This window comes from Ranitomeya variabilis, chromosome 4 (assembly GCF_051348905.1).
Source record: "Ranitomeya variabilis isolate aRanVar5 chromosome 4, aRanVar5.hap1, whole genome shotgun sequence".
Lineage (NCBI taxonomy): Eukaryota > Metazoa > Chordata > Amphibia > Anura > Dendrobatidae > Ranitomeya > Ranitomeya variabilis.
Genome location: NC_135235.1, coordinates 562,607,094 through 562,679,182, shown reverse-complemented (window position 1 = coordinate 562,679,182; position 72,089 = coordinate 562,607,094). Strand labels below are relative to the sequence as shown.

General features: G+C 42.6%; 2 protein-coding genes and 1 long non-coding RNA gene across 3 annotated transcripts in view; 1 reads left to right on the top strand and 2 right to left on the bottom strand.

Moving 5' to 3' along the window:
- The window catches only part of LOC143765769 (uncharacterized), a 96,915-nt gene extending 96,309 nt beyond the window's left edge, over window positions 1-606 (top strand). The window contains exon 3 of the long non-coding RNA XR_013213456.1: window positions 142-606. This is a non-coding gene — a long non-coding RNA (uncharacterized LOC143765769). The remainder of the gene's footprint in view (window positions 1-141) is intronic.
- Window positions 1-8,091, bottom strand: part of HNF4A (hepatocyte nuclear factor 4 alpha) — a 192,314-nt gene extending 184,223 nt beyond the window's left edge. Inside the window, exon 1 of the mRNA XM_077252784.1 lies at window positions 7,838-8,091. Coding sequence (XP_077108899.1) covers window positions 7,838-7,886 — 49 coding nt within the window. The 5' untranslated portion in view covers window positions 7,887-8,091. The remainder of the gene's footprint in view (window positions 1-7,837) is intronic.
- Window positions 8,092-16,307: 8,216 nt separating this feature from the next.
- On the bottom strand, window positions 16,308-59,559 carry R3HDML (R3H domain containing like). The gene is made up of 6 exons (XM_077252785.1): window positions 59,458-59,559; window positions 57,117-57,443; window positions 52,550-52,668; window positions 49,329-49,461; window positions 18,804-18,919; window positions 16,308-16,969 (listed from the first exon to the last, which is right to left on the bottom strand). Exons 2-6 carry the CDS (start codon window positions 57,375-57,377, stop codon window positions 16,837-16,839), a joined length of 762 nt encoding a protein of 253 aa, XP_077108900.1. The 5' UTR covers window positions 57,378-57,443; window positions 59,458-59,559; the 3' UTR covers window positions 16,308-16,836.
- Window positions 59,560-72,089: the final 12,530 nt, after the last annotated feature.

Sequence of the window (72,089 nt, the reverse complement as noted above, 5' to 3'; positions counted from 1 at the left end):
TTCAGATTGTATCTCCATATGGGGTGATCATTTTTTATGGAATATTAGTAATAATTTGATCATTTTTTCATCAATACTGACAAAGATAAAAATGTTACTATTTCTTTTGGCACCTGTTAAAAATGCTTTTTCTTCCCACAGGTTTCCTTTCACTTTGAACTTGACATCTGCACTGGACCGTGATGAACAATTAGCAACCATATAAAATAAAATAGATACACTAGTACAACGCAATACTGTACTGCTAATGTCTGAAATTGTGGAAAAACAGCGGATTTGAACAAAGACAAAGAGTTTGAAGAGTAATTTAACGATTTTTGTGTTAATTTAATTCTTCTTATTATTGTTATTGAACCTGGTTATATTTCTAAATGTTTAGAATTTTTAATTTACCCTTTAGTTGTACTGCAGCAGAATAAAAAATGTAAACTCAGAAATGTATGTGAAATATACGATATTCTATCATATGAAAATATTAAAGTACCGTACATATTTTTTAAAGTAATGAATCAAACTATATATACAGTACATAGTTTCATTCATTTTTTTACTATAAAAATATATATTATTGTTATTTTTATCTTATTGTGTGTGTATATATACAGTTGTGTGAAAAAGTGTTTACCCCTTCTGATTCCCTATTCTTTGCATTTTTGTCACACTTAAAAGTTTCAGATCACCAAACAAATTTAAATATTAGACAAAGATAACACAAGTAAACACAAAATGCAGTTTTTAAATGAAGGTTTTTATTATTAAGGGAAAAAAATTAAAACCTACAGAGCTCTGTGTGAAAAAATGATTGCCCCCTAAACCTAATAACTGGTTGGACCACCAAGCAACATCTGCAATGAAGCATTTGTGATAACTGGCAATGAGTATTTTACAATGTTCTGGAGCAATTTGGGCCCAATCATCTTTGCAGAATTATTCTAATTCATCCACATTGGAGGGTTTCCGAGTATGAACTGCCTTTTTAAGGTCATGCTACAGCATCTTGATCGGAATAAAGTCAGGACTTTGACTAGGTCACTCTAAAGTCTTAATTTTGCTTTTCTTAAGTCATTCAGAGGTGGACTTGCTGGTGTGTTTTGGATCATTGTCCTGCTGCATAACCCAAGTGTGCCTCAGCTTGAGGTCACAAACAGATGGTCAGACATTCTCTTTCAGGATTTTTTGGAAGATATTAGAATTCATGGTTCCATTAACCACAGCAAGTCTTCCAGGTCCTGAAGCAGCAAAACAGCCCCAGACCATCGCACGACCACCATATTTTACTCTTGGTCTCATGTCCCTTTTCTGAAATGCTGTATTACTTATATACCAGATGTAATGAGACATACAGTTATGTCTATATATATTTGGACAGAGACAGCATTTTTCTAATTTTGGTTATAGACATTACCACAATGAATTTTAAACAAAACAATTCAGATGCAGTTGAAGTTCAGACTTTCAGCTTTCATTTGAGGGTATCCACATTAAAATTGGATGAAGGGTTTAAGAGTTTCAGCTCCTTAACATGTGCCATCCTGTTTTTAAAGGGACCAAAAGTAATTGGACAATTGACTCCAAGGCTATTTCATGGACAGGTGTGGGCAATCCCTTCGTTATGTCATTCTCAATTAAGCAGATAAAAGGCCTGGAGGTGATTTGAGGTGTGGTGCTTGCATTTGGAAGGTTTTGCTGTGAAGTAAACATGCGTTCAAAGGAGCTCTCCATGCAGGTGATACAAGCCATCCTTAAGCTGCGAAAACAGAAAAAGCCCATCCGAGAAATTGCTACAATATTAGGAGTGGCAAAATCTACAGTTTGGTATATCCTAAGAAAGAAAGCACTGGTGAACTCATCAATGCAAAAAGACCTGGGCGCCCACAGAAGACAACAGTGGTGGATGATCGCAGAATAATCTCCACGGTGAAGAGAAACCCCTTCACAACAGCCAACCAAGTGACCAACACTCTCCAGGAGGTAGGCGTATCAATATCCAAATCTACCATAAAGAGAAGACTGCATGAAAGTAAATACAGAGGGTTCACTGCACGGTGCAAGCCACTCATAAGCATCAAGAATAAAAAGGCTAGACTGGACTTTGCTAAAAAACATCTAAAAAAGCCAGCACAGTTCAGGAAGAACATTCTATGGACAGATGAAACCAAGATCAACCTCTACCAGAATGATGGAAAGAGAAAAGTATGGCGAAGGCGTGGTACAGCTCATGATCCAAAGCATACCACATCATCTGTAAAACACGGCGGAGGCAGTGTGATGGCTTGGGCATGCATGGCTGCCAGTGGCACTGGGTCACTAGTTTTTATTGATGATGTGACACAGGACAGAAGCAGCTGAATGAATTCTGAGGTATTCAGAGACATACTGTATGCTCAGATCCAGCCAAATGCAGCAAAACTGATTGGTCGTCGTTTCATACTACAGATAGACAATGACCCAAAACATAAAGCCAAAGCAACCCAGGAGTTTATTAAAGCAAAGAAGTGGAATATTCTTGAATGGCCAAGTCAGTCACCTGATCTCAACCCAATTGAGCATGCATTTCACTTGTTAAAGACTAAACTTCAGTGAAGGCCTGGCAGAGCATCAAAAAGGAGGAAACACAGCGTCTGGTGATGTCCATGAGTTCAAGACTTCAGGCAGTCATTGCCAACAAAGGGTTTTCAACCAAGTACTAAAAATGAACATTTTGTTTAAAATTATTTAATCTGTCCAATTACTTTTGGTCCCTTTAAAAACAGGGTGCCACATGTTAAGGAGCTGAAACTCCTAAACCCTTCATCCAATTTTAATGTGGATACCCTCAAATGAAAGCTGAAAGTCTGAACTTCAACTGCATCTGAATTGTTTTGCTTAAAATTCATTGTGGTAATGTCTATGACCAAAATTAGAAAAATGTTAAACTTTTGTCTCGTCAATCCACAGAGTATTCTCCCAAAAGTCTTGGGGATCATCAAGACATTTTCTAGAAAAACTGAAAAGAGAGAAGCCTTTATATTAGTATTGCTCAGCAGTGGTTTTCGTCTTGGTATTCTGCCATGCAGGCCATTGTTGCCCAGTCAATTTCTTATGGTGGAGACATGAACACTGACCTTAACTGAAGCAAGTGAGGCCTGCAGTTCTTTTGGTGTTGTTTTGTGGTGTTTTGTGACCTCTTGGATGAGGTGTCGCTGCACTCTTGGAGTACTTTTGGTTGGCCGGCCACTTCTGGGAAGGTTCACCACTGTTCCTTGTTTTTGCAGTTTGTGGATAATGGCTCTCACTGTGGTTTGCTGGAATCCCAAAGCGTAATAAATGACTCTACAACCTTTTCCAGACTGATAGATCTCAATTACTTTGTTTCTCATTTGTTACAGAATTTCTTTGGAACGCAGAATGATATCTAGCTTTGAAGATCTTTTGGTCTACTTCACTTTGTCAGGCATGTCCTATTTAAGTGATTCCTTGATTGAGAACAGATGTGGCAGTAATTAGGCCTGCATGTGGCTAGGGAATTTGAACTCAGCTTCCCAAGCAATGTGATAAACCATAGGTAAATTATGTTTTAAGGGGGGGTCAATCACTTTTTCTCACAGGGCCCTGAAGATTTGGATTTCTTTTTCTCTTAATAATAATAAAGACCTCCATTTAAAAACTGCATTTTTGTTTAATAGTGTGATATTTGTCTAATATTTAAATTTGTTTGGTGATCTGAAACATTTAAGTGTGATAAAAATGCAAAAGAATAGGGAATCAGAAGGGGTAAACACTTTTTCACACAACTGTATATATACACACGTGGTCTAAATTGTTCGTACCCCTCGATTAACCCCTTTCTGACCTCGGACGGGATAGTACGTCCGAGGTCAGAAGCCCCGCTTTGATGCGGGCTCCGGCGGTGAGCCCGCATCAAAGCCGGGACATGTCAGCTGTTTTGAACAGCTGACATGTGCCCGTAATAGGCGCGGGCAGAATCGCGATCTGCCCACGCCTATTAACTAGTTAAATGCCCTGTCAAACGCAGACAGCGTCATTTAACCACCGCATTCGGCCGGGAGGCCGGAAATGATGGCATCGCCGACCCCCGTCACATGATCGGAGGTCGGCGATGCTGCAGAATAGTAACCATAGAGGTCCTTGAGACCTCTATGGTTACTGATCCCCGGCAGCTGTGAGCGCCACCCTGTGGTCGGCGCTCACAGCACACCTGATTTTCTGCTACATAGCAGCGAACAGCAGATCGCTGCTATGTAGCAGAGGCGATCGCGCTGTGCCTGCTTCTAGCCTCCCATGGAGGCTATTGAAGCATGGCAAAAGTAAAAAAAAAAAGTAAAAAAATATGAAAAAAATAAAAAAAATATAAAAGTTTAAATCACCCCCCTTTCACCCCATTCAAAATAAATCAATTAAAAAAAAATCAAACCTACACATATTTGGTTTCGCCACGTTCAGAATCGCCCAATCTATCAATAAAAAAAAGCATTTACCTTGATTGCTAAACGGCGTAGCGAGAAAAAAATTCGAAATGCCAGAATTACGTTTTTTTGGTCGCCGCGACATTGCATTAAAATGCAATAACGGGCGATCAAAAGAACGTATCTGCACCGAATTGGAATCATTAAAAACGCCAGCTCAGCACGCAAAAAATAAGCCCTCAAACGACTACAGATCATGAAAAATGGAGACGCTACGAGTATCGGAAAATGGCGCAATTTTTTTTTTTTTTTTAGCAAAGTTTGGAATTTTTTTTCACCACTTAGATAAAAAATAACCTAGTCATGTTAGGTGTCTATGAATTTGTACTGACCTGGAGAATCATAGTGGCAGGTCAGTTTTAGCATTTAGTGAACCTAGCAAAAAAGCCAAACAAAAAACAAGTGTGGGACTGCACTTTTTTTGCAATTTCACCGCACTTGGAATTTTTTTCCCGTTTTCTAGTACCCGACATGCTAAAACCAATGCTGTCATTCAAAAGTACTACTCATCCCGCAAAAAATAAGCCCTCACATGGCCAAATTGACGGAAAAATAAAAAAGTTATGGCTCTGGGAAGGAGGGGAGTGAAAAATGAACACGGAAAAACGGAAAATCCCAAGGTCATGAAAGGGTTAATGACAGAAAAACCCACAATGGTCACAGAAATAACTTGAATCTGACAAAAGTAATAATAAATAAAAGATCTATGAAAATGAACAAATGAAAGTCAGACATTGTTTTTCAACAATGCCTCCACAGAATTAAAAAAAATAAAACTCATGAAATAGGCCTGGACAGAAATGATAGTACCCCTGAAAATAATGTGACAAAAGGGACATGTTAAATCAAGGTGTGTCCACTAATTAGCATCACAGGTGTCTACAATCTTGGAATCAGTGAGTGGGCCTGTATATAGGGCTACAGATACTCACTGTGCTGTTTGGTGACATGGTGTGTATCACACTCAACATGGACCAGAGGAAGCGAAGGAAAAAATTGTCTCAGGAGATTACAAAGAAAATTATAGACAAACATGTTAAAGGTAAAAGTTATAAGACCATCTCCAAGTAGCTTGATGTTCCTGTGACTACAGTTGCACATATTATTCAGAAATCTAAGATCCATGGGACTGCAGCCAACCTCCCTAGACGTGGCTGAAGGAGGAAAATTGATGACAAATCAAAGAGACGGATAATACAAATGGTAACAAAAGAGCCCTGAAAAAACTTCTATGGAGCTAAAAGGTGAACATCAAGCTCAAGGAACATCAGTGTCAGATTGCACCATCTGTTGCTTTATGACCCAATGTGGACTTCATGGGAGACGACCAAGGAGAACAATATTGTTGAAAAAAATCATAAAAAAGCCAGACTGGAATTTGCCAAACTACATGTTGACAAGCCACAAAGCTTCTGGAAGAATGTCCTATGGACAGATGAGACAAAAATTGAACTTTTTGGCAAGGAACATCAGCTCTGTGTTCACAGATGGAAAAATGAAGCATATCAAGAAAATAACACTGTCCCTACTGTGAACCATGGAGGAGGCTCTACTATGTTCTGGGGCTGCTTTGCTGCATCTGGCACTTGGTGTCTAGAATCTGTGCAGAGTACAATAAAATCTCAAGACTATCAAGGGATTCTAGAGAGAAATGTGCTGCCCAGTGTCAGAAAGCTTGGTCTCAGTCGCAGGTCATGGGTCTTGCAACAGGATAATGACCCAAAACACATAGCTAAAAACACCCAAGAATGGCTAAGAGGAAAACATTGGACTATTCTGAAGTGGCTTTCTATTAGCCCTGACTTAAATCCTATTGAGCATCTTTGGAAAGAGCTGAGACATGCCTTCTGGAAAAGGCAACCTTCAAACAAGACATAACTGGAGCAGTTTGCTCTTGAAGAGTGGGCCAAAATACCTGTCGAGAGGTGCAGAAGTCTCACTGACAGTTACTGGAATTGTTTGATTGCAGTGATTGCCTCAAAAGGTTGTGCAGCAAAATATTAAGTTAAGGGTACCATTTGTGTCCAGGCCTATTTCATGAGTTTTATTTTTTTTTTAATTCCGTGGAAGCATGATTGAAAAGCAATGTCTGACTTTCATTTGTTCATTTTCATAGAGCTTTTATTTATTATTACTTTTGTCAGATTCAAACTATTTCTGTGACCATTGTCGCTTTTTCTGTCATTAAACGAGGGGTGCAAACAATTTTGACGATGTGTGTATACATATAATAAAATTAAAATACCAAAAAAATATAATAATAACGGAATTATATTACAATTTTAATATTCCAAACAAACATTTATTATTTGATCATTATAGAAATAATAAACATTAATCCAAGGCAGTCACTATATTTTCAATCCTGTCTTTCAGTAATCTGCTTTTACCAAGTGTCTTGTTGATTTTAGAATAAGGTAATAATTCATTCACGTCCCTGACACTTAACTTTCTATAAAGATCTGTTTGCTAACCACAGAATTTTATTTGCTTTGGATCTTTTTTTACATTAAGGTGTGTACTTCCGCTGTTCGATACTTCCCTATTGTTGAAGGATATTGACTGTGTGAAAAAAAGCCATGTCTTCTTGTTTAGTAGGCGTTATAGTCAGTAAAAAAAGCCTAAGATTTTGAAAGATATTATATATATTACAGCGGAATAATATAATAATTCTATCTAAGGGACACTCATGTAAGTCATAAGACTTTAAAAAATTGTAATCCACTTAAAAAAGCTACACTACTAATTATAAAATATAGAAATAGGTTTAATTAAGATTTATTTCTAAAAATAAATATCAGAGTAAATTACTTAAAGTTTATATAATATTAAAGAAAATAACGAAAAAAATACAAAAAAAGAAACATAAATCTAAAAAGACAACCCGAACATCAATAATCTCGGAAGTGTAAGATAGTGTGAAAATATACAATAAAATTATTATTATTATTTATTATTATAGCACCATTTATTCCATGGCGCTTTACATATGAGGAGGGGTATACATAATAAAAAACAAGTACAGTAATCTTAACAATACAAGTCAAGACTGGTACAGAAAGATGTATTTCTTTGTTAGCTCGGAAAGGAAAGTGTGAGGCTTAAGATCAAAGTCAGTTTTGTTCACCTTTTATCAAGAAATTTTAACACAAAAAAATGTTTTTTGAAATTCAAAATGTGAAGAATACAAAAACAATAAATGCACTTTAAATGCAGGTCATATGCGATTTTAATTCTCATGTTTGTCTCTTATGAGACATTTTGATCCGACATCATCTTTGTGTGACAGAAAAACCCAAAATAAAGTAAAAACATAAAAATACTCAATTCAAATACAGACATGATGAATTATATAAAGTTTCCCCTCTTACCGTATGTCAATTCCATGGTGGTGTTGATCTCAGTGTTGACATTGACCATGTCTTATAGCGTTCTTCAGTTTAGAAAATAGTTAACAGCTGAAATGGCGAAACAGGTCCAACCAAGTGAGCGCTGCGAGGCGAGGTGTTGTAAAACAAGGCACGGTAGTGTGTGTGTCGTGCTGTTATCATATTGATTCTCATAATCAGGACTAATGTAGAAAGACATGTTAAACAGTAACCAGCTTCTTATGGTGACCAACCTACAAGGTTGTTGTAGTTATAGCAACCGTTAGGCCAGAAACTCAAACATCGCTGGTTACTGCGCCTCATCCCACCTCTCTTCAATACATAGGAAATGCATAGTCCGGAAATTATAAATAACACACAAATGTACGTTTAATTATTGAACTTTCTAATTATTAATTACATTATTATTTTAAGATTTATTTTATAAGTAAATGACATGTACTTCTATTAAAAAAATAACGCATCTAACTTTTATATAATTATATTTGTAGGAGTGTGACATCGGGCATGTAGAGGTAGTAAGCACATCTAGGCACGAGGCCTGGAGGCTTTTATCTATCCCTCTATCTATATTATTTTGCGACTTTGTCTTATCGATTTATCAACTCAATCTAAAAAGGTAAAGCTAACAAAAAGGTTTGATTCAACCTAAAGTAGCCATGTTTACACTGGCTTCCATTGGCAATCCCAGCAAATCTTATAGCAAGACTTGTTGTATGCAGGGTGACATCATATCTATCCATCTGTCTATCTAGCAAGAAAAAATGTAGGCAACACTCCAAATTGTGCAAAAATGAGGGACTGACGTTTCCTCAAAGAACCTTTCTCATGCTTGTGCTTTTTGCACGATCAACTGGAGGGCTACCTACTTTTTTCTTGCTATATTCAACTGGACAAACAGAGTTGGTGTCCAAGAGAACTTGCACTCGTCAAGTAATATTTAAAAAAAATATATATTTTTATTTATCTACCTATAGCAAGTGAAATACGTATTGAACACGCCACCAATTTTCTAAGTAAATATATCTTTCTAAAGGTGCTATTGACATGAAATTCTCACCAGATATCGATAACAACAAAATCCAATCCATACCGGCAAAGAAATCAAACCATGGATGTCCATAAATTAAGTTATGTGTAATACAGGAAAGATATATATATATATCTTTGTACCGTGTTAGCCAGTAGATAGAAAAATATTTAGAATTGAGAGTCCTCAGTGGTTGATACCTTTTAATGGCTAACTGAAAAGATGGTAACAAATTGCAAGCTTTCGAGACTACACAGGTCTCTTCATCAGGCATAAAGAATCTAAAGAATCACATATTTATACACAACACAGCACAGAAATAATGCAATAGATAAGACAAGTGACGTGAGGCAGAACTATCATTATGGAAGAGGGATAAACAGTTGTGGCCATAAATATTGGAACAGTTGTTCATAGATAAGGAGTGTGAAAGTTTTATTGTCCTCTGATTGGGGTCTGGTTCTGTGTTGTGATGCCCCCACAAGGTCTGAAAAGCAAATTCCTTAATTGATGTAAAAAGACATAAATCCATGTGACACATTCATTCCTCCACTGAGTGTGTCAAAGGTTGTCATAAGTTTATACTCCCAGACACTTTTGTCTCTCTGAGATTTGAAGTTACCTTTTAATACAAGTAATTTCATGTCCATGGTGCTGTGTTCTCAAGTCCTCAGACAGTTCTCTTCTCCTATTTCTGTTCTCCATGCTTAGTGTGGCACACACAGACACACAATGCAAAGAGTGAGTCAACTCCTCCCCTTTTCATTCACCTATTTACAGGCCTAATTCAAAGGCACTTCCATCAAAGGGCAAATATCAAACAAAATTTCAGGCAGCTTATGCCAAGTAAAATGAATTGATTTTGTTGAGATCAAAAGTTAAAAACTTTGCATAAAATTATTACTCAGGGGAGATACAAATACAAAATAAACTTCTCAGAAAACAAACCTATGCCTGTGAGATCAATGTCAAAATATAGGCAAATATCCAAGACCTACCAAGTAAAGAAATAGTATAATTCTAGGTCTCTATCACTCATTTTGTAGAAATTCAAACATCAGTTGGAAAAAGAACTTTATAAAAATCAAAAGGTACCATTGTAAAGTTAAAGGTATATATATGGATTAGTTCCAAAAAGTTCTTATATAAACTTCCACTGACATGTGAGAGTTCTAGACCATAGTCAAACACCATATATATGTGCATAGAGAACACTATAACAACAATAAGATCAGTAGATCTAAATTTCACAAAATAAATGCCAAAAAATAAATAAATAAATGTAGCCTATTAGACCATATGCAATTGGTATTATTAAGGGTCTGTGCACACATTGTGGATTTGGCTGTGGATCCGCAGCAGATTTGACGCTGTGGATTCGCAGCAGTTTTCCATGCGGTGTACAGTACCATGTAAACCTATGGAAAACCAAATCCGCAGTGCACATGCTGCAGAAAATATCGTGCGGAAACGCAGCAGTTTATTTTCCGCAGCATGTCAATTCTTTGTGCGGATTCCACAGCGTTTTACACCTGTTCCATAATAGGAATCCGCAGGTGTAAAACAGCAGGTGAAATCCGCACAAAAAACGCAGTAAATCCGCAGGTAAAACGCAGGGTGTTTTACCTGCAGATTTTTCAGGATCTTCGCTGTAAAATACGCACACGAATCTGCAACGTGTGCACATACCCTAATATAGAGGTATATAACTGTCCAACAAAAATTCTAATATTAGCATGAAAGTCAAAAATAATATTTGGATAGAGGATAATATAAAAAACAGGCACAATGGCCACAAATCCCTAAACTAACAAATAAATCATAGGTTCCTATAGGTGCAATAGGTAAATCAGATGTGCATGTGCAAATGGCAATATATATATATAAATAAAGTGTCTCTAGTGCAATAGGCTGAGTAGAGGCATGTTACCTGGCAATACAGTGCAGAGCCCCGACGCGCTTTTCGTGTGATACTTCTTCCAAGGGGGTTTTCTGTAAGTGTATAAGGAATGTGACACTTGTAGCCCATGTCCTGGATACGTCTGTGTGTGGTGGCTCTTGAAGCAATGACTCCGGCAGCAGTCCACTCCTTGTGAATCTCATCCGAATTTTTGAATGGCCTTTTCTTAACAATTCTTTCCAGTCTGTGGTTATCTTGGCTGATTGTGTACTTTTTTCTACCACACTTTTTCCTTCCACTCAACTTTCCATCAATATGCTTGGATACAGCACTCTGTGAACAGCCAGCTGCTTTAGCAATAACCTTTTGCGGCTTACCCTCCTTGTGGAGTGTGTGTCAAAGACTGCCTTCTAGACATTTGTCTAGCCAGCAGTCTTCCCCATGATTGTGGAGCCTAATTAAACAGACTAAGGGACCTTTTTAAACGCTAAGGGTATGTGTCCACGTTCAGTTTTGCTTCAGGCTTTGGTCAGGATTTTATGCAAGTAAAATCCTGACCAAAACTGCACCTGAGGTCACTGGCAGGTCACCTGCGGTGTACCTGCGTGTTTTGCTCATTGTAGCAACATGCTGCGTTTTGAAAAACGCATAGTGGAGTTGGGATTTCATGAAATCCCCTCCACTATGCTGTAACATCTGGACGCTGCGTTTTTGAAGCTGCGGAAAAACGCAGCGTCAAAAACGCAGCGTTTCCTGAACGTGGAAACATACCCTTAGGTAGCCTTTGCAGGTGTTTTTTGTTAATATTCTAATTTACTGAGATAATGACTTTTGGGTTTTCATTGGCTATAAGCCATAATCATCAACATTAACAGATATAAACACATCAAATAGATCACTCTGTTTGTAATGACTCTTAATAATATATGAGTTTCACTTTTTGTATTGAAGAACTGAAATAAATTCCCTTTTTTGATGATATTCTAATTTTGTGAGACACACCCGTATCTATCCCTTTTTATCCCCTTTCCGACATCGGGCGTAGTAGTACGCCGATGTAGGACAGCCTCCCTTTGATGTGGGCTCTGGCGGTGAGCCCACATCTTTTCCAGCACATGAACGACGTAGCGAGAAAAAAGTAAAATCACCAGAATTACGTTTTTTTGGTCACCGCAACATTGCATTAAAATGCAATAATGGGCGATCAAAAGATCGTATCTGCACCAAAATGGTATCATTAAAAACGTCAGCTCGGCACACAAAAAATAAGTCCTCAACCAGCCCGAGATCACGAAAAATGGAGACGCTACAGGTATCAGAAAATGGCGCATTTTTTTAACGAAGTTTGGAATTTGTTTTCACCACTTAAATAAAAAAGAACCTAGACATGTTTGGTGTCTATGAACTCGTAATGACCTGGAGAATCATATTGGCAGGTCAGTTTTAGCAATTAGTGAACACAGTAAAAAGCAAAACAAAAAAACAACTGTGGGATTGCACTTTTTTTTGCAATTTCACTGCACTTGGAATTTTTTCCCGTTTTCCAGTACACAATATGTTAAAACCAATGGTGCTGTTTAAAAGTACAACTCGTCTCACAAAAAACAAGCCCTAATGTGGCCATATTGACATAAAAATAAAAAAGTTATGACTCTGAGAAGAAAGGGAGCGAAAAACGAAAACGCAAAACCGAATATACCTCCGTGGGGGTTAAGGTGTTAAAATTGTTCTGTTTGTAATATTTAATGAATTGTAATGTGCTGTAGAATATGTTGGTGCTATATCAACAAAAAAACATATTTTTTAATATTATTATTCATGCATTGACATTTAATTGTATACAGATCTTTGTGTTCTTCTGTTTTGCGCCATATGATACATTTTGCGCCATATGATACATAGAAGCATGATGTTAAATGGTGTGTAATATTTGTAGTATTTGCATTATACAAGTTGTCAATGGAACACTGTACTTTTCCTTAAAAAATATTCAATAAACAAATAAAACATACATCTTTACATTGGTTTTTTTTTTCTTTTTTTAAAGAGGAAGGAATGTATTAGTCCATCCTGTTATTTTTTTATTAAGACATATAACACTCAGAATTGAAGCTATACAATACTATATTTCACAAGATTCATAGACAGAAGAAATAGTATATACACAAACAACTGTAAACTGCACATCAGCCAATAGTGGCATTTGTGCTTTATTGTCAGGCACGGATCTTCTTGGATCTTGGCATAATTCTTAAAAATTTTCAAGATTAGAACAATATTGCATTGACTTGAATTTACCCATTTTAAAGGGTTGAATGCGATGAGTAGAACATGACTACTTTCGTCTAGAAACAGCGCCACTTTTGTGCAGTGGTTATGTCTGGTTTAGCAGTTTGTTGTTTCTTTTTTTTGGTGAAAGCAACTTAGCTGCAATAAGAGACAAAAACCACTTCACAAGAGTGGTGCTGTTATCAAAAGAAAGCAGCCATATTCTCCTCAACTCATAAAATCCGTTTAAGTTTCTACGTTTTCTGGAAATACTTATCTTACACATGACTTACATCAGCAACTTTTTTTGTCCATTGGTCCAATGCGTTTCAATTAAAAACCAGAAACAACTTCTAAAAACAATGTTCTTTTTAAATCTCCAACAGTGATGTGTCTACAGCTTTTATACAGATCTATGTGTCTCCATGGAAACAGACTACAAACAAGCCCTGTGTAGTCAGATTCTGAAGTTACACTCCTTTTCATATATATCGCTGTAAAAATAATAGACTATTTGCAACTTTTCTGTATACTTTTTTTAATTAGGAATCTATCATTTAGCTGCTAGGCAGCCCTATATATCTTCTTGGTTATGGATTACAAACTACTGTGTGAAGTTTGATCCTGCAGCCATGTGTTACTTCCTTGCTCTGCCACATATTTCCACTAATATTCTGCTAATAAAGAATATGGTTGCAAAAGTATACTTATCTATCTATATACATAGAGGTGTGGTTACACTTTCATTTCCCAATTTCAGCTATATTCATACAGTTTCTAGTCTATATAAACACATAAATCCTGACGTTATCTACAACAGCTATGATTCTGGAATGGGGACCCCCCTTTAGCAGTGTGCTTTATTTACATATCACCTACTATTTGATCATTGCTTATCATTGAAATACAAGTCATTACACATAAAAGAGCAAAAAAACATCTAAAATAGTGTAAAGGATCAATAAAATAACTGGGTATGTATGATATCAGAAAGGAAGTTACATCTCAGTAATTACAACTAATAGCATTTTCACTACAGCTAGGCTAAACTCTAGTATACTGCTTGGGAAAAGGGTAGCTGACATATAAGTTAAACATATAAGTGCTTTAATATCATATGTGAATAATAGTATAAAAAAAATCAGAAATTCACAGCTTTATGAATGGTGAGTCTAGGCCAAAAATGGTCATATGTGAACATGCTTCAGAATGTTAAACTTGGGCTGAACCAAAAAGCAGCCAATCAGTTTACACGGAAGCAGTGACATCACTGACGCTTCAACTAGTTGATTTCCATAGAAAAAGTTAAATCAAGCAAATGTATAAGCTTCTGAGCCCTGGTGGAAAATCTTTAATAGGGCGGCCATTTTTAATACTGGTGGTGATTACTTTAGCAGCTTTCATATTGCAGATCTTAGGTACAACTGCTACCTTAAAGGGTTGTTCAGGACTTTAACATTGATGGCCTATCCTTAGGAGAAGCAATCAATGTCTGGTGGGGGGTGTGACTCCTGGCACCCTTGACGTTCAGGTGTTGCCAGTGTTGGTGCCAGCTGAAACTGCTCAGTTGCCAAGTTGCACAGCTCTGTCAACTGTATAGTGGCTGCGGCCGGATACTGCACATCCGCCACCTATTTGACTCAAAAGGCCAGTATATGGTTGACGGAGCTGTGCTGTGCAGATCTGTAACTCCACAGTTCCGTCCACCACTGACTACACCAGGAACAGCTAATTGGGGTGGTTTCGAGTGTCGCATTAATGGCCTATCCTTATGGCGAGTGTTGCATAAGGATAGGCCATCAATTAAAGAGGATTTTAATCATTTAAAAAAAAAAATGTGGTTAAGCACTAACAGGCATGTAGTTGCTAACAGAGGCAACAACATGCCTGTTGTACCCGCTGGTGCTGGTCATTGACTGCTCCTGCTGGAAATTCAACTACTCCCTGTCAACAGAGCAGCAGTTTCTCTTAATTTTGACAGGGCGGGACTACTGGTGTCATGCTGACTGACAGCCGGATTTCCCCAATTAGACAGAGGGAGCTTGCTGTCAATCAGCATGACACAACAGGAAAAGAAACTGCCGCTCTGTTGACGTGATGTATGTGTCCGCAGAACGGCCCTGGGCAACTTCCTGCCTGTTAGTGTTTAGGCACTTTTTTTGTTCAGTCCTGGATGTACCCTTTAAAGTCTAAAGCAATCCCTGTAATACCCTCTATAGCTATGTCCCTGACATCACTAACAATACAACCAATTGTTTTACATTGAAGCATGAACATGACTAACCTTACAACCACTCAATTTAACAGACCATACAAATGGTTAACGTGCAAGAAAAAAGTGACATCACCAATGATACAATGAATAGAATTATTAGAAGCAGTGACATCACTGACGATACAAGCCGGTGACTGAAACAACCAGTCGATGTACATGGAAGAGCTGACATTACTGATGATATTATCAATCAGCTTACAAGGCCGTACCATCACTGACTATGCGACCAAAAGGTCTATAACAAAGTGACATCACTACCAATACAATATTGATTTACATGTCAGGGTGACATCACTGACGATAAAACATTTCTAAGAAGGCAGTAACGCCAATAATAATAACAATAGAGCCAATCAATCTGCTCAGTACCAGTGACATCATGGATAACATAACCAACTCATTTATAATGGATCAGGGACATCGAATTGAATAGCCCTGGTGACATCATTGTTAATTACTGTAGTTTACATCAACGCTTTTGTCCAATCCATGCTCCACCCAGGTTCAGAACCACCTAAACCACAACCTACAAGATGAAAGTACAAACACAAGCCCCACACTGAAAATCCATGAAATAATGTAAGCTTTTAAAGGCAAATGCCACCTTAATTCATCCTTTCGGAAAAGTTGTAAAACATAAAAATATATGACCATCAGTGAATTTATTTAGGTAGAACTCCCCTTTAAGCACCATAGCTAAAATTGATGTTAATTAAAGAAAACACCTGTAAACAATGGATTGGTTTAAATAAGGGGTCTATTTAGGATCAGATAAGAGGTCTGTCTTTTTCTACTAAACTAGCACCACTATAGTGTTCTGTGCATGAAATTTGATGTTCTCCATGTGTTTGCATGGGTTCACTCCAGGTACTCTGTTCCCCCACACCAAAATTGAGTTTATAGAGAATTTAGAATTCCATTGGGGACAGTAACTGATGAGAATAACAGCAATCCTTCTATACTTCTCTACATTGGAGAATATGTTGATGTCACATAATTAATAAACTGCATTGTTTGCAGTACCAGACATGGCCGTAGGCAGAAGTGGTGCCGTTTAAGACTAAAACAATCATATTGATAGGACATGCAACAAAAAAACTTAAAGGGACAATTACCATGATTTCCCTCTCTTTGGAAACTTTCAGTTTTCATTAAGTTTAGTGTCCTATTAAAAAAGTTAATATTGTATATAGACACTGGGCTTTTCCATATGGGAACAGTTCTGTGCAGTTACTTGGTTACAAATGACATCATAGTGTTGCCAGCAGCAATCTAAAAGCTTATCATTGAGTAATTATAATAATAAGGTCCTGTGCAAGGTCAAGATGATGGGTATAACATGAACCCATTCCATTTTTTGACATAGCTCAGACAAATTACTATGCTTGTAGTAAAGACATGTCTGGCCATCTGTAGGGCAACACCGAACAACTTTTCCTCCTCTAATCAAATATAAAATATTCATCATTGAATAAAGGAACAGCTATGGACCTTCTGCCAGCATAAACCTAAAACCAGCTAAGCTTATTGGACTTAACACCAGAAAAGCACATGTTGTTGCTGCACATGCCTCCATAGCTTGGGGGACAGGCCGAGCATGGTCTTCCCAATTTGTAAGGAGCTTCTCCTATCCAATTACCCCTAGAAAGAGAAAACAAAGGTATTACTGGTAAAAATGTTGTGCTCTATTAAGAAGATTGCTTTTGTTAAGATAGGTGACCTTGAAAAAAAACTACTATAAAGCTGTCTATTATGCATAAGCATATAGCTACTTACTATAATAGTGCTCTTATGTACAATAATAATAATAAGAATATAACTACTATAATATTGTCCCTATGTACAAGAATATAATTACTATAATACTGGCCCCTATTTGGAATATACGGTAACTACCATAATACTGTCCCCTGTGTATTAGAATATACAGTAACTTCTATAATACTGCCTCTATGTACAAGAATACATCTACTATAATACTGCCCCCTATGTACAAGAATATAACTACTATAATACTGCCCCATGTACAAGAATATAACTACTATAATACTGCTTCTATGAACAAGAATATAACTACTATAATACTGCCTCCTATCTAAAATATAATAACTACCATAACACTGAGCAATAATATTAATGTAAAGACTTTTCATAACTAATGTTTATTCACAAAATTGCAAGCTATCAATCAATCTTATAACTTGCTCATCAGCCGGAGACTGACCGCTAGGACCGCCACTAATCGAAAAAATGTGTCTGAAATGCCTTGTCATAATGTAGCTATGGCCATTCACTGACTAATTATTCAGGGCATTGTCAAAGAAAGCAGAGTGCTGTACTTGGCCATCTCTAGTAGTCCTATAGACAATCAGACACTCTGTTCCAAAGGGGTACTTTAGAAACCCTGTTCTTGGGAGTCATGGGGGTCCCAGCAGTTGGACCCCCACCGATAAGCACGTTAACACCTACTGTTAGAAATAACCCATTAAAGGGTGTAAGTTGGCCGCCGGACAGGTCCTTGATTGGAGATATGTATCATTGAGGTTGGTAGCCTCGGTGATTTAAGCATGGGAAAGCAGGCTCCAGCACATACGGTGCTGAGAGAGTTAATAGGGCGTATCAGGGCCAGGTTAAAGATCAGTCATATTGGAGGGTCTGGCTGCTAAGATATCCCCACCCTGAGGGTGTAACATGGCAGATAAAAAGGAGAACAAGTGTCTCATTCAGGGTCTGTGTATGGAGAAGTGTACACCTCCAGTATTGCTTGTGTTTGCTGAAGGACTCAGGTGCTGGACACTAATCTTAGCAGGCAAACCCGCACCACTGTAGAGACCATTTTCTTTCTGTTTTCATTCTGTTCCAGAAAAGGCTGTCTTTTTGTTTGGTTATGCTGAGCGGTTTATGAGGTTTTAATAAACCAGCCTGGTCATTTTTAATGAAACCGCTTCTGGTGCCTACTTCAACCCCAGCTGAGTGAATAGAAAACCCTACAAGGGGTATTCTCATGCTTGGAAGTAATCATTTATCCATAGGATAGGGGATAACTTCCCTATCACTGGGGGTTCAACCATTAGAACCCCCACTGACTCACAGAACGGGGCTGTGAAGAGCCCCATCTTCAGCAGTCCTATTAAAAATGAAAGGAGAGGCAGTGCGCATGATCGACCACAGCTTCATTCACATGGGAGTCTTCAGAGCCCTGATTTTCAGGGTCAGTGGGATCCTAATAGTTAAACCACCACGGATAAGGGATTACTTCCAAACATGAGAATACCCCTTTAAGTGTGAAACTCTGGAAGCCTGCTTGTACCATTTCTGAATCCTCACCGAAAAGTCTAGGTAGCAGAAATGGATAAAAGGGGCCTTGTTAACAAACCCCTCGTGTACCAGGGTTAACATAGCCCTGTTATGATTAGTTCATGTGAGCTTCTTATTTTCTTCAGATGAAATGGAAAAAAGACACATTTTCACTTACTTTATGGAATAATTGCAAACCAGAAGGACAGCTTGTCTCCACGTACTTCCCCACACGTTGATGTTATTGCAAGTGTTGATGGCGCAGCCTATTTTATTGGACGATGCCCACACCATCTGCAAAACAGGAAAATAAACCTATGAGAATTCTTTAATAAATTCATATATTTTTATGGTAAAATACACATCGGGCCCAAAGATGAAAAACTAGAGCCAATAGAAGGCTCTGTGTATCAAAGCGGTGACTATTTTACTTTCCCTCATAGCAGTATCCTTTATCAACTTTTTGGAAGCAAGTTTGACAAGCTGCACACACATAGAGTCGTGGCTGGGTTTACAGGCAGCGAAACACTCACTGTGCCCATACAGCATCATGTTATCAGCAGCACGTCTGCAGTTTGCACCAGGCGATGTGCTGCTGAGAACAATTGTTTTTTTTCTGGAATAAACAATCCAATCGCCTGTTGAATGAGAATCATTTTGCTCATTCGTTGGGCAATTGTTGACATGTTTATACCTATGAACTCTCGACTGTGTATGGATACTACATACACACGCAGCATGTCACACAACCACCGTATGTTACACACACTGCATGTTATACACACACATATGTATATACACATAACACACACATGTATGCACAGAGCACATACATACACACACAAACATGTATACAAAGAGCACATACATACACATATGTATACACCTAGGAGGATGTTCTCTTCACTGAAATCTATGGGAGCTATGGAGACAAGTCAATGTGGTGACTCTTCTCAGCTGAATAGGATTATAGTTCTTACTTTTAGAATTCAGCACAGCACTTGCAGCGCTGGAGTCCTGGGTTCAAACCCCACTAAGGACAACATCTGCAAAGAGTTTGTATGTTCTCTCCGTGTTTGCGTGGGTTTCCCCCCACATTCCAAAGACATACTGATAAGGAATTTAGATTGTGAGCCCCAACGGGGACAGCGATGATAATGTGTGCAAACTGTAAAGCGCTGTGGAATATGTTAGCGCTATATAAAAATAAAGATTATTAACCAAGAGCAAAGCAGTGTATAGACTTCCTATATGTATAACTAGTTATTTATGGGTTAGAGTAAATCACAACAAACAGCCTGGATATGGAGATTGATTCCCTTGTTTTTCAAAGTGAGCACGTTCCCTTTGGGCCCTAGCTATAACAAAGCTGTGCTCATTACTGACCCACTTGAACTCTAAATCAGACATGAAGTAGGTTAGGGCATGTTTCCCATGTGTATTGACTACAGTATCTGTGGCAGCAATCTGTGGATCATTTTCATTCTTCCATCACAGATGTTACAGTATGATTTGCTATAGATCTGGTATGTAGGTAAGGATTAGCCCCATTCGTTGTGGATTATCCACCTACTTTTCAATGTAAAATCCACTGGAATAAGTGAGGTGCTACTTCCTTCATTCAGCAAAAATCTGTGCAGAAATTTTCTATAACATGCTTGTTTACAAACCAATTCAAATGCAGGGGCTGTATAGACCTGTGTAGGTTTGGGTGAGCAATGTGTTAACAAACTCTTAAGTGAAAAGTGAAAATTACTAGGCAGGAGCTGAAATTACTTCTAAAATGACCCATTCTGTTGGACTTGTTGGCCTGATGAGTTCAGGGAAGCCATTTGGTGTGTGTTGCTTTATCCTCTAGACCTATGTTATTAGCACCCATTGCATTGGGTGGTACAGCCCAATGGATAATGTATCAGCAAGAAAATTTACAAAATTAACTATAGTCCAGGTTATGCTAGGGATTCTAATTTGACCTTTGTTAATTTTTATTCCTCTGCATATATTGCTTTCCCTTTCCTTAGCCCATTTCTTTTTATACCAACTTTCTCTAAAGCCTATTAGCATTATGAGGTGTAGAAAAAGTAGTCACAACCCTGAACTGGTGCTGCTACAAAAAAAACCCCCCTGTATTATAAATGGCATATTGTAGGTTGAGGGTGTGGACTGAATTCTATTTTGCAAACTCAATGTCATATTTTTCCTTCAAATACTTCTGGATGTGAAATGAGCAGATATCCATCACTCAGATTATAACCATTGCGGTTGGTTTCCTACATAAAACCCAAATTAAACAAAACTTGATCTCCATTGACGTTAACGAGTCCACAGAGACTAATTGTCGATTTGTCGTCCTTGAGCAGAAGTTCAGTTTCAAGTGCAGGTCTGGAGAAGGAAAGCTGTTAATCAAGGGCTAAGAGGCAGAAGACCCAGCTGCGGGCTGGAGGTCTAGGTCCAACAAAAACACTGCAATAGATACGTTTATATGAAACCGACCACAGAAACTAGGATCAAGACTTGTGCGTCAAGATCTGCACTTGATGATTTCATATTCCTGCTCTTTGGCAAAAAAATTGTTGTAATGGTTTATTTTTTACTTGATGTTATAATATCTGAAGGAAGAAAAAACAGTGTTAAAATAATACAAGTTTCATAATTCCTACAAGACGATTTATTTTCAGAAGCCAAAGCAAATGTTTTCTATTCTTTTTTAGGTTCAAGGCGAGGATTGCTGAAAAATTAGCTGTTTTGAAAAGTTGTGGGTCTCGATGACCTTCAAAAGGGCGAGAAGCCAACCTCAACACAAAAATAGCTCAAATTGTGTGGCTAGGAACCTGCCACTGACAGGGAAATTGAAATTAGTAATAAGTAGTGATAACTGAATGCTAAAGATAAAGCCCGGTATGATATTGAGCCACCTTGCTTCAAAGTAAAGCTAGTTTAAGACTGTCAAGTTACCTCATTCTTGACTCAGTTATGGGCTTCTATCTTATTCCCACAAAAATCAATTCATACATGTCCATGATTGAACCATTAATCTTTATTTTTATTTTATAATAATAATCTTTATTTCAATATAGCGCTAACATATTCCACAGCGCTTTACAGTTTTCACACATTATCATCGCTGTCCCCGATGGGGCTCACAATCTAAATTCCCTGTCAGTATGTCATTGACTTTAAGTAGGCAAACAGAATCTAAAACTTGCCACATTAGGCTTCATTTGACCTCAATATGGCAGCATCCCTCTTTTTAGACAGATACAATAACTTAGTATACTATGTAGTAGACTACTTCATTGTGTCATCTTTAAAAGATGGTGACCAGAACTCCCTGAAGGAAAGTCATAGACTGAGACCCTGTAGAAGGTGAGGTTTTTTTAGATCCTTTCACTTGGTATTGATGCTGTGTGGTGGCCATTGTTGCTGTGGTGCTGTGTCTTTGTGGCGGTGTGTTCTTGAGCCATGGGGACTTTGCCTTGCAGCATGAGCTTTGTGGGCACTTGGGTATCTCCACCTATTGGTACTGTATCATAATGGCAGTGGACGCCGACGGACGCCGCACCTATAGGTTTGCTGTGATGTTCCAGTGGGCTTCATAGATTCTGATCATAATGTTAACTAAGAACCTTGTGCTCAGTTAGCTGGTTTGTAGGTTAAACAGTTGGTGCAGATTCATCTGGAGCAGACCACTGTGCTCCTAATTTCATATATGTAGCAGAGTAATTTAGAGGAACTGCACACCAGTAGGCACAAGTATGCTGAAGTAGTTTCATTAGTTGCTTCTCATATTCCAAAACATCACACCATTAAAACTGAATGACAAAAAGTGCAAAAAGTGACATTAGTATTGCTTCAATGACATAGGGTGACAGTAGTGTAGCAACTAGGGGCACTTCTGCCATGAGATGAGTTGTCTCCCAGGTAATGGCATTTCACAACTCCCCAGGAGTGGCATTCGGCTGATTCTCCGAGCCAGCTGTTACATTGACAGCCAACTCAGGAGACCAGAGAGAGTGTTCTCTGTATTTAATTGTGTTCATGTCCTGCAGACGAGAACACAATTGAACAGACAAGCAGCACTGACACTGCAATGGCTGTGGAAGAGTGCTCATCCGCATCCTTGCCTTAAAGGTGACATGAAATGAATCAAGCTGCTGAAGTCACAGCTGCACTGGGTTATTTATTTCTTTTATGTTGAGAGTGGGATAGCCAATCACTGAGCTCAGCAGCTGTGGATGTGATATTAGAGTTGCAGCTAATTTCAGACACTAAAGCAACAACGGAAACTCATCAGTCATTCAAGGGATGTTTTTGAATAACAAGCTGCACTCAGTGACCACTTTTTTTGTTAAAAGGAGTCAACCTTTTTTAGTTTGGTACTGTATTCATGTACTGACTATGATACTGGTGCTGTATCCATGTATTGATGGTGGTTCTGATGATGTATTCATATACTGATGATGGTTCTGGTGATGTACTCATATATTAATGATGATTCTGGTGACTTAGTCATGTACTGATGATGATCCTGGTGATTATTCGTGTACTGATGGTGACTCTGGTGATCTATTCATATACTGAGTGTATGTTCTGGTGATATATTCATGTACTAATGGTGGTTTGGTGATGTTGTCATGTACTGATGTGGTTCTGGTGATTAAGTCATGTATGGTGGTTCTGGTTCAGCAAGCAAAAATAAAAGAAGCTCTAACACACCTCTATGGAGGGCTCAATAAAATGCTACAATTTTTTAAAAAAACGGCATCATACTGCAGGGAGGTGCGCCATTACAATTTCCGCCTAAAGCAGTGAAAAGGATAGAAAATAGAGATAATAGAATGATCTCTTGCCCTGCTACTTTTATACTTGACTAACTCCAGAATTCTAGGAGACCCACTTATTAAATTCCAACAATGTATCCTCATTAGATATCTGTATACTCATGGATATATCATATTGTAGCATCTTTGCCAGTATATTCTGTCCATTATTATGATTTTTATTACATAGAGAATACAACTTTTATATGTAAAGTTTCTGTAAGTATACAAGCATTTACTGCTATATTTGGGATTCTCATCTACATTGTTTTAGAATGTAATTGTTGTGTACGGTACTTATTTTTTTTCTGTTATCCCATTCACGCCGCAGTCCATTTTCATTTTTGCGTTTCTGTTTTTTGCTCAACTTCTTCCCAGAGCCATAATTTTTTAAATTTTTCTGTCAATATGGCCATGTGAGGGCTTGATATTTGCGGGACAAGTTGTACTTTTGAACGACACCATTGGTTTTACAATATAGTGTACACAAAAATGGGAAAAAAAGTTCCAAAAAAGTGCAATTCCACAATGTTTTTTTTGGGATTTTTTTTTTATCATGTTCACCAAAACTGACTGCCATTATAATTCTCCGGGTCATTTTGAATTCATAGACGGCAAACATGTCTAGGTTCTTTTTTATTTAAGTGGTGAAAAAAAATCCAAAGTTTGTTAACCCCTTAACGACCGCCGATACGCCTTTTAACGGCGGCCGCTAAGGGTACTTAAACCACAGCGCCGTTAATTAACGGCGCTGTGGAAAAAGTGAATAGCGCCCCCCAGAGTCGGATTTTCTCTGGGGTCTCGGTTGCCGAGGGTAGCCGAGACCCCAGAGAACATGATTCGGGGGTTTTTTACCGACCCCCGAGTTGCGATCGCCGGTAATTAACCGTTTACCGGCGGTCGCAACAAAAAAAAACAAAACGCGATTTGCCGTTTAATTTCTCTGTCCTCCGATGTGATCGCACATCGGAGGACAGAGAAATGTGGTCCCCGATGGCCCCCAATAGCCCCCCAATACTTACCTACCTCCCCCGGTGCTCCTCGTGTCTCCCCATGGGCGCCGCCATCTTTTTTCCGGGAAAAAATGGCGGGCGCACGCGCAGTGCGCCCGCCGCCCGGCACCCGGATGTTCTTTGGGGTCTCGGCTGCCGGGGGTAGCCGAGACCCCAAAGAACATGATCGGGGTCGATTTGCACCGACCCCTGCTTTGCGATCGCCGGTAATTAACAGTTTACCGGCGACCGCAAAAAAAAAAAAAAAAAAAAAGCGATCAGTTATTTCTCTGTCCTCTGATGTGATCGCACATCAGAGGACAGAGAAATAGGGGGATTCGGGGACCCTATCATACTCACCCGGGGTCCCTGGGTCCTCTTCTGTCTTCTCCTGCCAGCCGGCTTTTTCATCATGGCGGGCGCATGCGCAGTGCGCCCGCCATCTGCTGCCATCTGCCGGCCGGCAGGAGAAGACAAGTTGGGGCTAAAATTAGGGTTAGGGTTAGGGTTAGGGTTAGAGTTAGGGTTAGAGTTAGGGTTAGGGTTGGGGCTAAATTTAGGGTTAGGGCTAGGGTTAGGGTTAGGCTACTTTCACACTAGCGTTTTTTGGCTTCCGTCGCAATGCGTCGTTGGAGAAAAAACGCATCCTGCAAAAGTGCTTGCAGGATGCGTTTTTTCTCCATTGGCTTGCATTAGCGACGCATTGCGACGGATTGCCACATGTCGCATCCGTCGTGCGACGGATGCGTCGTGCTTCGGCGGACCGTCGACACAAAAAAAACTACATGTAACTTTTTTGTGCGACGTGTCCCACATATTTCAGTGCCACGTGCCACGTATTTAAGTGCCACGTGCCACATATTTCAGTGCCACGTATCAAAGTGCCACGTGCCACGTATCAAAGTGCCACGTGCCACGTATCAAAGTGCCACGTGCCACGTATCAAAGTGCCACATGCCACATATTTCAGTGCCACGTGCCACGTATCAAAGTGCCACGTGCCACGTATCAAAGTGCCACGTGCCACATCTTTCAGTGCCACGTGCCACGTATCTAAGAGACACGTGCCACGTATCAAAGTGCCACGTGCCACGTATTTAAGTGACACGTGCCACGTATCAAAGTGCCACGTGCCACATATTTCAGTGCCACGTATCAAAGTGCCACGTGCCACGTATCAAAGTGCCACGTGCCACGTATCAAAGTGCCACGTGCCACGTATCAAAGTGCCACGTGCCACATCTTTCAGTGCCACGTGCCACGTATTTAAGAGACACGTGCCACGTATCAAAGTGCCACGTGCCACATATTTCAGTGCCACGTGCCACGTATTTAAGTGACACGTGCCACGTATCAAAGTGCCACATATCACGTATTTCAGTGCCACGTATTTAAGTGACACGTATCACGTATAAGTGCCACGTGTCACGTATTTAATTGCCACATATTTAAGTGCCACGTATCAAGATTTTCCATGGAGAACAGACACATCCAGAGATATGTCTGCTCTCCACGGCTGCAGCAACACACTGACAGGAGCCATAGTTCCTGTCGGTGTGTCACTGCGCATGCGCGAGCGAGTTTACCGGCGGTCATTGACCCCGGCACTCTCGCTTAACGGCAGTGCTGCGTGGGAAAGTTCAACGCAGCTGTACTGCTGTTAACCGAGACGCCGGAGTCATTGAACTCCGGAACAGTACGCGATACACTGCTAGGAGCTTCGCTCCTGGCAGTGTATCGCCGGAGAGCAGCCGATCAGCGTGGGACACTCGTTTTATGGATTCTGCGGACAGGGAGTATGAATTTGGTTTATTATTTTTGGATTTTTTCCTGGAGGATCGAGGGCTTCGCCTACAAGTGTGCTGTTGGTGAGTATATACTCTGTGTTATATGTTGTATGTACTGTGTGTCATGTATGTGTATTGTGTGTAGGTGTTTTGTGTAACTTTACAATTGTGCTAAGTCGCCGGACACAGGGACAACTCTCCCATCCTAATACCGGATGGGAGTAGTAGTCCCATACGGCGACTTAGCACAATGGTGGCACTAGCGTCGCATGGGGACACACACACGCGCACACACACGCACACACACACACACAGAAGGACTCCATGCTGCTTCACTGGGGGGCGGGGGCTTCCCTCTTCCTGTCCGACGTCACGTCCGGTCCTGGGTGTCAACCCCTCCGTACAAAGACGCCGACACCCAGGACAAAGGCGCTGTGTGTGGAAGGTAATATGGGGCCCTAGGGGGATACGCAGACACGCCGCTGCGTAAAGAATTGACATGTCAATTCTTTTTACGCCGGCGTGTTTGCAGACAAAAGCGCCGCGTTTTTTTGCGGTGTGTCTGAACGGCAAAGTGAATTTCTCATTCACTTTGCCGGCAGACGAAAATGACATTGCGCATTTTTGAAAAGCGCCCGCAAAATAGCGCTCAAAAATGCTCTATGTCTGAAAGTAGCCTAAGGCTTCTTTCACACTTGCGTCGGTACGGGGCGGTCGCAATGCGTCGGCCCGATGTACCGACGCACGTTGTGAAAATTGTGCACAACGTGGGCAGCGGATGCAGTTTTTCAACGCATCCGCTGCCCAGTCTATGTCCTGGGGAGGAGGGGGCAGAGTTACGGCCACGCATCCGCGGAAATGGCGGACGCGACGTACAAAAAAAAGGTTACATTGAACTTTTTTTGTGACGACGGGGGCTAAAGTTATGGTTAGGGTTGGGGCTAAAGTTAGGGTTGGGGCTAAAGTTAGGGTTAGAGTTGGGATTAGGGTTAGGGTTTGGATTAGGGTTGGGATTAGTGTTACGTTTGGGATTAGGGTTGGGATTAGGGTTAGGGTTGGGATTAGGGTTAGGGGTGTGTTGGATTTAGGGTTTTGATTAGGGTTATGGTTAGGGTTGAGATTAGGGCTGTTTTGGGGTTAGGGTTGTGATTATCGTTAGGGTTGTGATTAGGATTATGGATCGGGTTGAGATTAGGGTTAGGGCTGTGTTGGGGTTAGGGTTGGAGTTAGAATTGGGGGGTTTCCACTGTTTAGGTACATCAGGGGGTCTCCAAACACGACAGCCAATTTTGCGCTAAAAAAGTCAAATGGTACTCCCTCCCTTCTGAGCTCTGCCGTGCGCCCAAACAGTGGTTTACCCCCACATATGGGGCATCAGCGTACTCGGGATAAATTGGACAACAACTTTTGGGGTCCAATTTCTCCTGTTACCCTTGTGAAAATAAAAACTTGGGGGCTAAAAATCTTTTTTGTTGGAAAAAAATATATTTTTTTATTTTCACTACTCTGCATTATAAATTTCTGTGAAGCACTTGAGCTTTCAAAGTTCTCACCACATATCTAGATAAGTTCCTTAGGGGGTCTAGTTTCCAAAATTTGGTCACTTGTGGGGGTTTCTACTGTTTAGGTACATTAGGGGTCTGCAAACGCAACATAACGCCCGCAGACAATTCTATCAAAGTCTGCATTGCAAAATGGCGCTCCTTCCCTTCCGAGCTCTGCTGTGCACCCAAACAGTGGTTTACCCCCACATATGGGGTACCAGCATACTCAGGACAAATTGGACAACAACTTTTGGGGTCCAATTTCTCTTGTTACCCTTGTGAAAATAAAAATTTGGGGGCTAAAAAATCTTTTTTGTGGGAAAAAAAATATTTTTTATTTTCACTACTCTGCATTATAAACTTCTGTGAAGCACTTGGGCATTCAAAGTTCTCACCACATATCTAGATAAGTTCCTTGGGGGGTCTATTTTCCAAAATGGGGTCACTTGTTGGGGGTTTCTACTGTTTAGGTACATTAGGGGTCTGCAAAGGCAACATAACGCCCGCAGACAATTCTATCAAAGTCTGCATTCCAAAATGGCACTCCTTCCCTTCCGAGCTCTGCCATGCACCCAAACAGTGGTTTACCCCCACATATGGGGTGTCGGCGTACTCAAGACAAATTGTACAACAGCTTCTGGGGTCCATTTTCTCCTGTTACCCTTGGTAAAATAAAAATTTGGAGGCAAAAAGATCATTTTTGTAGAAAAAATGCAATTTTTTTATTTTCACGGCTTTACGTTATAAACTTCTGTGAAGCACCTGGGGGTTTAAAGTGCTCACCACACATCTAGATAAGTTCCTTAAGGGGTCTAGTTTCCAAAATGGTGTCATATGTGGGGGGTCTCTACTGTTTCGGCACATCAGCGGCTCTCCAAACGTGACATGGCGTCCGATCTCAATTCCAGCCAATTCTACATTGAAAAAGTAAAACGACACTCCTTCTCTTCCAAGCTCTGCGGTGCGCCCAAACAGTAGTTTACCCCCATATATGGGGTATCGACGTACTCAGGAGAAATTGCACAACAACTTTTGTGGTCTAATTTCTCCTGTTACCCTTGTGAAAATAAAAATTTGGGGGCAAAAAGATCATTTTTGTAGAAAAAATGAGATTTTTTATTTTCACGGCTCTACGTTATAAACTTCTGTGAAGCACTTGGGGGTTCAAAGTGCTCACCACACATCTAGATAAGTTCCTTGGGGGGTCTAGTTTCCAAAATGGTATCACTTGTGGGGGGTTTCCACTGTTTAGGCACATCAGGGACTCTCCAAACGCGACATGGCATCCGATCTCAATTCCAGCCAATTCTGCATTGAAAAAGTCAAACGGTGCTCCTTCACTTCCAAGCTCTGCGGTGCGCCCAAACAGTGGTTTACCTCCACATATTGGGTATCGACGTACTCAGGAGAAATTGCACAACAACTTTTGTGGTCTAATTTCTCCTGTTACCCTTGTGAAAATAAAAATTTGGGGGCAAAAAGATCATTTTTGTAGAAAAAATGAGATTTTTTATTTTCACGGCTCTACGTTATAAACTTCTGTGAAGCACTTGGGGGTTCAAAGTGCTCACCACACATCTAGATAAGTTCCTTGGGGGGTCTAGTTTCCAAAATGGTATCACTTGTGGGGGGTTTCCACTGTTTAGGCACATCAGGGACTCTCCAAACGCGACATGGCATCCGATCTCAATTCCAGCCAATTCTGCATTGAAAAAGTCAAACGGTGCTCCTTCACTTCCAAGCTCTGCGGTGCGCCCAAACAGTGGTTTACCTCCACATATGGGGTATCGACGTACTCAGGAGAAATTGCACAACAACTTTTGTGGTCTAATTTCTCCTGTTACCCTTGTGAAAATAAAAATTTGGGGGCAAAAAGATCATTTTTGTAGAAAAAATGAGATTTTTTATTTTCACGGCTCTACGTTATAAACTTCTGTGAAGCACTTGGGGGTTCAAAGTGCTCACCACACATCTAGATAAGTTCCTTGGGGGGTCTAGTTTCCAAAATGGTATCACTTGTGGGGGGTTTCCACTGTTTAGGCACATCAGGGACTCTCCAAACGCGACATGGCATCCGATCTCAATTCCAGCCAATTCTGCATTGAAAAAGTCAAACGGTGCTCCTTCACTTCCAAGCTCTGCGGTGCGCCCAAACAGTGGTTTACCTCCACATATGGGGTATCGACGTACTCAGGAGAAATTGCACAACAACTTTTGTGGTCTAATTTCTCCTGTTACCCTTGTGAAAATAAGAATTTGTGGGCGAAAAAATCATTTTTGTGAAAACAAATGCGATTTTTTATTTTCACGGCTCTACGTTATAAACTTCTGTGAAGCACTTGGGGGTTCAAAGTGCTCACCACACATCTAGATAAGTTCCTTGGGGGGTCTAGTTTCCAAAATGGTGTCACTTGTGGGGGGTTTCCACTGTTTAGGCACATTAGGGGCTCTCCAAACGCGACATGGCGTCCGATCTCAATTCCAGCCAATTCTGCATTGAAACAGTCAAACGGTGCTCCTTCACTTCCAAGCTCTACGGTGCGCCCAAACAGTGGTTTACCTCCACATATGGGGTATCGGCGTACTCAGGAAAAATTGCACAACAAAATTTGTGGTTAAATTTCTGTTTTTACACTTGTGAAAATTAAAAAAAATGGTTCTGAAGTAAAATGTTTGCAAAAAAAAGTAAAATGTTAATTTTTTTCTTCCACATTGTTTTAGTTCCTGTGAAGTACGTAAAGGGTTAATAAACTTCTTGAATGTGGTTTTGAGCAGCTTGAGGGGTGCAGTTTTTAGAATGGTGTCACACTTGGTTATTTTCTATCATATAGACCCCTCAAAATCACTTCAAAGGTGATGTGGTCCCTAAAAAAAACATGGTGTTGTAAAAATGAGAAATTGCTGGTCAACTTTTAACCCTTATAACTCCCTAACAAAAAAAAAAATTGTTTCCAAAATTGTGCTGATGTAAAGTAGACATGTGAGAAATGTTATTTATTAACTATTTTTTGTGACATATCTCTCTGATTTAAGGGCATAAAAATACAAAGTTTGAAAATTGCAAAATTTTAAAAATTTTCGCCATATTTCCATTTTTTTCATAAATAATCGCAAGTAATATCGAAGAAATGTTACCACTAACTTGAAGTACAACATGTCACGAAAAAACAATCTCAGAATCAGCGGGATCCGATAAAGCGTTCCAGAGTTATAACCTCATAAAGTGACACTGGTCAGAATTGTAAAAATTGGCTCGGTCATTAAGTACCAAATTGGCTCTGTCACTAAGGGGTTAAAAAAATAATAATTGCGTCATTTTCCGAGACCCGTAGCGTCTCCATTTTTCGTGATCTCAGGTTGGGTGAGGGCTTATTTTTTGCAATGTTGTGGCGACAAAAAAAAGTAACTTTTTGACTTTTTTTCTTGTTACAGCATTTAGCGATTGGGTTAATTCTTTTTTATATTGATAGATCGGGCGATTCTGAATGCGGTGAAATATGAAATATGTGTTAGTTTGAGGTTTTTTTATTATTTTATTTTGAATGGGGTGAAAGGAGGTTATTTGAACTTTTATTTTTTTTATTTTTTTAATATTTTTAAAAACATTTTTTTTACTTTTGGCATGTTTCAATAGTCTCCATGGGATACTACAATAGAAGCTGTCATAACCCGATACCCTCTGCTGCATACAGGCGATGATCAGGTCGCCTGTATGTAGCAGAATTGCTGACTTGCTATGAGCGCCAACCACCAGGCAGCGCTCATAGCAATCCAGCATTGACAACCACAAAGGTCTGCAGGAAACCTCTGATTGTCATTACAACCCATTGGTGACCTGCAATCACGTGATGGGGGTCACAGATGGGCGGATTTCCGATTCGATTGACAGCGGCACTTAACGGGTTAATAGCCACATGGGGAATGCAATTCCACCCGCGGCTGTTCGGGACACGTCAGCTGTTAAAAACAGCTGACATGTGCTAGGAAAGATGTGGGCTCGGTGCTGAAGCCCACATCAAAGAGAGAGACACGATATGCATAGTACTAGAATGGCGCATGTCGTGAAGGGGTTATCTTACCAATGTTTTCTGATCTTCTCACATCCTGATAAAGGGTTAAAATCCAAAACCTATTATCACCCCCTTTTGAAAGTATCACAACTTGTAAATGATTTTTGAAGCCAGCCAAGAGTCTTTCATTTCTTGTTTGAGGGATTTTCATCCATTCTTCCTTGGAAAATTCTTTCAGTTCTGTGAGATTCCAGTATCATCTTGCATGCATTGATATTTTAAGGTCTATTCACACATTTTCAATGCTATTCAAATCAGGGAACTGTGAGGGTACTGTCACACAGTGCAATTTTGATCGCTACGACGGCACGATCCGTGACGTCGCAGCGTCGTATGATTATCGCTCCAGCGTCGTAGACTGCGGTCACACTTTGCAATCACGGCGCTGGAGCGATGCCGAAGTCCCCGGGTAACCAGGGTAAACATCGGGTTACTAAGCGCAGGGCCGCGCTTAGTAACCCGATGTTTACCCTGGTTACCAGCGTAAACGTAAAAAAAACAAACAGTACATACTTACATTCCGGTGTCTGTCCCCCGGCGTTCTGCTTCTCTCCACTGTGTAAGCACCATAGCCGGAAAGCAGAGCGGTGACGTCACCGCGTCACCGCTGTGCTCGCTTTCCGGCCGGCAGGCGCTCACAGTGCAGAGAAGCTGAGACGCTGGAGGACAGACACTGGAATGTGAGTATGTACTGTTTGTTTTTTTTACGTTTACGCTGGTAACCAGGGTAAACATCGGGTTACTAAGCGCGGCCCTGCGCTTAGTTACCCGATGTTTACCCTGGTTACAAGCGAACACATCGCTGGATCGGTGTCACACACAACGATCCAGCGATGTCAGCGGGTGATCAAGCGACGAAAGAAAGTTCCAAACGATCTGCTACGACGTACGATTCTCAGCAGGGTCCCTGATCGCTGCTGCGTGTCAGACACTGCGATATCGTAACGATATCGCTAGAACGTCACGAATCGTACCGTCGTAGCGATCAAAATTGCACTGTGTGACAGTACCCTGAGGGCCATTGTAAAATCTTCAGCGTGCACCTATTGAGGTAGTCTATTGTGGATTTTTACGTGTGTAAAAATCAGACAAACATTCAGATACAAGTTTAAGTCCTGGGGAGTACTGATCACAGGAGAGGAAGCAAATATACAGTATGTAAATAAATAAAATTATGTTTCTGAAGGCTGAACTTTTAAATTACTATTTGGCATCTGTGTTCTCTAAAGAAAGCAATTGTAACATGAACTGATCTTCATGGTGCCATCGAAGGGATAAAATAATCCACACTATCCATAAACAGAGAGCTAGTGAGGGGACATTTAGCTAATTTAAATGAATAAATCTCCTGGTCCAGCTGAATTACATCCTAGGATACTGCAAATTGTCTCTTCAGAGAGGAAGAGGACTAGAACTCTAGTGCCACCTTTTGGAAGTAGCAATCCTAAAAGTCAATGTAAACCCTTTAACGAGCCTTGTCTTCCAATAGGTGGCACTAGAGTTCTAGTCCTCTTCCTCTCTGAAGAGACAATTTGTAAGTCTCCTCATCTCAGCATGCTTAGTAAGTCAATCTCCGCACGGAGAAACAATACTTCTTGGATCCTAGGATACTGAAAGAGTTAGCAGAGGAAATTGCAGAACCACTAGCCAGAAGATTGGAGAAGGGCTAATGTTGTACCTAACTTCAAAAAAAGAAAGAAGATCCATGAACTTGTATGGAGCATTATATGGGGCTCCTGATTCAATATGGATATTCAAAAACACATAACCTACCTATGTCTCAATTAATTTTACTTTTATTGGTATCTATTTTTATTTTTTAAATTTACCAGTAGCTGCTGCATTTCCCACTCTAGGCTTATACTTGAGTCATTAAGTTTTCCCAGTTTTTTGTGGCAAAATTATGGGGGTCGGCTTATACTCGGGTTGGCTTATACTCAAGTATATATGGTATTTGTATAAGAATACAGTAATTAACCAGAACCCGCATGCGTTTGTAGCAAACAAGTCATGCCAGACTAATCTAATTTTCTTCTATAAGGAATCACTGACTGGATGGATAAGGGAAATGTGGTAGGTATAGGTTATCTCGACTTCAGCAAAGCATTTGATAAAGTATCTCATACTATCCTTATTGAAAAAATGACCAAATATGGGATTGACAAGGCTGCAGTTAGGTGGATTCATAACTGGCTCAGTGATCGTACTCAAAGAGTGGTAGTAAACGGTTGCACATCCAATTGGAAAAGTGTTTCACGTGGGGTACCACAAGGCTCTGTCCTGGCCCCAGTGTTGATCAGCATTTTTATAAATGATCTAGATAAGGGAACAGAAGGTAAACTAATCAAATTTGCAGATGACGCAAAGATAGGAGGGATAGCTAAGGGTACCGTCACACAGTGCCATTTTCATCGCTACGACGGCACAATTCGTGACGTTCCAGCGATGCATTTACGATATCGTTGTGTCTGACACGCTACTGCGATCCGGAACCCCGCTGAGAATCGTACGTCGTAGCAGATCGTTTGAAACTTTCTTTCGTCGTCTAGTGTCCCGCTGTGGCGGCATGATTGCATCGTGTGACACAGGTTGTATACGATGTGCGCACAGTAACCAACGGCTTCTACATCGCAAATACGACATGAAATTATCGCTCCAGCGCCGTGTATTGCAACGTGTGACCGCAGTCTACGACGCTGGAGCGATAATCATACGACGCTGCAACGTCACGAATCGTGCCGTCGTAGCGATGAAAATGGCACTGTGTGACGGTACCCTAACACTAGAGAAGACAGAGAAAGGATTCAGAAGGATCTAGATAAGCTTGTACAATGGGCAGCGACTAATAGAATGGTATTTAACAGGGAGAAATGTAAGATTCTACATCTGGACAAGAAAAACAAAAATTAAATCTACAGAATGGAAGGAATAGAACTAAGCAACAGTATGTGTGAAAAAGACTTGGGTATACTAATAGATCACAGACTGCACATGAGTCAACAGTGTGATGCAACAGCAAAAAAGGCAAACACAGTTCTAGGATGCATTAAGAGAAGTATAGAGTCTAGATCACATGAAGTAATTATCCCCTTCTACTCATCCTTGGTCAGGCCTCATCTGGAATACTGTATCCAGTTCTCGGCACCACATTTTAAAAAAGACATTGAAAAACTGGAGCACGTTCCAAGAACAGCTACCAGGATGGCAAGCCGACTGCAAAATTTGTCCTATGAGGAACGGTTAAAGGATCTGGGAATGTTTAGCTTGGAAAAAAGAATGCTAAGAGGATACTTAACAGCAGTCTATAAATATCTGAAGGGATGCCACAGTGTAGAGGGATCATCATTATTCTCATTTGCACATGGAAATGCGAGAAGCAATGGAATGAAACTAAAAGGGAGAAGATACAGATTAGATATTAGAAAAAACTTTTTGACAGTTAGGGTGATCATAGAATGGAACAGGCTGCCACGAGAGGTGATGAGTTCTCCTTCAATTGATGTCTTCAAACAGAGGCTGGACAGACATCTGTCTTAGATGGTTTAGTGAATCCTACCGTGAGCAGGGGGTTGGACAGATGTGTAAGAGGGTGGTGCTGTTATGCACAGTAAGGAACACCCTGTCACTTTAAGAGACTGCACCCCCTTGTCTGGTGTGAGATGGATTGTTCTGCTTTTTCCCCTGCTTTAGGCTGTAAGATGAACTGCCCTAGCTTGAGGGGAGGAGTTGAGCCTGGACTGCGTGGGAGATAGGAAGTCTCCAGGGAGAAGAGAGAGAAGTTTCTAGAGGGAACTGTGTAAACTGTGTGCTGGCCTGTCTTCTGGCCTGTCTGCAAGGAAGAGCCGTAGGCTGCAAGGAAGATTTCACAGCTTGAGACGAACTGCGTTTGGTAGAGAGACTTTCCCGGATACAGCAAAGGGTGGCTGTTCTGCGCTGGTTAGTGAAGCCACGAAGATACTTGGAAGGGGACTTACGGTTTCCAGGAGCAAGGAGAAGACCACGCTTAGCAGAGCTGATAGGAATCCGTGCGCACCACCGTTGTGGACTTTTGGGGCCCCCTGGGACTGGACCTGTGTCCCCAACATCACCGTGAGTCTGTTCCTGCCTGGTGCACCAGCTAGGGTCTAGTGCAGACTTCAGTAGCTAGAGCACGGTATCCGTGTGGCCTGCGTAGTAGAGGCCAGGGAGGATATATGCAGAGTAGCATTGAGCTATATATGTTTTATTGTGTAAAGTTGCTGGTGAGATAGATTCTGAGTTTATGATTGTTGAAGCACTGTGCGGTTATATAGACAAGTTGACTCATGTGCATTATCTTTTGCTATTGTAAATACGCTTTTGCATCTTCCATGTCCCCTCCATTCCCTGTCTCCCAATAAATCTATCCTTTGTTGATTGCACCTCGTCTTGTGTACAGTAGTCTCCTGCACCGTGGTGGTCCCCGGGCCATCGCTTCAAGTGGCGCTGCGAGCAGGGTACTGTCACCAAGATGGAGGCAGCAGACAGCAATGGCGGGAATGCTAATGTTAATGGAGATGCTGTGGGCATTGGTGGAACCCCTGCAAGGACACTCCCTATGGGCACCATATTTAGTGTGCTCCCAAAATTTGACGGCAAGAATATGCCACTGTCCGACTGGGTGTCCCGGCTGCAATGCACCCTGAAGATTTATAACATAAGCCCAGTCCTTGAAGTGGACATTGCTTTAACTGCCCTAGAGGGGGAAGCCCGCAAAAACGTCTGCCTACAATCAGAACTCACCCGCAGTACCCTGAAGGAGCTAGTGAAGTTCCTGGAAGAGATCTACGGTGAGACCGCTAGCGCGGGACATCTTCGCGCCAAATTTTTCTCTAGGCTGCAGCGGGAAGAGGAAGGAATTTCTCAGTATGCAACGGTACTGCAGGAAGTGTTTGAAGAGGTGCAGAGACAGGAGGCAGATGGACTTGGCGGCATGGGCTCTAAAGACCGGATACTCCGGGAGCAGTTCATTCTGGGACTACACAGCACATCCTTGAGGCAGGCACTGTCAGAACGGGTCCGGGCAGATCCAGCCCTTACGTTTCGTCAAGTCCTGGCAGAAACAGTGGCCCGAAGTAAAGAAGAAAGCTACGCGTCTGGAGTGATGCGTGTCCAGGACGCCAATTCCAGAGGGGAAACAGTGGCCCGAAGTAAAGAAGGAAGCTATGCGTCTGGAGTGATACGTGTCCAGGGCGCCAATTCCAGAGGGGACCCAAACCATCAAGATGTGCTGGTCCAGGTAGTGCAAGATTTGCAGCGGTCCCTTGTGAACGTACAAGAGAAACTGACCCAGATGGAGCGGAGAGTGGGGGAACTACAAGAAACTGACCCACCATACTCATACAACCATTCTTCGGCCCGATCGACAAGGAATCAGTGGGAACAAGCCCCCTCCCGTCAGACATCGGCGGCCCGAGGACAGGCTGGAAGTACCCCTCGGCGAGGGGGAGGCGTTCAATGCTGGGAGTGTAGAGGACGGGGGCACCTTGCCAGAGACTGTCGGAACTATACTCAAGGCCAGTGGAAGCCGCCGTTAAACTACCAACCCCCGCAGTAGTGCGGCACTCTGCGGGGGAGGCGAGAAGAGAGGCCGCTCCATATCATAACGAACACTTGATCGCTGGGAGCCCCATCCTACGTGCTGAATTTGAAGGAGTTCTGGTGGATTGCCTGGTAGATACCGGGTCACAAGTGACAACGATGCCAGAAGCATACTTCAAGCAGCATTTCCAGGACCTGGCCAAGCCAGAGAAAGAGACATTGATCCGGTTGTTTGCTGCCAACCAACAACCGATCCCAGTCACAGGGGTCGTGTGGATGAATATTCGAATCTGTGGCCAAGAAGTTGGGAGAAAAGGGATCTTGCTAGTCCCTGAGCCTATCCAGAAAGATGTGCCTGTAGTACTGGGAATGAATATCCTACGTGAACTCGATCAGATTATGTTTACCAAGCGGGGACCTGGATATTGGAAGAAGGCTACCCCACATAAGCCTACTCAAGAAGCCCTTCAACGACTGATCCGCGTCTGTGGGACGCAGAAGAGTGTGCCATCTTATCAGACGGTAGGGGTCATCCGGGCTCCTGGGAAAGAACCTGTAATCCTACCTCCCGAGCAAGAAACTATAGTGTACCTCCCAGTGGGGACTCACCGCAACCTTGATGGGTTGGAAGTGGTTGTTCAGCCTGTGGTAGGCGGAGGAGTGGATCAAGAAGTCATGATAGCTCGTACGATAGCTGTGGTCCAGCGAGGACATGTCCCCATAAGAGCTTTGAATGTGAGCCCCAGGGAGGTCGCCTTGCCACGAGGGACAGATCTGGCCCTGGTGTACCTGCATAAGGGTGAAGTGGTGAGTCAGAAGGAGATGTCTTTATCACCGAAAGAAGGCGTGGGGTGGGCCCTGGCAGTTGCTGCGGAAGACGAAGAGACACCATCCCCGGAGTGGAGTGGACGGGTCATCCTTGAGCAAATGGAAGTGGATGTGAAGGCTATGGGCCCTGAGCGTGTGCAAGCGATAGAAACTATGCTGTGGAAGAATCAGGCCGCATTCGCCCGTCATGCCGAAGATTTCGGCTGTACTGAAGCCATCACGCATGAGATCCCGACTGGGGAAGCTCGTCCAATTCGAGAACGATACCGGCAGATCCCGCCCAAAATGTACCAAGAGGTGAAAACATTACTGAGGCAGATGCTGGATTCAGGAGTGGTGCAGAGTAGTCAGAGCCCTTGGGCAGCCCCGGTGGTGCTCGTCAAGAAAAAGGACGGGACCATCCGGTTCTGTGTAGATTACAGAAAACTCAATGCCTGCACTGTTCGAGACTCGTATCCGTTGCCCCGCATCGAGGAATCCTTGACAGCGTTGGGGAAAGCCAAGTACTTCTCCACCCTGGACCTAGCAAGCGGATATTGGCAAGTAGCCGTGGCAGAGAAAGACAGAGAGAAAACTGCCTTCATTCTCCCTATGGGACTGTTCGAGTTTAACCGGATGCCCTTCGGGCTCTCCAATGCTCCAGGCACCTTTCAACGGATGATGGAAAAGTGCTTGGGAGATTTAAATTTCAAGGCTACCCTGATCTATCTGGATGACATCATTGTGTTTTCGTCCTCTTTCGAAGACCACCTTGCCCGGCTTGGACAGGTACTCGGAAGATTGCGTGCTCATAACCTGAAGTTGAAGCCAAAGAAATGCCACCTCTTCAAGAGGGAGATCGAGTACCTGGGTCACATTGTGTCACAAGATGGAGTTCTACCCTCGCCAGAAAAAGTGGCTGCTATCCAGAAGTGGCCAGTCCCTCAAACAGTGAGAGAACTCCAGGCCTTCCTGGGACTCGCGGGTTACTACCGTCGGTTTGTTAAAGACTTCGCGAAGATGGCCGGTCCTCTCAATGAGTTGCTGAGGGGGACCGCTGGAGTGGCGAAGACCCAGCGCATCCCCTGGGCACAGGGACAACACGAGGCCTTCCAGGCTATAAAGAGTGCCCTTACTTCGGCCCCGATTTTGGCCTACGCAGACTTCGATCAACCGTTCCTGTTGTACACCGATGGTAGCCTACATGGACTCGGTGCCGTACTTTCTCAGATACAGGATGGACATGAGAGAGTCATCGGGTATGCTAGCAGGTCCCTGCGAGACAGCGAAAGAAACCCTCACAATTACAGCTCCTTCCGGTTAGAGCTCCTGGCTCTGGTGTGGGCCATGACAGAAAAGTTTGCAGGCTTCCTGACAGGTACAAAAATTCAAGTTCGAACAGACAATAATCCCCTGGCCCACCTTGAGAATGCTAAACTGGGGGCCTTAGAACAACGGTGGATGGCTCGCCTGGCCAAGTTCGACTTTACTATCCGCTATCGCTCTGCTACCGAAAACGCAAATGCGGATGGGCTGTCCAGAGTGCCTGTGGAGACTCCAGTGGGGGATCTTGATGAACAACTTGAAGAGGAGGAAACCCCAGACTTTAATAAGTTCAAGCCCCCGATGGTTGTGGCCCAGTCAAGAAGGGAGGCCTGTGCCTTACCTCGGTCCCTGGGAAGAACCAATGAAGAATGGGGACACGTTCAGGATGAAGACGAAGGGCTGAGACAGATGAAATGGTGGGTAACGCAAAAGCGGAAGCCTGGCAAACAAGAAAGAGATGATCTGGACTCTGAAATGAGGAGTGTGTTGCACCAGTGGGATAGACTGGAAGTGAGAGAGTCAGTACTATATCGTAAGAAGCAACAGCCAAAAGATATGGAAGTAAGGTGGCAAGTGGTCATCCCAGGAAGAATGGCTCAAGAAATAGCTAAAGAAGCCCATGAATTCGGAGCGCACTTTGGCTCCACAAAGACCTACCAATGGTTGCAGCGGCATGTCTATTGTCCTCGGTTGGAGCTTGTGGTGGAAGAGGTTTGCCGGCAGTGTCGAGTATGTGACCTCATTAAGAGTACTGAACAGAGGGCACCCGTCCAGACCATACAAACTAAGGAGCCATTGGAAGTCTTGATGATCGACTATCTCCTCGTGGGACACTCGGCCCGGGGGCTGCAATATTGTTTGGTGATGACCGATCATTTTTCTAAGTTCGCAGTAGTAACCCCGACTAGAGACCAGACTGCGGAATCGGCGGCGCGAGCCATCTGCCAAGACTTCATCCGGGTGTATGGGTGCCCAAAGCGCATCCACTCCGACCAAGGCGCGTGTTTCCAAGGCAAGGTGATGGAAGAATTGTATCGCATGTATGGCATCGAGCGGTCCCGGACCACCCCTTATCATCCTCAAGGCAATGGAGCTTGCGAACGCTTTAACAGAACCTTGCTTCAGATGCTGAGAACATTGGAAGAGGATAAGAAGGTGTGTTGGCCAGACTATCTGCCAGAATTGGTCTGGACCTACAACAATCGGGTCCACTCCACCACGGGTTACACCCCCTATCTACTGTTGTTTGGAAGAGCTGGACGAGAGATCATTGAGCTGAATCTGGAACAGCCAGAGGAGCTGATGGAGCGAAATGTCACCTCATGGGTGAAAGAGCATCGACAACGTTTGCAAACGATACGGCGGTTGGCGGGTCAGCAACTGCAAGAAAAAGAACATACGGCCCGCAAACCGACTCAAGAGTTACCGCTCCAACCTGGAGACCGAGTGTTGGTCAGAGAGAAACGCCCCAAGGGAAAACTAAGTGAGAGATGGGAAGTACAGCCGTACAAGGTTATCGAGAGAGTGTATGCTAACGGCCCTGTCTACAAGGTACAGATTGAGAATGGGGCATCCGCCCCTAGAGTACTTCACAGAAATATGCTGCGGCCTTGCCGGTCTGAGGTCTGTTCTACGCCATTGTCGCCTGAAGGAGCCACTCCACCTCCTGAATCTGTCATGCCTGATGGCCAAATCGATGAGGAGTGGTGGACCGTCCCTGACACAGTAGGGGGTCCTCAGCCGCCCAGAAATGGTAATCCCATGGATGTACCAGTACCGCCATGTGAGGATGAAACCAGACAAGAGCTCACAGTGTCCCCTGCAACAAGTGTTCCTCTGGAAGATAGTCAAGCCTTGCCTGACAGCCAAGAGCTTCGGAGATCCCAGAGGTCTAATGCAGGGGTTCCACCAGTCCGATATGTAGAACAGTGTGCTCTGTCTGTCTGTATACCCTTGTTGTCTCCTCAATTATACTTTTATCCTGAAGCTGTGATGGCCGAGGACGACCATCATTAAGAAGGGAGGCATGTAAGAGGGTGGTGCTGTTATGCACAGTAAGGAACACCCTGTCACTTTAAGAGACTGCACCCCCTTGTCTGGTGTGAGATGGATTGTTCTGCTTTTTCCCCTGCTTTAGGCTGTAAGATGAACTGCCCTAGCTTGAGGGGAGGAGTTGAGCCTGGACTGCGTGGGAGATAGGAAGTCTCCAGGGAGAAGAGAGAGAAGTTTCTAGAGGGAACTGTGTGAACTGTGTAAACTGTGTGCTGGCCTGTCTTCTGGCCTGTCTGCAAGGAAGAGCCGTAGGCTGCAAGGAAGATTTCACAGCTTGAGACGAACTGCGTTTGGTAGAGAGACTTTCCCGGATACAGCAAAGGGTGGCTGTTCTGCGCTGGTTAGTGAAGCCACGAAGATACTTGGAAGGGGACTTACGGTTTCCAGGAGCAAGGAGAAGACCACGCTTAGCAGAGCTGATAGGAATCCGTGCGCACCACCGTTGTGGACTTTTGGGGCCCCCTGGGACTGGACCTGTGTCCCCAACATCACCGTGAGTCTGTTCCTGCCTGGTGCACCAGCTAGGGTCTAGTGCAGACTTCAGTAGCTAGAGCACGGTATCCGTGTGGCCTGCGTAGTAGAGGCCAGGGAGGATATATGCAGAGTAGCATTGAGCTATATATGTTTTATTGTGTAAAGTTGCTGGTGAGATAGATTCTGAGTTTATGATTGTTGAAGCACTGTGCGGTTATATAGACAAGTTGACTCATGTGCATTATCTTTTGCTATTGTAAATACGCTTTTGCATCTTCCATGTCCCCTCCATTCCCTGTCTCCCAATAAATCTATCCTTTGTTGATTGCACCTCGTCTTGTGTACAGTAGTCTCCTGCACCGTGGTGGTCCCCGGGCCATAGCTTCAGATGACCCTTGAGTTCCCTTCCAAGTATAACATTATATGATTCTATGATTATTCATTTGTAGAAGCCATCCTCTTTTCAACTTCAGCCTTTTTACAGATGGTGTTATATTTGCATTAAGAATTTGTTGAAATTTCATTGAATCCATTCTTCCCTCTACCCGTGAAATGTTCCCCATGCCATTGGCTGCAAAACAACACCAAAGCATGATTGATCCACCCCTATGCTTAATGGTTATTGAGATGTTCTTTTCCTTAAAACAAGGAAATGATGCTTAGTAGTGTGTGTGGCCTCCATTTGCTTGTATGACTTCCCTACAACACCTGGACATGCTTCTGAGGCGGCGGATAGTCTCCTGAGGGATCTCCTCCTAGACCTGGACTAAAGCATCCGCCAACTCCTGGACAGTCTGTGGTGCAACGTGACGTTAGTGGATGATGCGAGACATGATGTCCCAGATGTGTTCAATCAGATTCAGGTCTGGGGAACGGGCTGGCCAGTCCATAGCTTCAATACCTTCATCTTGCAGGAACTGCTGACACACTCCAGCCACATGAGGTCTGGCATTGTCCTGCATTAGGAAGAACCCAGGGCCAACCGCACTAGCATGTGGTCTCACAAGGGGTCTGAGGATCTCATTTCGGTACCTAATGGCAGTCAGGTTACCTCTGGCGAGCGCATGGAGTGCTATGCTGCCCTCCAAAGAAATGCCACCCCACATCATTACCGACCCACTGTCAAACCAGTCATGCTGAAGGATGCTGCAGGCAGCAGATCACTCTCCACGGTGTCTCCAGACTCTGTCACATCTGTCACATGTGCTCAGTGTGAACCTGCTTTCATCTATGAAGAGCACAGGGCGCCAGTGGTGAATTTGCCAATCCTTGTGCTCTGTGGCAAATGCCAAGCGTCCTGCATGGTGTTGGGCTGTGAGCACAACCCCCATCTGTGTACATCGGGCAATCAGACCATCAGACCATCCTCATGGAGTCAGTTTCTAACCGTTTGTGCAGACACATGCACATTTGTGGCCTGCTGGAGGTCATTTTGCAGGGCTCTGGCAGTGCTCCTCCTGTTCCTCCTTGCACAAAGGTTGAGGTAGCGGTCCTGCTGCTGGGTTGTTGCCCTCCTACGGCCCCCTCCACGTCTCCTAGTGTACTGGCCTGTCTCCTAGTAGCGCCTCCAGGCTCTGGACACTATGCTGACAGACACAGCAAACCTTCTTGCCACAGCTCGCATTGATGTGCCATCCTGGATGAGCTGCCCTACCTGAGCCACTTGTGTGGGTTGTAGAGTCCGTCTCATGCTACCACGAGTGTGAAAACATAGCCAACATTCAAAAGTGACCAAAACATCAGCCAGAAAGCATTGGTACTGAGATGTGGTCTGTGGTCCCCACCTGCAGAACCACTCCTTTATTAAGTGTGTCTTGATAATTGCAAATAATTTCCATCTGTTGTCTATTCCATTTGCACAACAGCATGTGAAATTGATTGTCAAACAGTGTTGCTTCCTAAGTGGACAGTTTGATTTCACAGAAGTTTGATTTATTTGGAGTTATAGTCTGTTGTTTAAGTGTTCCCTTTATTTTTTTGAGCAGTGTATATATGTATATATATATATATATATATATATATATATATATTTATATTTATGTATATATATATAACTAAAATACAATGGAAATGTGTCATCTTTGGATGTTAGGCCTTACAGAGATAATTTAATCTTCAACTTGCTTATGTAACACCCCAGGCTCCTGGTTGTTACAGTGGCATTGCTTTACTCACGGGGAGAGTGATGTCATACTTGGAAGCGAGGAAGGATCCCTTTTATCAGGTATTCACATACAGTACAGACCAAAAGTTTGGACACACCTTCTCATTTAAAGATTTTTCTGCATTTTCATGACTATGAAAATTGTACATTCACACTGAAGGCATCAAAACTATGAATTAACACATGTGGAATTATATACTTAACAAAAAAGTGTGAAACATCTGAAATTATGTCTTATATTCTAGGTTCTTCAAAGTAGCCACTTTTTGCTTTGATGACTGCTTTGCACACTCTTGGCATTCTCTTGATGAGCTTCAAGAGGTAGTCACCGGGAATGGTCTTCCAACAATCTTGAAGGAGTTCCCAGAGATGCTTAAAACTTGTTGGCCCTTTTGCCTTCACTCTGCGGTCCAGCTCACCCCAAACCATCTCAATTGGGTTCAGGTCTGGTGACTGTGGAGGCCAGGTCATCTGGCGTAGCAACCCATCACTGTCCTTCTTGGTCAAATAGCCCTTACACAGCCTGGAGGTGTGTTTGGGGTCATTGTCCTGTTGAAAAAAAAATGATGGTCCAACTAAACGCAAACCGGATGGAATAGCATGCCGCTGCAAGATGCTGTGGTAGCCATGCTGGTTTAGTATGCCTTCAGTTTTGAATAAATCCCTGACAGTGTCACCAGCACAGCACCCCCACACCATTACACCTCCTCCTCCATGCTTCACGGTGGGAACCAGGCATGTAGAGTCCATCTGTTCACCTTTTCTGCATCGCACAAAGACACGGTGGTTGGAACCAAAGATCTCAAATTTGGACTCATCAGACCAAAGCACAGATTTCCACCGGTCTGATGTCCATTCCTTGTGTTCTTTAGCCCAAACAAGTCTCTTCTGCTTGTTGCCTGTCCTTAGCAGTGGTTTCCTAGCAGCTATTTTACCATGAAGGCCTGCTGCACAAAGTCTCCTCTTAACAGTTGTTGTAGAGATGTGACTGCTGCTAGAACTGTGTGGCATTGACCTCTAATCCGAGCTGCTGTTAACCTGTGATTTCTGAGGCTGGTGACTCGGATAAACTTATCCTCAGAAGCAGAGGTGACTCTTGGTCTTCCTTTCCTGGGGTGGTCCACTTAGAGCCAGTTTCTTTGAAGCACTTGATGGTTTTTGAAACTGCACTTGGGGACACTTTCAAAGTTTGCCCAATTTTTTGGACTGACTGACCTTCATTTCTTAAAGTAATGATGGCCACTTGTTTTTCTTTACTTAGCTGCTTTTTTCTTGCCATAATACAAATTCTATCAGTCTATTCAGTAGGAATATCAGCTGTGTATCCACCAGACTTCTGCACAACACAACTGATGGTCTAAACCCCATTTATTAGGCAAGAAATACCACTTATTAAACCTGACAGGGCACACCTGTGAAGTGAAAACCATTCCAGGTGACTACCTCTTGAAGCTCATCAAGTGAATGCCAAGAGTGTGCAAAGCAGTCATCAAAGCAAAAGGTGGCTACTTTGAAGAACCTAGAATATAAGACATATTTTCAGTTGTTTCACACTTTTTTGTTAAGTATATAATTATACATGTGTTAATTCATAGTTTTGATGCCTTCAGTGTGAATGTACAATTTTCATAGTCATGAAAATACAGAAAAATCTTTAAATGAGAAGGTGTGTCCAAACTTTTGGTCTGTACTGTACATGCAACACAGTTCTGACTCCAGGCCAGAAGGGGGAGCTCTGAACCCGGTTTCAGGGGAGCTTCACTGTATATAAATATATATTCTGGTCTGGGGGAGGAGTTAGACAGTCTGTCAGAGGGACAGTACGGAGAGGAAGCGAGCGGTGAGAGTCTGAGAGAGAAAGAGGGGCCGTGCAGCCACGATAGGTGCTGCAGCTCCTAGAAGGAACGAGAACAAAACAGTTTGTAGAGACAGTGAAGGTGGGAAAGGAGCAAAGAAGAGTTGAGAGCTGGAGAGAGAAGCTGCGACTGGGCTTCCTCCACACTGAACGCAGATACTGGTAGCTGGACAACCGAGGTTGTGGGGGTAACTCTATGCCCAATGGCAGAAACCAGCGGACAGCGGATTGCAAGTTACCTGTCTACCATTGACACCGGAGGACACAGTAGCAGATAGAGCTAGGGTTGTGATAAAGATCCTGTAAAAAGGCTCAAGTTACCTGTCATACGGGTAGTGCCCTACTAACAAGGGGGACAGAGAAGAAATGTGAGGACCTTGTGTGAGGCCTAAGGCAGCAAGGGACTACAACGCAGTACTAGTTGTAAGCCTACCAACCCCACCTGGTAAAGGGGATTCCAGATTCGCTTCCATGCCGGCCGGACCATACCTGTACCTGTGATCCGGTACCCTGGACTGTGGCTGCCTGAATTCATCAGTAAAGAGATAAAGAGACTGCAACCCTGTGTCCTCCGTTTCTTTCTACACCACCTTCCACCTGTCCCAACTGCATCGGGAGCCCTGGGGACCCAGCATCACCTTTGGGAAGCCATAACATCCCAGCTGCCATAACATCACCCCAGCAGACCCCTTTAAGCAGCGTCGGTAACCCCTGACCGAACACCATAGGTGGTGTCACAAACTTTTATTATTTTACAAACCCCTTTAAAGACCGTCCCTTTTACTTGGAAGCCCAGGGCCACGGACCGTGTCACCGCCGCCACCATGACACATCCCTTTAAGCACCGGACCCGGTACCGAGTACCCCACAGCCCTGGCGGGCATTCCACTTAACTGTTCACAGTAACAGTACTTTTGACCAGGGGTGCCCAATCTTTTACATGCTACTGTATGGGTGTCAAATCTGCACCAGTACCTGCTCTTGTCAGAAGTTGTCTGCTTCTGTTACCAGCGGCAGCTATATTTATTCTGTGGGCAGCAATGATGATGGAGGAGACATCATGGCCAGAAGCTCTGGCTGATGCAGACTCTGTCGAACCAGAGATACTGGTGTGGCTGGGATTTGTAGTGCTGCTTACTATGGCAATATGGGTGTGTGTGCTATCTAACAGTCTAACGGCAGTAAACAGTTCCATGCTATGGCTAATGGGACAGCACCACACCCTATTTAAACTCTCAACATGCTACTGGGAATTGCCAGTTATAGTTTACCTCCCTGGCCTTTTGCTCAGTGTGGTCCTTATCCTGAAACTCCTGGTGTTTTATTTCTGACCTTGGCTTATATTTTGACTACTTTTTTGTATGTATGATTGTCACTGACTTTGACTTCCGGGTAACGACTCAACCCTTTTCTCTGCCAGCTCCATTCCATTGATGTAACCCAGGGGAATCCCGTGTAAATCCAGGGTAGATACCTGCTTAGGGGTTAACGTGTGAAGGCTAGGTTTCCTCTGGGTTTTGCTAAGCAGAGTGATAAGTGCAAAGTCTGTCCGTGGAATCTCTATTAAGAGCAGCCAGGCTTCCACTCACAAAATGTGGCACTTTTTTTCTTTATCTGGCGCAGTGTATAAGTGATGGATAGAGTGGGGAGGGAGCACTAGAAGAGATCAGCCATAAATGTCCCTGTGGTACTTTCTGCCGGGCGAGCCCTGACTCGTAAGAAAAAACAAAGAGTATGTACCTATTATAGTCTATGGGTCTGTTCACATGTTTATCATTAAGATACGCAGATAGAAAATGTACATAAAAATGGACGTCTCAATGAGGCTTCTGGGTGCATCTTCATTGATTGCACTGAAACACAATACAGCAGTGTTTTATACATCTCCAGCTCCACCATCTGCAAACTCCTTCAGCAGAAACACAGGACGCCACAAGACCCCGGGCCGACCACTAAAAACCATCTGTATTTCTACAGGAATTGCCAGCTGTCACTTAACACTTCTCTGCTGAAGGGAAAGTGAAATGTGAGAGGAAGCCGTTCTTCCCTAGAAAATAAATATCTGACTCTAAGATCGGACGCAGGAAAACCATTTATGGAAAAATATTTAACTGCCTGCAGATGGACGGTGAGGTGCCAGAGACGGAGGAGGGAAGGCCGGCGAGCAGTGAACTTACTAGAAAGTATTGGCAGACTCCTGGACCATAGTCCAACATTACAAGCAATTTCAGGTGATTTTGGGTGAAATGGGAGAAAAATCTATTTTTGCAATTGCACAATAACAACATTTTTTAAAATCAGTTGATTTATCCATTTTTATCAACCCCTTGAAGGTGCAATTTTTTTGTGTTTTTCATTTTAAGGAGAGATACCTGAAGGTGTGATCCCTACTGGCAGCGTGTGGCCATTTGACATTTTGTTTTCCCATAAAAGAGGACCTCCATACCTCAACATTGGCAGTCATCAGTAGGGCCGCCCAAACAATTGACATACAGATCACAAAAAGGGGCAGAGTTTGCGCAAATTAGTGTACAATAAAAGGGGTTGTCAGGGAGGTGAAAAAAATTGAAACCACTCCTCCATACACTGCATCTGGATTGTGATCCCAGGAGAACGGTGGAGACGAAGAGCGCTGAGTGTAGAGGAGCAACACAGTTCTTGGAGGCTAGTATTAGGTTTTTTTTGTTTTTCCCACTTCCCTGAGAAAATTAATAAAGGGTTGTCCAGTAATGGACAACCTCTTCAAATGGTTATCCGGGACTTGTTTATTTATTTATTTATTTTTTTTACTTTGGGCCTAGGAACTATCTGGCAGGTAGTTGCTGCTCAAAGCAGTCCTGGACCACTTCTGTTGACGATCCTGCTGCTTCACATCAACAGAGCTGGTCTTCCTTTTCCAGGCTGCTCTGTTGACAGAGCGTGGCTGTAGATGTCAAGATGATTGACAGTCGGCTCCCTGCAGTTAGGCAGCAGGGAGCCAATGGTCAATCACCATGATATCAGTCATGTGTCATCAACAGAGTAGAGTGCAAGACAAGCAGCTGCTCTGTCAACGTGACGTCAGTGGAAGATGCAGAATCATTGGCAGAAGCGGTCTGTGGCCACTCTAAGCCAGCAGTGATCGGCAGCGGGCAGAACGGGCAGGTTAGCAACTACCTGCCTGTTAGTTCTTAAGCCATAGTAAAAAATAAAATCGTCCCAAATAACCCCTTTACTGAGAACAATGCATCAGTGGATCATATATGTTGCATACCTGTGTATAGTGGCTGCACACTGAGCCGCTGCATTTACTTGGACAGCTGGGATTACACTCTCGCGGGTAAGGAAAAGAGTAATGCTGCCTCTCGTCGTACCATGCCTTTACCAGGTCTACTACAGATCTATACCTGCAAGACAAAGCCATACAAGATGGTAGAGGCATCAATGAAAGCTCTTTGACCCCAAAGTAAAATCTGCAACATAGCCCCCATCTGCACAATGTTATTTAGAATACTAGTGAATCTATGGGCCCAGATCTGACCCTACCTCTAGATGCCTATAGCCTGCCTCTGCTGAAAGTTGTAGTTCCACAACAGCCACAGATTAAAGACCTCTGCAGTAAAACAAAGATATGATGCTTACTGCAGTGGTGGTAGATCAGCAGTGTGTGGTGTAATGTCCCTGGGAACATGATGAAAACCCTTATCACCCACAAGCTTCCTACTCTATAGATAGCTGCAAATTCCTGGTCTTACATCTGCCACTCTGCCTAGATCACTGTTTGATTATCTCTATTTACTTATACAGGGAGGATAGGCTGGAGCACCGATAATGTCACAGGTGCGACCTGATGGTGCATTTAAAGGGGATGTCCCCTTTAAATACATTTTGCGTTAGTTATTTTTGTATCTGGGTGGGTGTGGTGGGTTCCCCGAGTGCGCCCCCTTGGTAACTATGCCTGATTTGCATTAACATTGTTTTGTATGCCTAAGTCAATGAGTGGTGATTGTTAGACACAGTTATTGTTTTACTTTCCGCCTTCCCTGTGCAAACACAGGCATACTTAGAGGTTAGATATATTTGTAACTGTGTATGTTTATACATATTTCACTTGGCCTCTTTATTAACTATCCATACATTCTAGATTGATTATTTAATTAATCATTTTGTACCTCAGCTGTCCCTGCTTGCATAGGGTAGACAAATTATTATTGTTGTATCTTGGTCAATACTATTATATTTAACATCTGACTTATTATTTTTTATGGCATGTTTTACTTGTTGTTTTTCTTGGGGTTCGGCTCCGTGGGTGTCCCATCTATTGTTCTCCTGCACTTGTGGTATTTGCCTTGTTTTTAACCCCTTCACCCCCGGAGCTTTTTCCGTTTTTTCGTTTTCGTTTTTCGCTCCCCTCCTTCCCAGAGCCATAACTTTTTTATTTTTCCGTCAATATGGCCATGTGAGGGCTTATTTTTTGCGGAACGAGATGTACTTTTGAACGACACCATTGGTTTTACCATGCCATGTAACAGAAAACGGGAAAAAAATTCCAAGTGTGATGAAATTGCAAAAAAAAGTGCAATCTCACACTTGTTTTTTGTTTGGCTTTTTTGCTAGGTTCACCAAATGCTAAAACTAACCTGCCATTATGATTCTCCAGGTCATTACGAGTTCATAGACACCTAGCATGTCTAGGTTATTTTTTATCTAAGTAGTGAAAAAAAATTCCAAAGTTTGCTAAAAAAAAAAAAAAAAAATTGTGCGATTTTCCGATACCCGTAGCGTCTCCAATTTTCATGATCTGGGGTCGGTTGAGGGCTTATTTTTTGTGTGCCGAGCTGGCATTTTTAATGCCATTTTGGTGTAGATACATTCTTTTGATCGCCCGTTATTGCATTTTAATGCAATGTCGTGGCGACCAAAAAAACGTAATTTTGGCGTTTTGATTTTTTTTCTCGCTACGCCATTTAGCGGTCAGCTTAATCCTTTGTTTTTATTGATAGATCGGGCGATTCTGAACGCGGCGATACCAAATATGTGTATGTTTAATTTTTTTTTACTTGTTTTATTTTGATTGGGGCGAAAGGGGGGTGATTTGAACTTTTATATATTTTTTATTTTTTTAATATTTTTAAACACTTTTTTTTTTAAATTTTGGCATGCTTCAATAGCCTCCATGGGAGGCTAGAAGCAGGCACAACTCGATCGGCTCTGCTACATAGAGGTGAAGTACAGATCACCTCTATGTAGCAGAAATCCAGGTGTACTTTGAGCGCCGACCACAGGGTGGCGCTCAAAGCAATCGGCCATCAACAATCATAGAGGTCTCAAGGAGACCTCTGGTTGTTATGGCAATGCACCGCTGACCCCTGATCATGTGACGGGGGTCAGTGGTGCGAGCACTTCCGGCCGCGCGGCCGGGAGCGCTAGTTAACTGCCGCTGTCAGCGCTTGACGGCGGCATTTAACTAGTTAATGGGCGCGGGCGGATCGCGATTCCTCTCGCGCTCATTGCGCGCACATGTCAGCTGTACAGAACAGCTGACATGTCGCGGCTTTAAGGTGGGCTCACTGCCGGAGCCCACCTCAAAGCAGGGGATCTGCCAGCTGACGTACTATTCCGTCAGCTGGCAGAAAGGGGTTAATGGTTATTTATAGTTCAATGAAGATATATTTGTATTTTTTACTATTTGGCCTCATGTGAAGATTTTCTTCGGTATTTCTTATTTTTGTATCCGGAAAAGCTGGATGATGCCCAATATTCTATTACAACAGTCACCGAGCTTTGCTGGTCACATAAAGGTCACATAATTTGACTAGCAACAAGGAAAAATGGGTGACAGCTGCTGTAATGTTGATAATAATTGTTACCACCCATCTTTCCTACAAAATGTTTTGATTAGATAGCAGATTACCAAATTCAGATTATTTAAAAGGGGTTCTCTTCTTATTTTACAGTAACAATACCACCCCTGTCCGTAGAGACATAGCTATGGGGGGTCTAGAAGCTCCTCTGCCACATAACATAACACGAAAATTATAAATGGCATGTGGTACGTGTGGGTCCTTGCTACACAATTTGCATTGGGGCCCAGAAGTTTTAAAGGGGTTGATTGCTACTGGATAACGGCCCGAGTCCTGCAAGTCCCTTAAGTAAAATAAGAACAGCTTATACTCACCATTTTCACCAATGTTTCTGAGCACTCACATGACATTGTTATATCACGGGAGTGCCACAACAATCAACGACCACTGACTGGCTGCAGCAGTAACATCGCATAGCAATATCGCATGAGTGCTCGGAGACCCAGTATTGAAGTTGAGTATCAACCTTTCTCAGGGGACTCAATCTACTCAGGCATTTGGGGAGGGCTCATCCAGGTAGCAGACAACCCCTCAAAGTTCTTACATCTATTTCCAAAATGCTATACATGTCCCTGAGGATGAATATAAATAAATCTAAATCTAAATAAATAAATAAATATAAATAAATTACCTTCCAGAATGGATGGAGAGATTCTGACCTATGTAGCGCATAAGCTGGTTAGGTCCATGGTCCCATTTGCACTGGTTGGCCCATGACTCTGCAGATTTGGCGAGTCGTTCATCCCACACCTTCAGAAAGCAAAGAAATCAGGAAACACATTCAATCACAGACAATATACATGACTGAGATAACGGATCGTCTTTTATATGAGAGCCGGCGTGGTGATCAGATGACAGCCACTCATCAGCCTTCTGGACCACTGTATTCCCCTGCTTAGCACATTGTCTATGTAAGTATTGGATGTCTCTATTCCATGAATTAGCGGCTCTCCACTCCAGCTCACAGGTGGTGACCCCAATTGGGGTTCTCCCTTTATGGTGTCTAAATAGGTCATGTAAACAGTAATTATTAGGGTCAACTCTCACGTCTGTTCTAGATTATTGAGGCTTAGCATGTCATTATTCTGGAATCAATCCATCATTGCTCTAGAACACAAACGTCAGGGTTTACATGGTGCAGTACATTTTTTGCTACAGTTTCCTAGAAATGCTGCAGTTTTGTCATTATTTTGTAACATTGATGTGGCTGTAATGTGTGAATCCAGTAGAATAACCTCAAGTGTCAGCATATAACATTTCCTAGCACTTCAAAGATTAGTGTCATTGTTCTAGAACTCCAAGTTGAGGTGTAACTTGTGGACCATGCCAGTTTCTTACACACATAGTCCAAATATCCATAGGCCTCATTCACCTGTTCTGCACAATGTAGTTGCAAAAACAGTATATCCCACCGCACGTAGGTTTTTATCATGTGGGCCCACTCTTTTCTGTATCTGTGTCTTTAGGAAACAGATACAGGTGAATATAATGGTGAAGCGGGAAGCTCCGCTATTCATGGGGGTATTTTTTATTTGCCACTGGGTTGGAGTGGGGATGGACCATACTGGGGATGAATGAAGGGGGTACTATAGGGTATCATGTGTGGGCATCATACTGTGTGTGGGAAGACTGCGGGGGCATTATATTGTGTGAGGTCATCATTGTGTAGGAGAGCACTATGGTGGCATCACACCATGCAGGAGAAGCACTGAGAAGCGGGGACTGTGGGGAATCATTCTGTAGGGTGTCACTTTGGGGTTTCATAATGTATAATGGAAGCACTGTGAGGCATCATGCTGTGGAAGTATGATCATGTGTGGGGGCAATTTTGAGGCATCATGATGTGATGGCATCATGTTTTCAGGCACATGTGTGGGGGATATATTGTAGAGGCTGTGTGGTAAAGTCACTGTGAAGACGTCAAACAGTCTAGAGGGGCATTATGCCCTCACACCTAAGATGTGAGAACACTAAGGGACTTTACTAGAGGAATTATTTCTATGGCTTCGTTAGATGTGTGGTGACGTGTGTCCCTTTTTCCGGACTTTCAGAGTTGGGAGTTATGTGGGAGCCTATTGGAGATGTACATAACTGTATGGCTATATAGCGGAGCGGCACATGTCAGAGTCTTTCATCAGTAATCCTCACAATCTCTGATGGAAGGCTCAAATTCAATATGGGCATGGATTACAACTGATAATGTAAGGGACTATGCTCATGTTGCAGATTTGTCTTTTTTCTGTGAAGATTTGTCACAAAACATGAAGGGTTTCCTGATGCCAGCAAAGTGAATGCGAATCTTGACGTCTGACGCACGTGTCGCTTATTTGTGACTTGCAGGTTTAGTGCAGGTTTAAATCTGCAGCATGTCAATTCTTTCAGCGTTTTTGCTGCAGATTTCACTCATACTAATGAATGGGGAAAAATCTGTGCCTATTTTACGGAGTGTTTTTCCTGCCATGAGATGCAGAAATTTCTGCACCAAATACTTAACATGTTCACATGCCCTTACAGTGATCCCCACAGCTGCGGTGAGATATTATGTACTCACGCTGACCCCTAGATGTCACCATAATACCATGCAGGAAACCAAGTGTCACACTGTTATCGGTGCTACCAAAAATTGTTCATCTCCATGGACCAACCCTAAATCTATTCCATAAATATTACAGTATTAGAATTTTTTGATTGCAAAATTCAAAACAATGAAACCCTGTTGCCAATGTTCGTGTACCCCATATGCTTTATTACCTTTGTACCTTAGGACTTGACTGAATGCAATACTCAACATGCTTTGACTTCTTACTGTGTTAAAAAGTGCTTGTGGTTTACCAAAAACAGTGCCAACCTTATAATTGGAAAGAGTCAGGTATTGCACTTAAAGAGAACCTGTCAGCACAATTTTGTAATGCAAGAAAAAGACATGTCTGTAATGGCGCTGTAATACTGATTACTCTGATACCTTTGGTGAAGAAATCGGCTTTGTGGTTCTTCTTTAATCACCATTTGAAGTTTTCTGCTAATTAGATTTCGGTGCATGGGGCCGGACTGTACACTGGGTTTTCTGTCTGTGATTCCCCGGCCCTTTTGCCTGCCTCAGGTCTGTGAACCCCGGCCCTTTTGCCTGCCACTGGTCTGTGACTGTCAGGACACTGCTGAGATGTCATAATGTATAACGTGGCACAGCTGTGATGGTGCTCAAAAGAAGGTTTCCACACCAGAATATTGATAAAGTAAATTTTGGCACTCAACTTGTAGAATAGATGAATGAATTTATTATTATTAGCAGTCACTGGTACCAGTGACTACTAATAATAATAAGTTCATCTATTCTACAAGTTGAGTGCCAAAATTTACTTTATCAATATTGCTGAGATGTCAAACTTAGGAGGCAAGTGATTCACAGACAGGTGGAGCTGTTAGGGATCACAGATCGGAGGCAGGCGGATGTGCTGGGGAATCACAGAAGACCCCATATACAGTCCTGCCCCTGTGCACTGAGATCTAATTAGCAGAAAACTTAAAATGGTGAATAAAGATGAACCACAAAGCCGATTTCATCACCAAAGGTATCAATGTAATCAGTGTAACAGCGCCACTACAGCCCTGTCTTTACTTTACATTCCAAAATCGTGCTGACGGGTTCTCTTTAAGGCCCAATTACGTGAACATGGATAAGATGCTCTAAAAGCCACAATCACTGAACAAGCAAAGCCTTTTTTCTTCCATCCTGGACAGGTGCTATCCTACAGGGCTATGTGAATGTCTATGGATCACCCCCACCCTTTCACCAAGTAGAGATTGGAGGTTTCAAGGTTTTTGGTTTCAGGTTGAAATACGGAGTAATGATCTCCCTTTTTAACAGCTATTGATTATCTTCAAAAATTTCAATATCTTTATATGCTGTCAGTGAATAGAAATATTTATGTCATTTCACACTCAGAGACTGATCTGACGCTGCACAATAAGGCTAGGGTCACATTGCGTTAATGTGACCGCGTTAAACGGACTACGTTACACCGCGGCATAACGCGGGTTAACGTAGTCCGTTAACGCCGCCATTGCCCCTAATGGTGAACGCGTCGCTAGCGTCCGCCCACATTGGGCGTGCGCTAGCGATGTCGCGTCATTTGAGTGACGGACCTCGGACGCTGCTTGCAGCGTCCGCGGCGCGCCCGAGGTCCGTTCCTCGCTAGTGCAGATCAGGGATCTGCGCTAGCGGGGACGCCGAACGCGGACCCTTGAGAAGCATTGCGTTAGCGCAATCCTCTAGCGCTATGCGCTTAACGGATTGCCCTAACGCAATGTGACCCTAGCCTAAGTATTTCCACTCACTGACAGCAATTAGAGATCCTGAAAATGACGAAGACTCAAGCCATTTAGTAAAGTAGCTTCTTATAATAAATACGTTTTTTACATACAACTGGAAAATCACATTAGTGTTAAGACAGGTTTTAGCTGGAATTTTATCAGGATCAATCATTTCAGGGCATCTCATAAAACACTGCAATTAATGCTTGTATACAGTATATACTGTTACTCCTAAGCGACAGTCAAGTATTCATTGCTCAGATACATTCTATGGTATTATAATGAATATTGTGTGCTGCCATCAAGTGGTCAGATGCAGAACTATAGATGTTGTATAGACAGCAAGTATATTTAAAGAGAATCTGTCAGCAGGTATTTGCTATATAATCCGAAGACAGCATACAGTAGGGGTTAAAACACAGATTTTTGCAATAGCTGTCTTATCAAGCTCTGTGATTTTGTTTGCTTTCAATGATTGTTGTAGCACCAGGAGCTTATCATTGCTGGGACACAGCATGCTAGCCTGACACGCCCCCTCCTGTAATAGGCATCTCACTGTCTATTGACATTGTATACATAGAGCCTGGTGTGGGCGGGGTTAGCTTTCTCAGCTCTGCTTCACGCTAAATCTAAAACCTCTGATTGTGTCAGAACTGCTGCGCCCTGTGATCTAACTGATACATCGCAGGATTCAGCTTCTTTGCCTTCATCAGTCTGCTGTCAGATGAAGTAACAAATACCTCCTGACAGATTCCTTTAAAGGGGGTTATCGAGAATTAGAAAAAAAGGGTCTGCTTTTTTAATTACAGATTAGCAGAGTACTACCATATCTATCTAACCCACTTCTACTACATCTGTACATGTTTTGAATCCTATCCACAACTTACCATGTATTCCATATTAGCAGCTGGGGGGAAGACTTTGGAGCGAACCTTGTTATGATAGTCCAACAAGGCGCTCATGTCTCTGGGAGATATGTAACGTTTCCTCCTGTTTCTAGGAATCCCAATGCCAAACATGAGGTCCGTGTCAGAGCTATTGGAAGGATGCAGCAGTTCAGTAGCACTGGCCAGCACAAAGGAGCTGGAGAGCTGTAAAATCCACAGGAGCAAGCCAGGGAGGAAAGGATGGATGTGTATCAATGTCATGTCTGTGCTCTGGAGGATGCCGCAGCTACTGATCACTCTTCACTCCTCTCTTCCCAAGACCTTTTCCTGGAAATCAGAAATGTTTTACTCCTCTAAGTTAATCTTGGTGACTGTATAATTATACTGTACTTTATAACTTGTTTTTTGTAGTGAAGCTGTAAAACTACATGCGGCAACCCTCGCCAAATTTCCTGGAAAAAGGGGAGACCGCCTAGACTCCAGGAAAAATTGGCAAATCTCCCAGGTACACGCAAAATTCCCCCAAATCTGACCCTAATAATGAACTGTCCTCCCAGAAGGGCTTGCTATAAAGTTGGCAAATATGATTTACATGCCCCCCACAATTATAAGACTAGTGTCTACTTGTGTCACAAAGGGGTCTCCAAAATCAACTGCAACCTTAGCACCTACTACAGCTAAACTACTGTCTACATAGCAGGTATCTGGTTTGCCTATGATAAACACACATACCGGTAAATGATCTACAATAGTCTATATTTATTAATACTAGCATATTTTTTGCTCACATGTCCAAAGATTGCTGTATGCCACTGCTACTTAATAAATACAATGCAAGTGAATCTGGTCGCATTGCATCCCGCAAGGGACACCACCTTGATTGTGACAAGCAAGTCGCAAAAAATCCAAATGGATCTGACTATTTGCAACTTTCTTTCACGGATCCAGTCATTTGTGGGTACTACTCAGTTGTATGTAGCAGCAGCATACAGAAATCTTTGACAACGGGAGCAGTGTCATGGCCAATGTCACCATGTAGCCCCGGACTAAGGCCCCATTCAGATTCTGCGATTTTTTAAGTGCACAAAAAATTCCATTTGCGTTTTGTGATTCATCAGTGTTTGGTCAGTTCCGGTCATTTCTCCATGTAGGTTTTTGAGGACATGGAAAATGCGCAGTACCATAGGATATAACATGTATGTGATCTTGGAGGAAATCATGGATAGAACACGTACATGATTCACAGATGTCTGAATAAGACCTAACGGAGATAATTGGTGTGATTTGCATCAATTTATTATAATGTTCATGTCTTTTAATAACTTTTTGCCACCAGTCAAGAAATGAAGTCTATACCAAGATGGAACCAAAATTTGTACCATTTTTGTCCTATAAGGGGGCAGTCACATGCTAAATGGCCAAAATTATGTCCACCCGCAGTGAGCCATTGGCAGCACAAATTTGGCTTGAAAGTGTGCTGCCATTGGACACCCAGGGATAGGTGATCACTTGCCATGTTGGAAAGAACACTTTAATATTAGTACATGACATAGATGAAGTATTCTTAGTAATAAAAAAAAGTTATACAAAATGTCTTATAAAATAGAATAGTTTATTTGTATCATTATTTTGTATTGTATTGAATCATTTATGAATCATTTGTGCAATTGTAATAATGTAATTAATAATATGAAATTGTATCCTGTAATAATACTATAAATTAGATAACATTATTATTATAACAATTATTATCCATGCTCACGATTATTTAACACAGACGATGCAAGAAAAGTGAAAAGTAAGATTCAAAATCACCATTTTTGTTAATAAGCTGTATCATTTAATTCCGTCATAAAATAAAAAAATAAAATAAAGTGAAAACAAATACAATGCTTTAAGCACAACAGAAATAAATAAAAGGATTCAATTAATGTGATAAAATAACAATTAAGTACCATGTTCATTATATATATATAAATATATATATATATATATATATATATATATATATATACACATGAATAAATAGATTAAATATCAAAGACATTTTTAAAATGCTCATTGCTAAAAAGAATCAGATTGACAGCAAAAGAATTATTATATTACAGACTAATATATATTATATGAGTATAATCAGTATCAATAAGTGTAATCAATACTTCACACTCGGTGTATATATATATATATATATATATATATATATATATATATATATATATAGTGCACATATAGGCTATATATATATTAGAGTATAAATATATTTATTTATACTGTATATGTAATATATATGCACATATATATAGCTGCAGACTGGTGCAGTATAGCAGAGACGTCTACATACCTGGATCAGTGGATCAGGAACAGCTAAGAAGTGTTAGGAGCAGCAGCAGTACTAGAGGATTGACCTCAGCAAGTATCCTGCTCATCCACTAGTAGCAGAAAGCTTTAACTGGGGCAAATCCTACAAGTCTTTGATGGCATCTGCAACTGAATCTGCATCTTAACTCTTCCCTCTGGGGAATGTCTTGGCGTTGGAGAGGAGATGGGGTGGGCGATTTAGTGCCTTCTCAGTGTTAGCAAACAGTGACACATATATATGCACACACACACTTCTGAGCTTCTGCTCCTGTCGAGACCCCAGTGTGTAGAGCGCAGACTGGGATTCATTAGAAATTCAGTAATATTCCACCAGAATGAAGTTAAATCCTTTGCTGTACAGCTTTCAACTTTTTTTTTATATATGACGATTGTATTTCCCCTTAAATGACCCTAACATCATTGTAAATAACCAAATATCCCCTAAATGGAAACAGAAGGCTTTGTAAATATGCGAGAGAAGCTTTGGCAGATCAGACAGTCCCAAGCTCAAAGTTTTACAAATTATTTAATGGAAAGGACATTAATATTTTTTTTCTGGGTGGATGGTCATCCTAGGAATTTTCTTAAAAAAAACAACAAAACCCAATATCGAACATTTTACTGGAAGTGCCTTGTCGTGTGTCCAGGCTGACAAATCACATCTACAGATAGCTAGAAAATGACAGTAGCTCATGAAGATTCCGAGATCCAAATTCACTAAATGTACGATGTCTCGACAATGGCCCTCAAGCCAGATGATCTACGGCATTTAGCTTAAAGACCTCAGGCTGTCTTGGCCGACGTCGGCAAAATGGTGAGATGCCTGGAATATGATGGATCGTTTAGATTATAAAAATAATAGATTGGTTTTGGAATCCTTGAATATTTCTGGACTAACTAAAACAGTATAGAAAAGTTTTTGGAATCAAGTATTTTGTAAGAAAATCCAACCTGATATGGTGCTCGTTGGATTCAACAGTAGCCAGTTTCATGACTGGGCAATGTCAGAGTCTTTTTTGACTCTTGGAAGAAATCATCCATCTGGCCCATATTTCTGCCAGTCTATACACTCATATTTCATTTTCCTTCTAACTGCTAAATTATTTAATTTCCCTTAAGAATGTATTACATTTGGGGCTTAGAAAGTTGTGGTTCTAAAAATGATCATCAATTGGAGCAACATTCTCCTTCCATGGTTACCATATTTATATTAGACTAGAGAAGTGTTTTCCAATTTTCATAATTCTTGTTTCCCAAGTGGTGTTGTGGATTTTTAGCTTTCAGCGGAATTATCTGCACTCAGACATTGGTGAAGAATTAACTGTTTTACTTAAGCCATACATGGTCCGTTATCTGCATCATCATCATAACATAGATGATTACTGGACGAGAACACACAAACTGGAGAAGTTATACAATACAGACTAAAGGTGAACTACATGCACATAAACAAACTATAACAATTAAAGCAACACTCCAGGTTTTTTTTTATTGCAGCGCTGGAGTGGTGTCATTGATGAAAGTTCCTTGCCCCTAGTACTATACTCACCAGAAGACGTCACGTCTTCATCTGTTATCGGCGCTGCTAAGGTTGTCTTCTGCAGATTGTGACCTGCTGGATCTCTCCAGTGCTTGCTGGATGAGCCCGAAGTCACAACTCCATGGAAGTTTATGAGACTCAGAAAGAGACCAGAAAGAGGATCTCATAGACAGAGAGTGCTCTGTTGCTGAGGCCACCAGCAATTAGCTTGTTTCTATGGAGAAAACTGTCAGTGGGGTTAGCCCAAACGAGCTAGCCCACAACTTATGCATTATCCACAAGATTGGTGATCAGATACTAATTAAGGGGCTGATCTGACTGCTGGGACCCTCACCGATGCTGAGTATGGGACGCTAAATGATTGAAAGGTCTTGTTTGTGGTACTGGGTGTAGTCAACCATCTCTGTCAGACCCATAGACAATGAATGCTCAATCATTGCTCCATTCAAAGTGCACCCGCAGATCAGCAACATATTACCTATCCTGTTGTGAATTCCGTTCTCGGGCTCCCTCCTGTGGTCATGAGTGGTACTGTGTGAGTTTGTTCTTGGGCTCCCTCTGGTGGCCTTTAGCAATATGGTTGGGCTCAGCTGCTTCATTTCCTTCTATGCTGGGCCTATTTAACTCACCTGGACCTTCATTTGTTGCCTGCTGTCGGTGTATTCAGTCCTGATTCTGAGCTCTCCTGAATATTCCTTGTGACCAGTCTCCTGCTGGAGAAGCTAAGTTTGCTTGTTCATTTTGCTCATTATTTCCTTGAAAACGTTTCTCAGTATATGATGAGTTTAGTCCAGCTTGCTTTTATGTGATTTTTTGCTTGCTGGTTAGTTCTGGGGTGCAGAGTGCGCCCCTCACATCGTGAGTCGGTGTGGGGGTTCTTGTATTCTCTGCGTGGTTTACTTTTGATAGTTTTTGTACTGACCGCACAGATTACTATCTATTTTCTGTCTATCTAGTGTTAGCGGGCCTCATTTGCTAAACCTGTTTCATTTCTACGTTTGTATTTTCCCCTTAACTCACCGTTATTATTTGTGGGGGGGCTGTCTATAACTTTGGGGTTATTTCTCTGAGGCAAGTGAGGTCTTTGCTTTCTCTCTAGGGGCAGTCAGTTTCTCAGGCTGTGAAGAGGCGTCTAGGTTTTTAGGTAACGCTCCACGGCTGCCTTTAGTGTGTTGGATAGGATCAGGATTGCGGTCAGTATAGCTTCCACATCCCCAGAACTTGTCCTAACATTCTGGTTATATGTATCAGGTCAGTTTTGAGATCCTACCACCGGATCATAACACTATCTTGTGCAAAGGTGATAGGTTCTTGTGATGAGAGAGTGCCTTTAATTTCTCTGCAGCTCCACCAAAGAGTAAGCTTTACAAAATTCTCATGAAAATTAATAGACTGTCCACGTAACAGCATGGATCTCCAGAATTCTTTCTTCTTTGTGTTCAGGGCCGCTATCAAGGCATTACTGTCTTACTGGCTTATGGAGCACAGTGAGAAGGGGAGCCTGGGGGCCTGCAGGAGCCACTTCCTGCACTGCAATAGGAGTCGCCAGCCAATCAGAGGCCAGCAGGTTACGTCAACTGGCATATGATGTCACTGTCATGCGCCGGCCTGTCCACGCCTCAATGGTTGAGGAAGAGGATGCTGCTGGACCCCGGCCAGGTAAGAGGAAATTTTAATTTTTTTTAAAACTGAAATAAACAATATCGGGAGACATATTGGGGGGGCAGGAAGAGATGACATATATGGGGCAGGATTAGCGGACATATTTGGGGCAGGGTGAGAGGACATATATGGGGCAGGATGAGAGGACATACAGTACAGACCAAAAGTTTGGACACACCTTCTCATTTAAAGATTTTTCTGTATTTTTCTGTATTTTCATGACTATGAAAATTGTACATTCTCAAATTTGGACTCATCAGACCAAAGCACAGATTTCCACTAGTCTAATATCCATTCCTTGTGTTCTTTAGCCCAAACAAGTCTCTTCTGCTTGTTGCCTGTCCTTAGCAGTGGTTTCCTAGCAGCTATTTTACCATGAAGGCCTGCTGCACAAAGTCTCCTCTTAACAGTTGTTGTAGAGATGTGTCTGCTGCTAGAACTCTGTGTGGCATTGACCTGGTCTCTAATCTGAGCTGCTGTTAACCTGCGATTTCTGAGGCTGGTGACTCGGATAAACTTATCCTCAGAAGCAGAGGTGACTCTTGGTCTTCCTTTCCTTTGGCGGTCCTCATGCGAGCCAGTTTCTTCGTAGCGCTTGATGGTTTTTGTCACTGCACTTGGGGAGACTTTCAAAGCTTTCCCAATTTTTCGGACTGACTGACCTTCATTTCTCAAAGTAATGATGGCCACTCGTTTTTCTTAGCTACTTTTTTCTTGCCATAATACAAATTCTAACAGTCTATTCAGTAGGACTATCAACTGTGTATCCACCAGACTTCTGCTCAACACAACTGATGGTCCCAACCCCATTTATAAGGCAAGAAATCCCACTTATTAAACCTGACAGGGCACACCTGTGAAGTGAAAACCATTCCCGGTGACTACCTCTTGGAGCTCATCAAGAGAATGCCAAGAATGTGCAAAGCAGTCATCAAAGCAAAAGGTGGCTACTTTGAAGAACCTAGAACATAAGACATAATTTCAGTTGTTTCACACTTTTTTGTTAAGTATATAATTCCACATGTGTTAATTCATAGTTTTGATGCCTTCAGTGTGAATGTACAATTTTCATAGTCATGAAAATGCAGAAAAATCTTTAAATGAGAAGGTGTGTCCAAACTTTTGGTCTGTACTGTATGTGAGGGCAGGATGAAAGGACATATGAGGGGCAGGATGAGAGGATACATATATGGGGCAGGATGAGAAGACATATGTGAGGGCACGATGAGAGGACATAAATGGGGGCAGGATGAGAGGACATATGGGGGCAGGATGAAAGGACATATGGAGGGGCAGGAAAAGAGGACATATATGGGGTAGGATGAGAGGACATATGTGTCACGCACAGTGTAGAACAGACTAAGTGCAACACAAAGGGATAAGGGAAAGGGGGTCCAACACTAAGGAAGCGAGGAGTGGAGACCCCTAGGCAGATCACCCTGTCTACCCTAAGAGACCCTAAATAGGTTCTGCACCTATCGCTGAGCAGAATACCTAGTCCCTGTCACATCCTAGGGGTAAGCCCTGCTTAGGGAAGGAAGGGGTAGATGCTGGTCGAACCCCACTAACACTGAAGAAAGCTAGGATACTCAAAACAAGGGGAACAATTAGCTTGAGTAGACTCAGAGAGAAACACCATCGTGCTTCAAAGAGGATGATAGCCAACTGCTGCAGCTCAAAGCCTCGACAGGAAAGTGCAAATAGAAAATAACGCCCGCAACTCCCAACAGGAAGTTGGGAGTTATAAACACCCAGATCCAGGTGACACCATTAAGGCCGGGGGAGGTGGCCACTAGCCTGCAAGACCAACTGCTGAGACCTTCTGCAGCCAGATGCAGTGTGACTGCCTGCAGCCTGTGACATAACCGTGACAGTACCCACCTTCTATGAGTGGCCTCTGGATACTCAGGACCAGGCTTTTCGGGATAAGAGGTGTGAAATGAATGAACCAGCCTGGGAGCATTCACCTCTGATGCCAAGAACCACATCCTTTCCTCTGGAATATAACCCTTCCAGTGCACCAAGTATTGTAGGGAACAACGTTGGAGGCGAGAATCTACAATCCTCAAAATCTGAAACTCCAGATTTCCATCAACCATTATTGGGTGCAGCAGTAGGGGTGAGGGCTCAAGAGGTTCCACATATTTCTTGAGTTACGACCTGTGGAAGACATTGTTGAGTTTAAGAGCCTGAGGTAGCTTAAGACAAAACGCTGCTGGATTAATGATGGCGGTTATTTTATAGGAACCAATGAATCTAGGTCCCAACTTCCAGGAAGGAACCCTTAACCTAATATTCCTGGTCAACAACCACACAAAGTCATTCACATTCAGGTCTGGCTCACGTTTTCTTTCAGCCATACGTTTGTACCTGTTATGATGACCTGGTGGTTAGGAGCACTAGGAATGACCTGATGAGCAAACTAGTAATACAGGATGAGCTCTGGGAAGTGGGAGCTCTGCTGACCGCAACCCCTAATCCTATCACAACAACTAGAAATAGCCGTGGAGCGTACCTGACTCTGCCTAGACGCCTCTTCACAGACTAAGAGCTAGCTACCCCAAAAGATAGAAAATAAGGCCTAACTTGCCTCAGAGAAATTCCCCAAAGAAATAGGCAGCCCCCCACACGTATTGACTGTGAGTTAAGATGGAAGTCACAAACACAGGAATTAAATAGGTTTCAGCAAAGGAGGCCAGACTTAACTAAACAGACTTGAGGATAGAAAAGGTATCTTTGCGGTCAGCATAAAAAACTACCAAAAAAACCACGCAGAGTGTGCAAAAGAGACCCCACACCGACTCACGGCGTGGAGGTGCCACTCTGCATCCCAGAGCTTCCAGCTAGCCAGGCAGAATCATGATAGCAAGCTGGACAAAAAACAGTGGTAAACAAATAAGCTAGCAGGGACTTAGCTTTTGCTGGAGTAGACAGGTCATCTGAAAGATCCAAGAGCAAACTGAACCAGTACTAGGACATTGACAGCTGGCATCAAGTAACGATCCAAGTGGAGTTAAATAGAGCAGCCAGCCTAGGACTAAACGAGGTCAGCTGAGGACAGAACCTCAGAACCAGCAGCTCCACTCACAGCCACCAGAGGGAGTCCATGGACAGAACTCGCCGAAGTACCATTCATAACCACCGGAGGGAGTTCGAGAACAGAATTCACAACATACCTGTCTCCCATAATCGTGAAATTACTCAGAACCCCCCGCCACACTCAGGAAAGTGACAAATTAGATTTCTGACGGTGATTAAAGATGGCAAATTCTGCCAGCGGTAAGCAGGATGCCCAATCCTCCTTTTCGGTAGGTCTCCAAGTTCTGGTTAATGCACTCGGTCTGTCCATTCGACTAGGGATGGAAGGACAGCTGCACCCACAGTCGAGAAAAGAAAACCCTCCAGAACTTGGAAGCAAATTGGGTCCCTTGATCTGACACCACATCGGAGGGAACCCTGTGAAGCTTCAAAATCTCATTTACAAACACCTGAGCCGGAGTCTTGGCATTTGGAAGTGCCGGTAATGTGAGGAAAAGGACTATTTTACTGAACCTGTCTGCAACCACCAAAACCACAGTCTTGGCCGCAGATACCGGTAGGTCAGTAATAAAATCCATGGACAAGAGTGTCCATGGTCTGCTGGTAATAGGTAGCGGAAGAAGAATAACAGACGGATGGGTATGTGATACCTTAGAACGTGCACAGACACTACAAGCAGGTACCTGTTCAACCACATCCCGATGCAATCACGGCCACCAAAAACAACGAGAGATGAGGTCCGCAGTTGCCTTACAACCTGAATGACCAGCAAGCACAGAGTTGTGATGTTACCTTATTACTTTGGGGTGCTGATTTGGTGGTACAAAAAATCTTCCTGGAGGGCAGGAGGCAAGGGACATCCCCCTGGGTCTCCAACACATAACCCTATAGCTCAGGGTACAATGCCAAAATAACTACCCCCTTCTGCAAAATCGGGGCAGGGTTCTCATGGTCACCATCACCAAGGAAGTTCCTGGACAAAGCATCAGCCTTGACATTATTTGACCCCAGGACGGAAAGTGACCACAAAATTGAACCTAGTAAAAAAATAGGGACCATCTAGCCTGCCTATGGTTGAGATGTTTAGCTGATTGGAGATATGACAAGTTCTTATGGTCAGTGATAACACTAATAGGATGGACAGCCCCATCCAACCAATGTTGCCATTCTTCAAACTCCATTACCAAAAGTTTGCTATTACTCACATCATAATTTCTCTCACCTGAAGAAATTTTTTCTGAAAAGAAGGCACATGGACGCCATTTACCGGGGACAGGCCCTGAGACAACACGGCCCCAACCCCCACCTCCGATGCATCAACCTCCACAACAAAGGGTCGGAAAACATTGGGTTGACTGAGTATTGGAGCCGCTGTGAAACAGTTCTTTAGGGAGGAAAAAGCACGCAGGGCAGCATCCTATCATTTCAAAAAGTCAGACCCCTTCCTTGTCATGTCAGTTAGGGGTTTCACAATTACTGAATAATTCCAGATAAATTTCCAGTAAAAATTAGTAAAGCCCAGGAAATGCTGTAGGGCCTTCAGGTTCTCGGGATGGTCCCAATCAAGGACAATACGGATCTTCTCCGGATCCATCCAAAAACACCGAAGATGACAACAGGTATCACAAAAAATGCACCTCCTGGACGACGAAAACACATTTTTTCAGTTTGGCATACAAATTGTTATCTCTAAGGCTATGTGCACACGTTCAGGAATGTCTGCAGAATTTTTCTGAACAAAACCGGACTTTTTCTGCAGGAAATCCGCTCGTGTTTTTATCACTTTTTTTGCGTATTTTTCGCGTTATTTTCCGGAGCTTCCCAATGCAATAATATAGCGGCAAAAGCGTGAAAAATCTGCAAAATTAATGAACATGCTGCGTTTTTTACTGCAATGCATTTTTTTCGTGGAAAAAACGTAGCATGTGCACAAAAATTGCGGAATGCATTACAATGATGGGATGCTTAATGTAAGCTTTTTTTAGTGTTTTTTCCTCGGAAAACGGCCAAAAAAACACGAAAAATCCTGAACGTGTGCACATAGCCTTAATATTTGCAACACCTGTGTAACATGCCCTGATATGTCTCCAAACCAGGTGAGTAAACGAAAATATCATCTAGATATACCACCACAAACCTACCCACCAAATGATGGAAAATATCGTTAATGAAATGCTGGAATGCCGCAGGTGCATTGGTCAGACTGAAAGGCATGACCAGACTCTCCAAATGACCCTCAGGGGTATTGAATGCTGTTTTCCATTCATCCCCTTCTCTGATTCTAACCAGGTTGTAGGCCCCCTTTAAATCCAACTTGGAGAACACCTTAGCTCCAACGACCTGGCTGAACAGACCCGGAATCAGAGGACGAGGGTATGGTTCTCGGACAATAATTTAATTCCCAGAAATCTAAACAGGGACATAGCCCGACATTTTTTTCTTCACAAAGAAGAACCCTGTCACCAAATGCGAAGATGAGGGTCGGATATCTTACTTCTCAAGACTTTCCGCAATGAAATCCTTAACCCCTTCCTGACATCCGACGTACTATCCCGTCGAGGTGGGGTGGGCCCCCATGACCGCCGACGGGATAGTACGTCATAGCCGATCGGCCGCGCTCACGGGGGGAGCGCGGCCGATCGCGGCCGGGTGTCGGCTGCATATCGCAGCTGACATCCGGCACTATGTGCCAGGAGCGGTCACGGACCGCTCCCGGCACATTAACCCCCGGCACACCGCGATCAAACATGATCGCGATGTGCCGGCGGTGCAGGGAAGCATCGCGCAGGGAGGGGGCTCCCTGCGGGCTTCCCTGAGCCCCCCGCAGCAACGCGATGTGATCGCGTTGCTGCGAGGGTCTTACCTCCCTCCCTGCCTGCTCCAGACCCGGATCCAAGATGGCCGCGGATCCGGGTCCTGCAGGGAGGGAGGTGGCTTCACAGAAGCCTGCTCATAGCAGGCACTGTGAAGCAGCCTGCACCTCTCGCAGATCGGTGATCTGTCAGAGTGCTATGCAAACTGGCAGATCACCGATCTGTATTGTCCCCCCCTGGGGCAAAGTAAAAAAGTAAAAAAAAAAATTTCCAAATGTGTAAAAAAAAATTAAAAAAAATATTCCAAAATAATGAAAAAAAAAAAAAAATATTATTCCCATAAATACATTTCTTTATCTAAATAAAAAAAAAAACAATAAAAGTACACATGTTTAGTATCGCCGCGTCCGTAACGACCCCACCTATAAAACTGCCCCACTAGTTAACCCCTTCAGTAAACACCGTAAGAAAAAAAAAAAAAAAACGAGGCAAAAAACAACGCTTTATTACCATACCGCCGAACAAAAAGTGGAATAACACGCGATCAAAAAGACATATATAAATAACCATGGTACCACTGAAAACGTCATCTTGTCCTGCAAAAAACAAGCCGCCACACAGCATCATCAGCAAAAAAATAAAAAAGTTATAGTCCTGAGAATAAAGCGATACCAAAATAATTATTTTTTCTATAAAATAGTTTTTATCGTATAAAAGCGCCAAAACATAAAAAAATGATATAAATGAGATATCGCTGTAATCGTACTGACCCGAAGAATAAAACTGCTTTATCAATTTTACCAAACGCGGAACGGTATAAACGCCTCTCCCAAAAGAAATTCAGGAATTGCTGGTTTTTGGTCATTCTGCCTCACAAAAATCGGAATAAAAAGCGATCAAAAACGGTCACGTGTCCGAAAATGTTACCAATAAAAACGTCAACTCGTCCCGCAAAAAACAAGACCTCACATGACTCTGTGGAGCAAAATGTGGAAAAATTATAGCTCTCAAAATGTGGAGACGCAAAAACTTTTTTGCTATAAAAAGCGTCGCTGGTTTCACACTTGCGTTTTTGTCTGCAGCGTTTTTTGCACAAAAAAACGCATGCGTTTTTTCCCTATATTTAACATTGAAAACGCATGCGTTTTTTTTGTACACGTTTGGTCGCGTTTTCAAACGCATGCGGTTTTTTTCTGCATGCGTTAATTTTCAGAAATACAACCTGCAGTATTTTCTTGCGTTTTTAAGCACATGCGTTTGTTTGCGTTAAAAACGCATGCATTTTTATCGAAAAAAAAACAGAAAACACACTGAAAAGCCACCCACCACCATCATTGTGATAAAGGGATCCAAACCCTAACCCTAACTCTACCCCTAACCTCACCCCTAACCGTTTAATTAACATTTTCTGACAGTCATAGTGCCACGTATTTCAGTGCCACGTATTTCAGTGCCACGTATTTCAGTGCCACGTATTTCAGTGCCACGTATTTCAGTGCCATGTATTTCAGTGCCATGTATTTCAGGGCAACGTATCACATATTTCAGTGCCACGTGTTTCAGTGCCACGTATTTCAGTGCCACGTATCACGTATTTCAGTGCCACATATTTTAGTACCACGTATTTCAGTTGCACGTGTTTCAGTGCCACGTATTTCAGTGCCACGTATTTCAGTGCCACGTATTTCAGTGCCACGTATTTCAGTGCCATGTATCACGTATTTCAGTGCCACGTGTTTCAGTGCCACGTATTTAAGTGCCACGTATCACATATTTCAGTGCCACGTATTTCAGTGCCACGTATTTCAGTGCCACGTATTTCAGTGCCACGTATTTAAGTGCCACGTATCACATATTTCAGTGCCACGTATTTCAGTGCCACGTATTTCAGTGCCACGTATTTCAGTGCCACGTATTTCAGTGCCACGTATCACGTATTTCAGTGCCACGTGTTTCAGTGCCACGTGTTTCAGTGCCACGTATTTAAGTGCCACGTATCACATATTTCAGTGCCACGTATTTAAGTGCCACGTATTTAAGTGCCACGTATTTAAGTGCCACGTATTTCAGTGCCACGTATTTCAGTGCCACGTATTTCAGTGCCACGAATTTCAGTGCCACGTATTTAAGTGCCACGTATTTCAGTGCCACGTATTTCAGTGCCACGTATTTCAGTGCCACGTATTTCAGTGCCACGTATTTCAGTGCCACGTTTTTCAGTGCCACGTATTTCAGTCACGTTTAGGGTTAGGGGTAGGGGTAGGGTTAGGGCTAGGGTTGGAGGTAAAGTTAGGGTTGGGGCTAAAGTTAGGGTTGGGGCTAAAGTTAAGGTTGGGGCTAAAGTTAGGGTTAGGGTTTGGATTACAAATTTTAACTTTGGATTAGGGTTGGGATTAGAATTATGGGTGTGTCAGGGCTAGGGGTGTGGTTAGGGTTACCGTTGGGATTAGGGTTAGGGGTGTGTTTGGGTTAGGGTTTCAGGTAGAATTGGGGAGTTTCCACTGTCCAGGCACATCAGGGGCTCTCCAAGCGCGACATGGCGTCCAATCTCAATTCCAGCCAATTCTGCGTTGAAAAAGTAAAACAGTGCTCCTTCCCTTCCGAGCTCTCCCGTGCGCCCAAAAAGGGGTTTACCCCAACATATGTGTTATCAGCGTACTCGGGATAAATTGAACAACAACTTCTGGGGTCCAAGCTCTCTTGTTATCCTTAGGAAAATAAAAATTTGGGGGGCTAAAAATCATTTTTGTGGGAAAAAAAAGATGTTTTATTTTCACGGCTCTGCGTTATAAACTGTAGTGAAACACTTGGGGGTTCAAAGTTCTCACAACACATCTAGATAAGTTCCTTGGGAGGTCTAGTTTCCAATATGGGGTCACTTGTGGGGGGTTTGTACTGTTTGGGTACATCAGGGGCTCTGCAAATGCAACGTGACGCCTGCAGACCAATCCATTTAAGTCTGCATTCCAAATGGCGCTCCTTCCCTTCCGAGCTCTGTCATGCACCCAAACAGTGGTTCCCCCCCACATATGGGGTATCAGCGTACTCAGGACAAATTGGACAACAACTTTTGGGGTCCAATTTATCCTGTTACCCTTGTGAAAATACAAAACTGGGGGCTAAAAAATCATTTTTGTGAAAAAAAAAAAGAATTTTTATTTTCACGGATTTGCGCTATAAACTTTAGTGAAACACTTGGGGGTTCAAAGTTCTCAAAACACATCTAGATAAGTTCCTTGGGAGGTCTAGTTTCCAATATGGGGTCACTTGTGGGGGGTTTGTACTGTTTGGGTACATCAGGGGCTCTGCAAATGCAACGTGACGGCTGCTGACCAATCCATTTAAGTCTGCATTCCAAATGGCGCTCCTTCCCTTCCGAGCTCTGTCATGCGCCCAAACAGTGGTTCCCCCCCACATATGGGGTATCAGCGTACTCAGGACAAATTGGAAAACAAATTTTGGGGTCCAATTTATTCTGTTACCCTTGTAAAAATACAAAGCTGGGGGCTAAAAAATCATTTTTGAGAAAAAAAAAAAAAATTATTTTCACGGCTCTGCGTT

Coding starts and splice junctions, on each gene's coding strand:
- R3HDML (XM_077252785.1), bottom strand. CDS start 57,377: ATGACATTGATACACATCCATCCTTTCCTCCCTGGCTTGCTCCTGTGG. Junction 52,669..57,116: donor CTGCTAATATGGAATACATG/GTAAGTTGTGGA, acceptor TGCTTTCTGAAG/GTGTGGGATGAACGACTCGC. Junction 16,970..18,803: donor GTTTGCAATTATTCCATAAA/GTAAGTGAAAAT, acceptor TTCTCTTTCTAG/GGGTAATTGGATAGGAGAAG.